Source organism: Nuphar pumila, chromosome 5 (genome assembly GCF_984573655.1).
Source record: "Nuphar pumila chromosome 5, dmNupPumi1.hap1.1, whole genome shotgun sequence".
Taxonomy (NCBI): Eukaryota; Viridiplantae; Streptophyta; class Magnoliopsida; order Nymphaeales; family Nymphaeaceae; genus Nuphar; species Nuphar pumila.
This window is the reverse complement of record NC_143253.1, coordinates 248,872-320,960: the sequence shown is the minus strand read 5'-3', so window position 1 is coordinate 320,960 and position 72,089 is coordinate 248,872. Positions and strand designations below refer to the sequence as shown.

Below are 72,089 nucleotides of genomic sequence, written 5' to 3'. Positions count from 1 at the left end.
ATCCACCTTTTCCTTCAAAACTCCAGGAGATTTTCTATTCTTTCGTTCCTCTGGACTTCAAATTTCCAGCTTTCATTTTATCCTGCCTGCAATTTTCAAAATTCTTGTATTTTTCCAAAGTCTAATTCCAGTCTTCTTGTCTTTTAGTCCAATGGCATCCAGTCAGCTCGATTCTGTTTTTCCTGAGGGTCACATCTCCTACGAGGTGTGACAAAGTCTTTCTGAGCATCGATCTCTTAGCACCGGACCCTTCTTCCCCCGGTGGTACTATGTCTGGTTCAAAAACTTCTCTCGTATGTTTTCGGACCACTTGAGCGATTGCGGGTTGGAATTGGCATCTGCAGTGGGAAAGTTGACCGTCAACGACAATCTGATTCATGCACTGGCAAAGCGGTGGAATCCGCGCACTTGCACGTTCTGGTTCCCGTTGGGCGAGATGACACTAATGATGGATGAATTTTCAGAGATTATGGTACTGCTTGAGCCAGCCGGTCAGCCTGAAGATCCGTTAAAGCAGCAGTTTCTGATCAATGTCAAGGGTCTGGACCCCAAAGATGTCGTAGCTCGCATGACAGGACGTAAGTCTTGGCCACTGATTGAAGAAAATGGGAATGAGTACGTGAGCCTGATCGAGATCTATCGACAGTATAGAGAATTCACAGAAGTTAGCTCGCTGTCCAGAACAACTCGAGAGAGAATTCAGCATGCAATGATTTTGTGCACTGTGGGACTTGCTTTCTTTCCAGAGGGACAGAACTATGTGGATGTCAGAATAGTTCAACTTCTAAGGAGATGGGGAAGTCGACAGACCAACCGTGTTTCGATAGCCATGGCCGCGCTTGCTTTTCTATTCAGAGGACTGACCCGCTTCACACTTGAAGAGTCCATCTTAGTCAAGGGATGTACTTATGCTCTTCAGTCTTGGTTCCTTCAGCATGTACCGACCAGAGCTAGTTTGTTCAGATACAATGGCAAGGAACTTCTTCCAGTTGCGCGGTACCGATTCATGATCGATTATCTGCAGGAAGAAGAAGTGGTGTGAGACTATTTTGATCGAGAATTATCGCCTCCCAGATACACCTATGCATATGGCAAGAGATTCAAGTTGCTTGGTCCATCCTTCTGCGCTTATTATCATCTAGAGCGGTGTGTTCGACAGTTTTCTCAGAGACAGAAGCACATAGAGATGCGGCTGCTATCAGGAGTCGTGTCAGAGTTCGACCTTACATCAGCACAGTGGTCCAGAACATACCATTCTGCCAGATATGGCTGAGACTCTTTTGTTACTCTTCCACTTTTTCCTGGTCCTCGTGTCTCTGCTAGTTATAAAGAGTGGTGACAAATTGTCTGTCCGCCTCCTCTTTCCCAAGTTTATTATTGATGCAATCAAATTTTTCCTTCAATAAAAAAATCCTTCAATATTCTTGGTTTGATGACCTCGCCTAGGTGACAAGGAATATTTGTAGTTGTTTGTTCTCCTTGCAAAGAATGACAACATAATTGTCGTGACTCCAGCGGCGACCCAATCCCTAGTAATGAGATGTTCTTCCAATTATCTACCAAATTCTCATCAAATATTTTCCCTATATTCATTTCTATCCTGAATCTTCATCATCAAAATTTAATTATCCATCTCATTCTGTAGAGAGCATCAGTATTCCCAAGTGGTTCAAATCAAATCAAGCAAAAAGACACCATTGTGTCAGTGCATCAGTGATTTTAGAAGCAGGCAAGAAGAAATGGATTCTCCAAGATCTGCCAGAAGACAGAGTCTGATCGATAGGGATAACATTGATCCTGCTACATATCAGATGTTCAAGAAAATGATGATTAGGATGATGTCTGAGCAAGCTGAAGACAGCCTCAGAAAGGCCCCCATCAAAGAGAAGACATCTGTCTCCTTCTCTTAGAATACCACTAGACAAGAGCAACAAGTGATTCGGCGCGGGTCTGCCCGATATTTTATTCTTGCCGATGTTCTCTATCATCGTGGATTCAGTTCTGAATATTCCAGATGCCTAGACGAAGATGAAGCCAAAGAAGTCATGCAGGAGGTACACGAAGGTATCTGCGGTGGTCATGTTGGCTACCAAACTCTTGTCAAACAAATCATCCGAGCAGAATATTACTGGAGAACTATGCAACAAGATTGCTATCGTTTTGTGAAGAAGTGCGTTCAATGCCAGATGCATGCACCTTTCGTTCATGCGTTAGCAACATATTTGCAATCTGTTATCTCTTCATGGCCGTTTTCTATGTGGATCTTTGATGTTGTGGGCCCCATCACTCCTTCTGCTTCAAACAACTACAAATATTTTCTTGCCGCAACAGAATATTTTACTAAATGGGTCGAAGTTATCACTCTACGCATAGTAGAAGGTCGACATGTGGTCTCGTTCATCCACAAAAATATCCTATGTCGTTTTGGCATACCGCATGATATTGTGTCAGATAATGGCAATCATTTCAAGAATGAGAAAATGAGAACTTTCTGTTCGAAGTTCAAAATCCATCATTATTTCTCCGCTCCTTATTATCCTCAAGGGAATGGTCAGGCAGAGGCCACCAATAAAATTCTTATTAGAATCTTGGAGCGAACTTTGAAAATAGGTCGTGACTGGCATGAGAAGATCCATGATGCATTGTGAGCATACTGAACCATCATCCAAACTCCCACTAATGCTACTCTGTCAGAACTTGTCTACGGAACTGAAGTAGTATTGCCTCTACATGTTCAAAACCTGCCTTGAAATTCACATCACTACTGGAGTTATCGCTTGATCAGTATCAGTAGCAGCGACTGGTACAACTTGATTTGCTCAATGAAAGAAGACTCAGAGCAGCAGAGCACGCTAAATTATATCGTCACAAGATAGCTAGACAATATGCAAAATTTGTCATTCAAAGGAAATTTTGAGTCAATGATCTAGTGCTCAGATCAACGACCGATTCTCTGTGCATTCTAGGAAAAATAGAGCATAATTTAGATATTTGAGTCAAGTTAAAGCACGTAATTGATCCTTGGTTCAATTACCCCTGGTAAAGGTGCCAGAAATGGTTGAACCTCGTACCGACATGCAGATCCCATTCCACGGAATTTTCCCGCAAATTTTCAAAACGGAGGCGAGTTAATTTTCAAAAACCATTTTCAAAACTTTGGTCGAGTTTGACTCGCGAAATTCATTTCTCTCTCGCAAGAGAGGGGAAAAAAATTTGCGATGATAACAGGGGGTTGAGAAGAAAGGTTGTGGTGAAGAAGCGATTAAGAAGATAGGGAAGCAAATGCGTGAACCACAGGGAGTTGAGAACGGGTTTTGTGAAGGAGAAGGGACGAGGGGTGTGGGGGTGAAGAGGCGGTCCTGAACCCTTCCCCTTCGTGCCCCTTTTAGAGAGGGGGAAGAAGGATCAGGAAGGAGATGGGGATCGATGGATGGAAGTTGGAGATGAACGGAACAGAAGGAAAGAGGCGAAGGCCGTTGGGAATGAAGGGTTGAGTGAGGGGGGCGATCGAGATCGATCCTGAGAAGGAGAGGCCATTGGTGATGGAGGGCTAAAGCTGATGGAGATCGAGGGTGGAGACGAAGAAGGATGCACATGGGGGTTGGCCATGGAGGGTTCGGGCGAGAGAGAGAGATGATCAGAGAGAGAGCCTTCTCTCACTGATAGTTTTGTTAAAGGCCCCTTTATCAAAGAACGAGTCTTCATTTTTAAAGGTTTTCAAAAAGACAGTCCTTTTAAAAAGTTTTCTCAAAAAAGTGGTTTTAGCTAAAAGATGTTTTTTTTTTAAAAGGAGGTTTAAGAGCTATTTTTTGTATTTTTATTTTTTTGGTATTTTTTGAAATAACAATTTTGAAAACTAAAGAATTTTAAACTAATTTTGTGAAAATTTAAAAATATTTACAAAAGAAGTGTTTTCTGAGAATTCGGGTTTGATCTTTGGCAATTTCTTCAGAAATGAGTTTGGATCTAGGTTTTGAGGAAATATTCGAGTTTTTAACCTCGAATCAAGAAATATAGGGTTGTGGATCCAAACGGATACCCGATGGACTGTCTGAACCATTCAAAACTATTTTTGGTATTTTTATAATTTTAATTTGAAAATTAGACAACGAGGCTCAGATTTGGATTTTAATAACGGATCTAGATCCGAAATCGAGTCAGATATAGAAAATGGATTCTCATTTGAGTGAATCTGAGAAATAACCAGAATTTTAGCTCAAGATTGACTCAATTACTCAGAAAGTGGGGGCCAGGGGAAAAAAGAGAATATTTACAAAATTTTGAAAAAATTGGGGTGTTCACTGTACCAAATGCCATCAACTGATTTCACCCAATGAACCAATAAAGAAAAGAAAACTGCTTCACTCAATGGAAAAGCTATGAATGCGCTGTTTGAGAGCACCCTATAGAGGTAGTAGCACCTCGAAAAAAAAGTACACAAAAAAGCATGTGCCATAGAATATCGAAGCGAAATCGAACTCCACCGTCAGGACTGACTCGAATACACTGACAACAGTTCGTAAGAACGGTATCGTCAAGACCTCTCGAGAATAGACGAAGGGTCGGTCAAGTTTCCGGGGCTAGGCTCGAAAGGACTCTGACTAAGAGTCAGGCAAGCCAAAAGCGCAATCATAGATTATACACGATAGGCCCGCCCATTCCCAGAAGGAAAAGGTAGAAGAAGAATGAAGGTACAAATCACTCACTGCAGCTATTATTAATAGTCGGTTGCATTAGGGCTTTGCTCGTTGGGGCAAGGCTCCTTTGCTTTCGAGTTATGGGTCAGCATCTAAGGATAGTTATGCGGAGAGTGAGTGGGGGGTTCTCCGGTCTTCACAAACAAGTAGGCACAAAACTTCTACATCTATGCTCTATGGCTTTTCCTAATTACGCGCTACCAGCAAAAACGAAAGCCCCCTTCCCCATAGAATAGAAGAACGTAATCAATAGGCGGCTAGCCCAACAACTTCACTCTGTCTGCGAGCCACCCTAGGATAGCAAAGTCGGCTACTTTACTATCTACTAGCAGCTTCGCTCTGAGAACTATTGGGTTGGTTGAGCTATCGGATAGAAAAACAGCACCCAGCAACTTCGTCGGGCTGCCTTGCCTGCCGGTTGAGCTCTCTCTGCTCTGTCGGCGGGCGTAAGCTCATCAGTGGTTCCAGCCTCTTCCTTCGCTCATGCGACCACCACCCTCCCTCTGCCATGAGCAAAGACCCCACCCTTGGATAGGCCACTCAGAGCTGCCCTCAACTCTTGCTTCGTGAGCCCCTCTATCATTGATAGAGCCGCTCCGCTCCCCACTTCACTATTGGCCTAGCTTGCCAGCGGTAAGGAAGGTCGAGGCGGTCACAGGAAGAAGAGAAAAAACCCTTCTAGGGACGGGAAGCCCTCAACCGCTTCTTCATCCAAGTTGTCAGAACTTTGATGCATGATCCATGGAAGGTTGGTGTGGCATCCTCCACAACGCTCGTTGTCCTCATCCACCTCAACAGTTGGGCGGTGAGTCCAAGAACAAGTTCTTTGTTAAAAAAGGTTCCCTTCTTCCTCTAGGCAGCACTAGATTTACTAGCGCTTGGTGGCTTTGGCAACCATCGAGTCATGCCCAATGCCGAGGCAGGCGTATCAGAACCTCAAATCGAAGAGGGGGTTGGGATCCATCCCGATCGATCGTGACCGGCTCGTCACTTTGAACTGACGCTGAAGGTCCACAAAGATCGGCCTATGAAAGATACCAGGATTTGCCTGCAAGGGGATAAGGAGTTTGGGGTGCTTGAGATTCGGGTCGATGTGGATTAGAGTGAGAAGAGGTCTTTCATCCATCCATGACGAGAATCAGTATATGCCTATCGTAGGCTTAGAGTGATTTATTTTCAGGAAAGGTTAAACTTAAACTTGTATAAGAGTACTACCTTCGATTGACCGGACCAACAACTCTACTAAGAAAGATTCAAGCCTATATTGCCTTCCGTTCCCCAGCCTCCAACCTTTTGAAAAGGCCCGCTTCCTAAGAAGGCCCGCCCAGTCCAGCTTCATACTTAGCCCAACTCAAAACTCCCTCGATGAAACTATGAAATCTGCGAAGCCCCAAGGAAGTGCTCCTTACATGCTTTGGTCGAATGAAATCTGATATACTCTTCTCGTTACTCATGAAAGTGCGTCAAAGGTAAAGGAATCTAAGATTGCTTCTTTGGTTCATAAATTTGAATTATTTAAAATGAAGCAAAATGAGTCTATATCGAACATGGTAACAAGAATGACTGATATTACTAATACTCTCAAATCCCTTGGGAAAGAACATTCGCAAGTGGATTTAGTTAGAAAAGTCCTGAAGTGTTTAACTTCTGAATGTGAGAGAATGACCACAGCTATAGAGGAAGCCAATGATTTAAATAACATTTCTCTTAAAGACATAGTTGGTAATTTGATGGCATATGAAGTTCAACTTCAAGATAGACAAGAAGAAGAACCCAAGAAGAAATCTCTTGCTTTCAAGGCCACTTCTGACTCTGAAGATTCAAAAGAAGATGAAGATATTGCCCTCATCACAAGGCAATTCAAAAGATTCATAAAAAAGGGAAGATTTCAAAGAAAGGTAAAGAAAATAGATTCTTCCAATCCTAATAAAGTCAAGTGCTTTAACTGCAAAAAAGCTGGACACATCAAGAAAGATTGTCCTCTTCTCAAAATCAAGCCCAAGGACCAATTCAAGAAGAAAAAGGCATTTCAAGCATGTTGGGATGATAGTGACTCATCTTTTGATGAAGAATCTAATGAAGAAGTTGCCAACATGTGCTTTGTAGCATAAGAAGACTCGGTAAGTCAATTTGAGTATGATGATTTATTAGAAACATTTAATGATTTATATGCTAAATTTAAGAGTCTAAGTTCTAAAAACAAAGAGTTAAAAACTGAAAAATTAACTTTTGACTCTCAAAACAAAGTGTTACTTCAAGAGATACAAGATCTCAAGAAGGAAAACTCTTGTCAAGCATCTGAGATAAAAGAAATTGGAATTAGAACCAATATCTTACAATAAGAAATATCAAGTTTAAAAGAAAAATCAAATGATCTTTTTTGTATAGTGACCAAGTTCACTAGTAGACAAGAGAATCTAGAAAGACTTCTTGGTTCTCAAAGATGCACGGTTAACAAAACCGGTTTAGGATATAGCTTCTTTGATACTCAAAATAGACCAAACTATGTGGTGAAGAATCAAAGACAAAATTCTCAAAGAACTCAATTTTCTAGTTATAATAGAAATGCATCTAATCATGGTACTTATAAAACTTATAAGCCTAGACATGATTACTCTAGAAATGCTAAATCTTTTTATAGAAAGAATATTTATTCTCAAAGGAAACCAAAATCCAAATGGATATGGGTTCCTAAGACTAACTCTCATGGACCCAAAAATAGAAAGGGGTCAAATGCTTTGTCTTCTAATTTTGTTGTAGATACACAAAATAAGGAGCAAATGAATCTTAGACAGCGGTTGTTCCAAACATATGACTAAAAGGCCAGAGTTATTTTCCACCCTCCAAAGTAAGGATGGAGGAACCATCACCTTTTGTGACAATAATAAGAGAAAAGTAAATGATATTGGTAACATTGGTAATCCAAAATTTTCCTTGATAGAAAATGTTCTTTTAGTAGATGGTTTAATGCATAATTTATTATTCATTAGTCAATTATGTGATAAAGGTTTTCTTGTTTCTTTTGAATATGCTTTATGCTTAATTTCTGATTTTCAATCTAAAAAGATCATTTTTAAAGGTAAAAGAAGGAATAATGTGTATGAACTTTATCGAGATGAGTTACCCACTTTTAGTAAAAAATGTCTTATTGTTTCAAATGAAATTCAATGGTTATGGCACAAGAGACTTGGACATGTTAACTTTAGAATAATTTCTAAATTATCCAAGAATGATCTTGTTAGAGGCCTACCTAGAATGCCATATAAGGACCACTTATGTGATGCTTGCCAAATGGGTAAACAAATCAAGAGTTCTTTCAAAGCAAAAGATATAGTTTCAACAAAATGTCCTCTTGAACTTTTACATTTAGATATATTTGGACCATCTAGAAAGTCAAAGTTTGAATGGTAGCAAGTATGCTTTTGTTATAGTAGATGATTATTCTCGATTTACATGGGTGATTTTTCTAAAAAGCAAAAATGATGCTTTTTCTGATTTTTCTAAACTTTGTAGAAGAATTACAAATGAAAAATCTACATATATTATTACAATTCGTAGTAATCATGGTGGTGAATTTGAAAATGAATCTTTTTTAAAGTTTTGTGATTTACATGGTATATCTCACAACTTTTCTTTTCCTAGAGCGGCTCCACAAAATGAAGTTGTTGAAAGAAAAAATAGAACTTTGCAAGAATGTGCTAGAACCATGCTTCAAGATAAAAAATTACCAAAATACTTTTGGGTTGAAGCAATAAATACAACATGTTATGTTTTAAACCGTGTTCTTATTCGACCAATCTTACATAAAACATGTTTTGAATTATATTATGATCATATACCAAAGATCTCATATTTCAAAATTTTTGGTAGTAAATGCTTCTTGTTAAATACCAAAGATAATTTGATAAGTTTGATTCAAAATTAGATGAAACAATATTTCTTGGATATTCTTCTAGAAGCAAAGCTTATTGTGTTTTTAATAAAAGAACATCATGCATTGAAGAATCTTTACATGTTGTATTTGATGAGAATTGTGAGCAGGTTGTAACTCTAAGCGAAAGAGAAGAAGTCATACTTCAAGAAGAACCTTTGATAGAGAGCACTTCTCAAGAAAATGTTCCGCTTCCACCAGTTTGGAAAGAAGTTCCCAATCATCCACATGAGCAAATTATTGGAAAAATAAAGAGTGGTGTCCAAACTAGAAGGCAATTGCAATATATTGCAAATATTGTTTTCATATCTAAAATAGAACCAAAGAATATCAATGAGGCTTGTGATGATGAATTTTGGCTCTTGGCCATGTCTGAAGAACTTAACCAATTTACTAGGAATGATGTATGAGATCTAGTTGATAGACCAAAGGATCATCCGGTAATTAGAACAAGATGGGTCTTCTAAAATAAACTGGACGAAAATGGCGAAGTCATTCGAAACAAAATAAGACTAGTAGCACAAGGCTATAATCAAGAAGAAGACATAGATTTTGATTAAACCTATGCACCAGTGGCTTGATTGGAGTCAATTCAAATGATGCTTGCTTTTGCTAATTACATAAATTTTAAGTTATATCAAATTGATGTTAAGAGTGCATTCTTAAATGGACACATCAATGAAAAAGTTTATGTAGAGCAACCTCTAGGCTTTGAAAATGAGAAATATCCAGAAAAAAGTCTACAAATTAAAAAGAGCTTTGTACAGACTCAAACAAGCACCAAGAGCATAGTATGAAAGACTACGAAATTTTCTAGAGCAATCTAGTTTTTCCATTGGTCGGGTAGACTCCACTTTATTTATTAAAAATCTTAATTCAGATATTCTTATTATACAAATTTATGTTGATGACATAATATTTGGTTCTACTAATGATTCTCTTTGTAAAGAATTTGCTAAAGCTATGCATGAAGAGTTTGAAATGAGCTTGATGGGCGAATTGAATTACTTCCTTGGACTTTAAATAAAGCAAACTGAAGAAAGAATCTTCATTAACCAGGCTAAGTATACAAAAGAACTTCTTAAGAGATTTGGGATGGACTCATCGAAATCAAGAAGAAATCCTATGAGCACAACTACTTTTTTTGACAAAGATGAAAATGGTAAAAATGTAGATACTAAGCTCTACAGAGGTATGATCGAATTTCTATTATAGTTAACTGCTAGTCGACCTGATATAATGTTTAGTGTTTGTATGTGCGCTAGATTTCAAGCTAATCCGAATGAATCTCACTTAACTGCAGTAAAAAATATTCTTCGATACTTGAAAGATACTTCATATTTTGGTTTGTTTTACCCAAAATTATCTTCCTTCGATTTAGTTTCATATAGTGATGCAGATTTTGCAGGAAGCAAATCTGATCGCAAGAGTACTAGCGGAATTTGTCATTTCTTAGGACATTCCTTAGTCTCTTGGTTTAGTAAAAAACAAAATTCAGTGTCACTCTCAACAACTGAAGCAGAATATATAGCGATTAGTTTAGCGTGTTCACAAGTTCTATGGATGGAACAAACCTTAAAAGATTTTAGTTTGAATTACTCCACAACAACTATTTATTGTGATAACACTAGTGCTATAAATCTTTCAAAAAATCTTGCTCAGCACTCAAGAACTAAGCATATTGAAGTTAAACATCATTTCTTACGAGATCATGTATTAAAAAGAGATATTTTATTAAATTTTATACCCACTAATGAACAACAGGCCGATATCTTCACTAAACCACTTAAAAATGAAGATTTTACAAGAATTAGGAGAGAATTAGGCATTTGCTCATTTTTAGATTTATAAATTTGTTTTAAAAATGGTATTTTTGAAAATTCTCAAAATCACACATTTTTAGTCGACCGATAAAATTCTAGTCGACTGATGTTTTTTTTTTAAATTTTAACTGAAGGGACCCGATACCCCTTGGATTTTTTTTAAAAAGGGGCAATCGTTCTTTTTACGCCCGTGTATTTTAAGTTTTTTTTAAAGGGACCCGATACCCCTTCATTTTTTTTTTAAATCGCACCATTTCGTTTTTACACCCATGTGGTTTCCCCTCTTCTTAAGTAAAACCCTCTCTCTCCTCTGTCTCTTCCAAAAACCCTAGGAGTGCCGGACGAACTCCTCCTCGCTGAAATCCTCTTGCCGTGACAGAGTGCTTCTTCAGCAGTCGACGCTTGCGACACTTACGACAACCTCTTCTCACCTGCCGTCATCCACCGTGTCACCTGTTTTTGTAGCAGACATACTCCTCCTTGTTGAAACCCTCCTGTCGCGACTAAGGAGTTTCTACCGCCCTTTCATTTGGCTGCCGCGATTAAGGCATTTCTACAGCAACGCCTAATGACATCCATTGCAGTGTTGAGAACAACATCTAATATGTCGCAACCTGCTCTTCACTGAGATCTCATCATTTTCCTAAAACCCCTGAAAATTTGATATTCCTCCTCCAACATACTGCCCTCACTGCTTGTTTTGGCCACTAACAGAGACCTTGATCGTAGAAGGCACACTGTCCACATCGCACAAAGTGATTCTGCAACATTAGTTATCCTCTACGACGCTAAACGACATTTTCCTCTCACCAGACGTCATTGGAAAGCCGACATCAACAACGATTCTCTTTGACAGATGAATATGTTTCGTTCTTAACAACCATGCCTTGTCAAATAACAGCATCCGCATAAGGTTTCCCTCCATCTACACCACAAGCACGTCATGAATTTTCTCTTAGACTACTTAGAAATCCTCTTTTATATGATACTTTTGGATTGATTTCTGCACTTCCTATTTTACCAGGTCGAAATGTTCTGTTTCACCTATTTTCCCGCTACAAAATCAGAGAATTATTCACAGGCATTTCACACATTTTTGACGCCAGTGCAGACCCCCTTCATTATTCGTTATTGATCCATTTGTTTTACACTAATTTACAAATTGATCATGAAACTGAATTTCTTTCCTCTCTTGTTCGCGATGTTGAAATTGAGTTTGATTATAAACTTCTTGGACAAATCCTAGATATTCCACCTTCAGAAACTCTTTTCAATACTATTAAACTTAATGATGAAAGAATTTTTGAACAAATTCTTCTTTTCGGTGCACCTCATTGTCCTCCTTTCAAGAATATTAATCTTCAAAATCGCGCTCGCATTGCTGAACGAATTCTTGCCCATAATGTTCTACCTAAAACTGAATCTTTTGATTACTATTTCACAGATCTCTCTACGACTCTTTACGTCTTATTTGGAAATATTTCTGTAAATTGGGCTAATGTGTATTTTACTACGTTGTGAAAACAAAAACCCTTTCTTCCGTATGGATGTCTTCTGACCCATATTTTCAGATATTTCAAAGCACCCCTAACCAATGAAAAATATATTAAACAAAAGGAGTTCTTTGATCAAACTAATTTTAAATGAATGAAAATCAAATATCTACCTTCTTTAAATTTTGATCAAACTGAACCCTCTGAACCATCACCCTCTAAACCATCACCATCTTTTGTGACACCCTCATCTTAAGCAAAACAAAAGAACGTCTCTAATAATACAGACAATGATGAAATTTTGCAACGAATTGAAGCTTTGAAGCTACATCGACACACTTTTCGTGAAGATGTAACTCAACAACTTTCGTCAATTCAGAAGGACCTTGCTGAACTCAAAGAGATGATCTAGCAACATTTCTTTTGAACTTTGTTTATTGTCACTACTGAACTTTGATACTTTCTGGGTTGTAATATTTTGAACTTGACTTTGCATTTTGCTTATGCTATATCTGCACTTACTTTTTTTTATTATGACAAATGGGGAGATTGCATCATGTGAAAGCATTGAAAATTGCCTTCATAAAATTTTTAAAAATGCATGAAGTCATAATGGAAATGCAAAACAATCAATATGTGATATATGTGCTTTGCTTGTGCTAACTTCTTATGTTTTGCAACATATTAATAGGGGGAGTAAAATCTCCATCTATGCATCTAAATGCTCTATCTTTGACTAGTTTGTCATCATAAAAAAAGGGGAGATTGTTACGACAATGAAGCCATACACGGTACTTCAAGTACAAGGTTTTGATGTTGAACAAGTGAATCAACTGCAATTAAGCTAAGGCAATGAAGAAAGATGACAAGAATTGAAGAATTCAATGGAGAATCTTTGAAGACTAGTATGCAAATGTAAAATTCATTAAATGTCTTAGATTCTTGTAAGAGCCTTACTTAGAGTGCATATTTTGATTGCATTTCACCTAAAAAGTCTTTAGAAAAACTTTTCTAAAAGAACCCTTCACGAAAATCATTTTAGAAAACTCTTTACTTAATTTTTCATGTTTATTAGTCGACCAACAGACTCACCCGTTGACCAACCTTTTCGCGCCAATTTTTCTAAGCAAAAACATCATTTTTGTAAAATTAGTCAACTGGAGGTTTTATCAGCCGATCGGACATAATGTCTGTTTTCTGAAAAATTTAGCAGTAGTCGACTGAAGGTTTTATCAGTCGACCGGGCAGAACGTGTGTTTTCAGAAAAATTTAGCAGCAGTCGACTGAAAGATTTTTCAGTCTACTGATGATATTATTAGTTGACTAACTTTTTCTTTAGTCGACTAAGTTTTAAAACTTTAGATTTTCAAATGGCTATGATAAACACATTAGTCGACCGACGATAACTGTCAGTCTGCTAATATTTAATTTCAGTCGACTAACTACTATTTCAGTCGACTAATTTTGCCATTTTTCTGTAACTTTTAAAAGGCATGTCTTTTCATTTTTCAAACGTTTTGATCATTCCAAATAGACTGTTTTGACACCCTTTCATACCCTCAATGTATGAAAATTTTTAACTATAAATATATGTGCATTCCACACTCAAAAACATCGAATCATATCGAATTACAAAGATCGAATTCTTTGCTTTTCACTTCTACTCATTCAAGTATTTGTTTTCTCACTCACTTGATATTTTCATTCCAGTTTTTCACTCAAATTCTTTTGAGAGACAGTGAATTCGTGAGTTGAGTTTTTCAACAACCTCAGAAGCCAATTGCATTCTATTTGCATTCATAAGAAGGGCTCGTAGGTTGATTGTAAGTTGATTATTTTATTTTTTCTGTAAAAGAAAATGACTCCTTGGTTTAAAGGAGTTGTTTGCTTTCAGTAGGTTTGTTACTGAAAGTGAGACCAGATTTGGTCTGTATGATCTTCTAGTTACACAAGATTGATAGTGGAAATCTCAAGCGGGTTTTGCTTGGGGACTGGATGTAGGTCTGGAAGACCGAACCGGGATAAATTCTTGTATTCTTTGTGTGATTGCTTTGCGAATCTCAAAATTCTTCAAAATTCCAAAGATGATATATAATGCACTATTCACCCCCCCTCTAGTGCTCGTTGCCTCGATCCTATAGCACTTTCAATACTTAGACAAAGCACTTTCAGGAAAGAGCAAAAGCCTTTCTACTTATGAAAAAAAAACTTCTTGCCATTGTATTGACTTTACAGAAGTGGAGATCGTACTTACTTGGGAGACATTTTATAATCCAAAAGGATCATCAAAGTCTCAAGTATATTTTGCAACAACGAGTCTCAACTCCTCTCCAAGAAAAATGGTTGACTAAGCTCATGGGTTATGATTTTGAGATTAAGTACAAGAAGGGTGTTGAAAATATGGTAGCCGATGCCTTGTCTCGAAAGATAAAAAATGACTCTATTAGTCATTTCCAAAGTTACTTGCACATTTGGAAAGCAATTGAGCCAAGCTCAAGTTGAGAGTGAGAAAATTCAAAAAATCATTCATGAGTTGTTAGAAAACTCTACTAGTCATCCCTCTTACTCGGTGAAGAGAGACAAATTATATTTTGAAGATAAACTTGTGTTGCCTAATGACTTTCCTCTTCTTAAAGATGTTTTGAAACACATTCATAACTCAAGAAAGAGAGGACATGAAGGTATGCACAAAACTTGGCAAAGAATCAAATCCAAGTTATATTGACCCAAAATAAGGAAAGACATAAGGAATTATGTGCGAGAATGCCAAGTTTGTCAAGCAAACAAGTATGAGGGAATCCGACCCCCCCGATTTACTCCAACTTTTATTCATTCCTTCATAAGCTTGGACCGACATAAGTATGGATTTCATTGAGAAGCTCCCAACTTCTCAAAAGAAAGAGGTCATCTTTGTGGTGGTGGATAGACTCACGAAGTTTGCTCACTTCATCGCATTGCCTAGCACATATTCGGTTCAATTGGTGACACAATCATTTTTACAAAAATGTGTCAAAGCTATATGGTATACCAAAGACAATTATATGTGACAGAGATCTGGTCTTCTTTAGCAAGTTTTGAAAAGAATACTTCATATTAATGGGTACTAAGATGTGTTATAGCATGACAAGTCATCTCCAAACCGATGGGCAAACTAAGGTGGTTAATAAAGCACTTGAGACCTACTTAAGATGCTTTATTAGTGAAAAACAAGATGAATGGGTTGAGTTTCTTCCTTGGGCCGAGTAGTGTTCAATACATTATTTCATTCTTCCACGGGAATGACATCTTATGAGGCCTTGTATGGACGTATGCTTCTTCAACCTATCATTTATGAAGATTGATCGACGAAATCTCCTACAATTGAGAAGCAATTAAGAGAAAGAGATGTCATATTAAGAATTTTGAAGAAGAACATTGAGCGCGCCCAAACTCGAATGAGACAAATTTATAACAAGCAAAGAAAGGAAAGAGTGTTTCAAGTTGGAGAATGGGTTTGGTTAAAACGACTTACATATGGACAATTCTCTTTGAGTAAAGCTCTCATCACAAAGCTTACTCCAAGATACTTTGGTCCTTACCAAATAATTGCACGAATTGGTGAAGTTGCCTATAAGTTGAAATACCACATGGTGTATGTGTGCATCCGATTTTTCATGTCTCCCATCTAAAGGCTTATCATGGATCAATTCCTATGGAAGAAATAGTGGCAACAGTCACAAGGCCACCCACTAGAGTTTTGAGAACCCGAAAAGAGCGTAGATATGGTCGACGAATAAAGAAACACCTAATAGAATGAGATAATGAGGGAGAGATCACGACTACGTGGGAATGGAATATAAACATCCGCACGAAGTTTCTAGAATTTTTTCCTAGAGGACTAGGAAATTTTCAAGAGGGAGGAATTGATGCAGACCTAAGAGAAAACCCAACTATTGAGGTCGGTGAGTCCAGTCGAGGTGCAAGGAAAAGGAACGCGACCGAGTCTGGTTGAGTACAAGTTCACATCCACATGGTTAGATGAGTGAGTTGGGCAGGGTGATCAGCACCGGACAGAGGACGATAGCGGTATGGGTCAGGCAGAGGTTCAATGGACATGACAGATAGTGCACAACTCAAGAGGGACAAGTTACCAGAGTGCTTATGGTTGGTGTGGTGTCAACCACCAAAATAGGAGCATCAACAATGGAGTTTGAAGCTTGGGCCACCCAAGCCATGGCGCCAAAGTCTAAAGTCAATGCTATAAGTAGTTCAACTTTTGTAATGTCAATAATCATGCAATCAAAATTTTCGTGAAATAAGAATTGATTTGTTTGGCTCCTACTTAGGAGATTGACTTCATGATTGAGGATTCGGCTCCTTGAGAGATCTTCGGATTTCTTGAGAAGATTTCACCTTTCATCTTCCTTCCTATCATTCTCTCAATCGAGCTATGGATCTGGTGATCGGAGTATGCAAGACGCTAAGGAGATGTGCGAAGATCATCACACAGTCAATCGATCTTCAATTTGCTTTCGACGCATCTAAGAACATCAACCAAGCTCTTGATCATCGATCTCTCTAATTCAGTTGAGTGCAATAACTTTGTTCATCCATCTCAATTCTAGTTATTTCGTATCTTCAGTATATATAAATACAACCGAAATGCTACAGGCCATGACATAGATCATATTGCACTTTAGTTGATTCAAACAGGTCGGACCTACACAAGCCTCCAGTGACACTGAGCATTAGCTCAATACACTGAAACCGTGGCTCGAGCTAAGTGCATCAACAACTTCTTAAACTTTGCTTAATTAGATAACATAGATAATGTCGTCGGCTGTTATGTGTTTGATCTTAGGTAACACATGCCGAACTATGACAGAAGTAATCCATATCTGCGAGAGAAGTGTGTGAACTACTGCGTACAAGAGAGTTTACAGGATCCTCAAGCCGCACGACTAGTGCATCACTCCATCGCGTCTGCGCCTGCGTGCACTAGCCTTCACAAAGTGCCTGCGTGCACTAGGGTATACGATCACCTACATGCGTGAATCATGAACAATGCCTGTGCGCACGTATACACGACAATGTCTGTGCACGCTTTTGCCTTAGTGCGCTGAATACTAAGAACACTTGATGTAAAGTACAACGATTTAGTGAGTGCAGTGAGAGCATCTTGGGTGCTGCGCAACACTGTTGTCCAGAGTGAAAGCGGTTGCACTTCTGGCATCATTGATTCTATACTTGTCACGGCTTATTTTCCCATTATGTCTTTGCTTCTTTGTCGGTGGGGTAAACTTCTTTTCGCCAAACCTCTTTTTGAAGGTTGGTTTGTGGACATCAGTTTTGTTCTTCTGAGATTTTTGTCCTTCATTCCAGTCATCATTTAGCAGGGTCACAACCTGCTCAAAATCGATAAAAGCCAAGAGAGTTATGATTAAGTTGGTACAATACAACTTAAAATCGACAAAATCTCTTAGAAAAAAACAATCACGCCATTTTTTTTTTTTAAATTATGGTTAGCCTCTTTTGTAATTACCATTAAAGCTAGAATTTCTGAGCATATGCTAATATAAGATATAGTTATGATTAATGCTTTTCTATACTCTTCATAATTAAAAATTTAGAACCACTTGATAAATTGAAAACAGAATGCTCGAACTCACCCATATTTGGATGACGTCATAGCACACAGAAAAATTGACTGAAGAATGTAGCTATCACGATTGAAACCAGATTTTGGATTTTTAGAGAGCAATAAGGTTTCACATAGATACAGAGCGGCAGAACAAACCTGGCAAGGAAAGCCCAAAATGCATTAGAAGGCTGAGATATACATCGTGAATGCCCAGTCTCTATTAATTTTGGTATATAAGTACAACAGATGTACACTTAGGAAAGTTGAGAAATATAAGATTTTTGAAGCTAGAACTTTAGCTAAACTTAGCTAAAGCGGGATGTGTATGATTTTTTGTGATCAATAAACTGGTAGGGGTCTGCCTAACCCCCGCTTGCCTATATATATATATATATATAAAAGTCTGGCAAAATGATGACATAACTTGTATTGGCTCACAGTGCATTGGGTCAATCGGGAAATGAGATTTTGCTAACTGCACACTCCTGTTCGTTCTACGCATCATGGTCCATCCATATCTCATCATCCTCTGTAAATTTCTGACTTCTGTTTTTTCCTCCCAAATCTCCTTATTCTAAAAAAAATAAAAAATAAAAAATAAAAAATTGTGGTACATTGGCTTTCGCTTGGCTTGTTTAGCATTCATGCGTGAAATAGTCAAAGCAAAAAGAATCTTAAACGGTCACCCGAGTTGTGAATAGTGTACTGTTTAGCTAACAGTGCAACAAGCGTACGTTAGCTTGAAAAAAAGGTAATCAAAATTTTTGGTCAATTACGAGTTTGACCCGTTAAGAATGGTAAAGCAGCGTCTTTTATTGTATTTTGTTTTTTTTATAAGCAAACTACCCTAGAGTCGGGGCCAGGTCTTCGTGCCGGGAGCGGTTTATTCGGGTTATAAAAAAACAAAAAAAACTAAACTACCCTAGAGTAGTGTAACATACAAAGCAGTGAGCAGATGAACATCAAGTCCCGTATTTCGTGCTGCCTCACTTGGTTAGGGGCCAGTTTAGTTTGTAACTTAGCATGAGACAACCACAATTAGAAATGCACATACAGCATCCTTAGCAGCAAGGTTGAAGATGGGTGTACTCTCTGATGGGCAGGAGCAAGAAGAACATCAAAGCTTTTACCAATTGAAGGTCCCTCAATGTGTAGTGAATGAGGGGCCATTTCATAGCCTACCTAAAGAAAAAAAAAAAGTGAAAGAAAAGCTTTCAAATACTGCACGTGGCAGCAGTTCTTTGGAGGAGACCTATTTTTATTTTGTGAACGTGCTGAAGGGTCCTGAAGGTTAAAGGTTAAAAGTCAAAAGTGAAGCCCCAAGCAATAATTCCATACGAGCTCTATTCTTTCTTCTTTTACTGCAGAGCTGTCCACAATGGGAGCAATTAGCAACGAAGTTGGTCAGCGTACCGTAGCTTCCTCATGCAGACACTGGAGAGCATCCCACCCGACGCAGGCAGGTGAGCTGGCTGGCCTAGTACGCATTCCCAGTACCCCCACACGGAGAGCAAGTCTCGGCTAATTAAGAAAACCAGTCAAGGGACCCTCTTCGTCCTGGTCTAAGTTTACCGCCAGCAGCACCCGCGTCGCATCGTGGGTCAAAAACGGACACAGCCCACAGGAAGTGAACGCCAAGGCAGCCAAACCAATTCCAGATAATGAGTAGGAAACAAGCCCCCTCAACCAACGAGGTGGTATGCCATGTGGTAAGCGGGGTCCTGTGTCAAGCTGAAGGCCCAGGATCGAATCCCTCTGACACATAGGGGCGGCTGTTGTTCTGGTAGGGGTCAGCCTAACCCCAGCTTGCTTATCAAAAAAAAAAAAAAAAACAAGCTCCCTCGAGCCCAATAGCAACGCCCATGGCCTTGTGATGATGGCACCAGTACTAGTTGTATATGGGATTGCACGAAGCAAAGTTGATGCAGAAATCCCCCAACCCCCACCTTGCAACGACTTTGTCTTCGAGTCTTTGACATCATCATCAGCCTTGGCCGCGAGGGACATAGATGTCTCTCTCTCTTCTCCTTAACCGGTTAAGTTTCTCTCTCGGCGGGTTTCTGCTGCTGCTCATCGATCTGTCCCTTCGTCCCGTCGGTCAGGGTCCCCGATGGAGGGTTCGGGAGGGAACGATGTGGAGCTGCTGTCTAAGACCTTGCAGGTGGAGCACAAGCTCTTCTACTTCGATCTCAAGGAGAACCCTCGAGGCCGCTACCTCAAAATCTCCGAGAAGACGTCCGCTACCAGGTCCACCATCATCGTCCCCGTCAACGGCATTGTCTACTTCCTAGATCTCTTCAATTACTACGTCAATTCCGACGAGCAGGACGCTTTCAGCAAAGAGTTGCAACTGGATACCAAGGTCTCTCCCTTTTCCCCTCATTTTTCCTTTTAATATGATGGTCTGAATCTGAATCTGATTTTGACCAAGAGAAGTGATGCTGAATTTTATTGATTCCCATAATAGGTATTCTACTTTGACATTGGGGAGAATAAAAGAGGTCGTTTTTTAAAGGTAAATTCACTCTTATTCATGTGCTTTTCCACTCCCTCCCTTCATGTGGTTTTATCCGCCTTAGTGGTTGAATTCTCTTGAATCGCTGGGTATTCTCTATGCATATTGTTGCTGCAGTTCTGCAGAGTTTTTTTTTTCTTTCTTAATACTGGACAGTAAATTAGAGATATGTCATGCTCAGATTAGGAATTTTGTTCTCCTTGCTATCTATTTTTAAGTGTCTGCGAAACTGCAGGCAGCATGTGATCTTTTGCAAGGTTAAATTTGGTCATCATATGTCGTTTGTGTGCATTTCTCTTGAAAAACACATAGAGGGTGCATGTGTCTAAAATATTCCCATTTTGAAAAGCTATAAGAATGAAGAAATCTACCTTTTGTTTAAGGAATCATTTGGGTTCTGAGAGGCCTTTGAATCCGGATGTGGAGATGCGATTTTGAATTATTATCCTCAGGACGTTCGAATGCACCCACTTATCACTAGGAAGGCTGTACTCTTCTTCAGGATGAGGCCCAAGCCCGCAGATGACTGTGATGTTAGTAAGCATCTCAAAAAAATAAGCTAACCTGCTAACGTCATGTGTTCTGTGAAGATAAAGGGAAGGGGAACACTTTTTTTTTTTGGTTTTCTGCAAACTTGTCGAACTTCGGCCTAGAAGCATAGTACTTTTCTTTTTGGAATTCTTGTTTCCTCTTTTAGGTTTTGGGTTTAGCAGAAAAATCTCAGGTCCAAACTGCTAATGCCTTGCATGAGAGAGAGAGAGAGAGAGAGAGAGAGAGAGAGAGAGAGAGAGAGAGAGAGAGAGAGATTCCTTTCCGTTTTCACTTTTACCTTTAAGATCCTAAGGTTCAAGTTTAATAGATCAATATCTCTGATGACATCCAAGTCAATGACTTCATAGGCCACCTTCTTCCTGAGGTAATAGTAGAGAAGCTCTTCATCAGTTGGGTGAAACCTGGGGGAACAGACAGCTGCGCTTTTCCACCCATCATCCCTTACACCAACTGTAAATCCTAGAAAAATTAAGAAGTCAGCTCAGAGCTCTCATAAAGATAGCAACCAAAATCAGAAAACAGAAGAAATAATTCTGAAGCAAAAGTTGAGGACGAATTTAAGCACTTGATCTTAAACTTCCAGCCAAGACACTTAAACCAAAAGATATTAGAGGAAGCACGGACCAAGAAAGGTGACACAACAATGGTCATTTACTAACCAAGATTGAACTCTTGAACCAAGGAAGGAATAATGATTCTAACAGACTGAGATTGACTGTAACCTCATGTTTAAAGTTGTTCAGTATATATCTAGATATTCTAATTGGAAAATATTAGAAAACTAGGGTTTTTGGTTTCAATGACCTTTCTTCCTAAGAAGTGAATTTTTCACTAAAAACCATTGTGAAAGAGGTGGATGCAAAGTTCAAGATCAAGACTGAGATTTTGCTTCGAGCGTTTCACTTAGAACCATGAAGAAATGAACATCTAAAAGGCCAGTAAGTGGGATATGTCTATTCTAATCCTGAAGACTCTAACAAACAAAACAGAAGGATCCATCCTACAAATCCCAAAACTCTGAAAAGTGAATCCAGAAAACAAGACAGAAACCTGCTTCTGCTAAACCCCAAAACCTAAAAGACAAACAAGAACTCCAAAAAGAAAATTAATAAAGGGTAGAAAACTCTCCTCTATGAAGCATAGAACTTCTAAATTGTTGAACTTTGGCCTCAAGCTCATCAAAACTCAATGACTCCAGACTTGTGCATCTGCTTCTTTCTGCTTGACAATTTTTACATCCATCACCTTGGACATTTTGGATAGAGTCCAATCAAGAGCATCTCCTGTTTGTTGTGTTTTAGTATAAAAGGATCGTACTGTCTTGTTCATGCCTCTTAATTGCTGCACAGCTGATACTCTCTTGCCCAATCAGCTTCTTGATACACGAGCCAAAAAGCTTCATGTATCCTTTTCTTCTTGGAATTTAGCTAGGTTGATGGCAGTACCTTGCTCCACAGTCTCTAAAACCATCACAACACTAGCATTATTTATCTTCCATTCATTTCCTCGTTAACTTGAGGTTTTTTCTTTGCCCCATTAATATAGTGCTAAGGCCTTTCCCTTTGATCATCCTTTGCATGAACTGAGCCTAAAACGTGTAGCTGGTCCTATCAAGTTTGATGGGAATCAACTGAATGACATCATTTTTATCCATATCCTCCCAGCTGAAATGAGCCACATCACAAAAGCAATACATATATGCTACTATGGGCAAGAAATGCTCCAAAACAATATGCAGCCCCTCAGTATCTATTCAAAACTCACCAGATCTTCTAAGGTGCAACTCCTCACAACAAAATTATCACTAGTATATCACCAGATGATGCAAATCCATGAGGAAAACTCAAACACACCCTGTCACTCCTTAGTTCCTATTCAAAAGGTCAATGCAGTCCCAAACTACCAATCCCATGACTGCAACAACACCACTGCTATTATTCTGCAAAAATTGGACAGGACTGAAGACTTTTCAAAACAGGCCCATTTCCAAAAATAGAGCAGAAAATATTGAAGAATCAATAACTTGCTGTAGAAAACGTGTAACTTTCTTTCCCTTTGATCATCCTTTGCATGAACTGAGCCTAAAACGTGTAGCTGGTCCTATCAAGTTTGATGGGAATCAACTGAATGCCATCATTTTTATCCATATGCTCCCAGCTGAAATGAGCCACATCACAAAAGCAACACATATATGCTACTATGGGCAAGAAATGCTCCAACACAATATGCAGCCCCTTAGTATCTATTCAAAACTCACCAGATCTTCTAAGGTGCAATTCCTCACAACAAAATTATCACTAGTATATCACCAGATGATGCAAATCCATGGGGGAAAACTGAAATACACTCTGTCACTCCTTAGTTCCTATTCAAAAGGTCAATGCAGTCCCAAACTACAAATCCCATGACTGCAACAACAACACTGCTATTATTCTGCAAAAAATGGACAGGACTGAAGACTTTTCAAAACAGGCTCATTTCCAAAAATAGAGCAGAAAATATTGAAGAATCAATAACTTGCTGTAGAAAGCTTCAAATTAAATGAAACTTGGTTGTACATCCCTTATTCTTAATGCTATTTCAACGGCAAATAATAAGGATTTGAAGAAGGCTACCTCCTGTCGAGTTGTTCAACTTGTAGCTGATGCCACCTCTTTCTAACTCCCAACAATGAAAAGTGGTCTTTCAGTCCAGCCTCCTCTATTCGAGCCCCCTCCTGCTGCTCTAGATGGCTTTTGTACCATCTTCAAGTGTTGGAAAACAAAAGAGGTGTAGTTGTGAGGGAGAACTCCAAGAGAGGTATCCTCATTAGGGTTTAACGACTGATACCTAAGGGATAGGGTTCAACCCCTCTGTTTGACTTAGAATTACATTCTTCACGGATATGCCCTTATAATGTTGACCAACCACAAGTGCACCAAAAATGAATAACAAAAAGCTAAGAATCTCCATAGAACACAACCAACATTAATACTTTCAAAAAGAGACTTGTGGCTTAAAGCGTGCCACCTCAAGAGAGCAATTTACGGGCTCAAACAAGCCTTTTTTTCGATAATCATGCTCAAGCAAGCTTCACACTCCTAGTTGGAGAGTTTTTGTATTATTGTACTTGAACACAGTTCCTACAGAAGTTAAGTAGATTTGTGTGCAAAAAAGATGAGTGCATAAGTATTAATTTGTTGAATGTAGATGACATTGTGATCATACGGAGTTCTCAAGCACTCATGTTTAGGGCTGTCAACAGGTTGGGTATCCGACCCATCAGGGTGTACTTGTCGGATTCAGGTTCATGTTCGGGTTTTGCCGGGTCAAGAAAATGAAATCCCTAACTCGGATCTGTATAATTTGAGGAGCTTACTTTCACTAAGAATGTATAAAACACTCTGTTCAAGCCGAGTCGGGTCGGATATTCGGCAAATATCATAATCCAAACTTGGCTCGCATATTACTCGGATCGGGTGTGAGTTGACGCAAATGATATTCGGGTTGGCATTTTATTGCCCATACCCCAGAAATTCAGGTTTGAGTTGGGTCGGGTACCAACACAAACCTGATCCATTGACAGCCCTGATCATTTCAAATTTTGCATGAAAAGTTCCACATGAAGGAGCTCGGGCCATTAAGATATTTTCTTGGAGTGGAAGTTTATAGAAGGAAAGTCTCTTTATTTTGTCACAACACAAATATGCTCGAGTTTTCATGGACATCTGCAACTATGAATAAAAGCATTTTTGAAGAAGATCTTATTAATTGACCAAAGAGTCGTAGGTCTTGTAGGAGCATTGCATTACCTATCATCACTAGACTAGCCATGATTTTTGTTGTGAATCAAGCATCTTCATATATGCATGCTCTTATAACTTAGTACATGGAGGCTGTGAAAAGAATTCTTCATTATATGAGAGGGATTTTAATGGATGGAATAATTTATGAGGCTACTCAGCAGAGAGCTCTATGTTCCATGCCCTTAATTGTAATTGCCTACTCAGATGCTGATTAGGCCAGTGACCCTAATACTAGAAGATCTACCTCCAGGTATTATGTCGCTTTGGGAGATCACTTGATATCATAGAGCATAAAAAAGCAGAGAACAGTGGTACAGTCTAGCATAGAAGCCGAGTACAAGCCTATGGTTTATTCACTTTATCTTGGATAAGAAATTTATTGATTGCCCTAGTCATTTCAATATCCAAGTCAATTTTATATTCAAATATAAAAGTGCAGTTGCAATATCCTTAAGCCCTGTACAGCCCAGTAAAAAGAAATACATCGAGTTTGATAATCATTTTGTGAGAGGGAAGAATGAGTCATAAGAGTTGGAAACTTGATTTATCCATGGTGGCAAGGATTTCTTGATTTGTTTACAATGACATTAATGAAGGTGAGACATTGGAAATTGTAAAACAAACTCTTTATGGTTGTTAGTTGTTACCTATGCATAACTTGATATGCAAGATTTTCTTTATTTATTGCTTTCTGTAAATTGGTATCTCATATTGGCCTTAGTGTGCTTACTGATATAAATATTGTGTGGTGGACACTTCTATTTGTGTGTAAGATGCCTCCATAATGTTATTGTTATGAATCTGTTCCCACATTCATTGTTTCGATCATGCCAAAACTATTAAAACAGAATGTTGGAAGTTTCTCAAATCTTTCTATGTGTGATCACAGTGAGTGTCATGAAAGTAATGCGGAATCCAAGGCACTCAAAACCCAAATCCAAATACCAACATGCAATACATATGAATGAAAAATAAATACAACAAACACAAGACTTTATGAATAGGTTTCTTCGTTAATATTGAACCTTGAAATACATAAGCCAAAAGAAAAATATTACACAAAATACCTCACTACACAAATACACTCACACGCATGAACTTAAACTACCCATCACTCTCTCACCTACAACAGGCACACACACCCCATATATAGAGAGAAAAGAGAGGAAGAGATAGAGTAAAGAGAGGAGAGAGAAAGTCCTCTTTAGCCACTGGACTAAAAATCTAGTTGTTGGGCTTAGTTCTCAACACAAATCTAGCTGTTGGGCTGAGTTCCGAACAACTAGACTGTTGGGCTTAGTTCCTAACACAAATCTAGTTGTTGGGCTGAGTTCCCAACAACTAGTATAAAGTCAACTTTAGCTGACTTTATAATGAATATATTATATAAATATATATACATACGAAAATGATAGAGTAATCTTAACACCCCCCTCAAACTTACAGTGACTCACCGTGAGTTTGCAATTACGAAAAAAGAACCCATTACATAAAATGTCTTCATTGACTTCATCAAGTTCTTCCATTCGTTGCTTCCTTAAAGGATGCTCTTGATGTTCAATCATATGCTCTATTATAAAAAGGGTCTTTAGGATCTTCAATATCATCAATATTTGATAACATATAAATAGAGCTAACAAAACATTCCTACTATACACATATATCATAAAACATAAAAGATTTCAAAAATAAACTGTCAGTTATATATTATGGAGAGAGGATGGCCAAACACACCAAAAATATAATATATAGAAAATATTTAATAAGTCAATTGAACATTTTCAAAATCATTTTAAAAAATTAATTTTGAAAAATCATTAATTTTTCAAACACAATAGTCATTGAGAGACTCACTTCAATAGATAATTTTAAGAAAACGTAGTTCTTAATTCACAAGAGAACATAATTGTATTATTAACAAAAAAAATGAATCTCAAAGAATATTAATGCATAAAAGGCATGAGATATGGATTTTTCAAACAACATCAATAAGTAACTCACAAAGGAGTTTAACTCATAAGATCCCACACATGAGAGTAAATTTCTTATAGACAATTTTTCTTTTAAGAACGAAACATTTTTACACAGCGAAAGATATAATGATTCAAATCATTCAATAAAGATCAAGACAAGGCAAATATTATAAACATTAATCAACTATTTCATTTTTAGAAGCAATATTAATCATACAACTAATGTATATATGAATGAACCATGAAATAGTTTAGAATCAATTAAAAAGTCACTTATGGACCAATTTCAAGAAATCCTTTCAAGAGATAACAACTTACAAAAAATATGAAGAGATTTAAAATCCCACAAATATCAAGAAACATTTAGACCAAGAAATCTCATAATAGATATAACTCACAAAGAGTCACAAATAAAATATAAGAGATCTTTCATTAATACATGCTTAGAAAAACATTAATTTAATTTATGCAAAACACACAAGACAGTCAATCATGAAACAAATTTAAAATATCTTTGGTCATGCAATTAAAGCATATTCAATGTGAAATGCATGAACATATTTCAATAACCATTTCCCATAAATGAATTTAGAGATTTAAAAATCCCACAAAATACAATAAATGATATTTGTAAATCTTAACACTAGTTCGACCACCACAAGCAATCACCTCACAAGACATCCAAACCTCAAGAATCAAGTGTATCAGCGACTAGAATAAGACTATAATAACAATGCCTAAAGGGCTAAAAAACACAAAAAAAGTATGAATAACCAACATCTCTTGTCTACATAAAATGACACTTAAAACAAGTGTATCAGCGACTAAAAGCAATATTGCCAGTATTGGACTCAAACCCAAATCGATTTTTTCGATAAAAAAAATTGCTGAATCAGCCTATTTAAAAACCAACCTTTTTAACTAAAAATTCTTAAAATCAGAAAAATTTCTAAAAAAATATAGAAAAACTTAAAAATCAGAAAAGTTCAAAGAAAACACAAAAATGAAGCCCAGTAATATGATCCTCCTTGTTGCCATATTTGGTGGCCTATTGTGTATTCTCAATCACTACAGAAAAAGGGGAACTGCTAAAATTTGTAATAAACATGTAAGCAGGGAATCAAAATGACTTCATTAGCAAAAGAATTTAAATCCAAAGCATACGCTCTACCTTCCTGGCCCAATAACCAGTCATATTTCCCAAGAATTTTGCACACCTCCAATGTTGTAGCATGTATAAGCATAGCGCTCATCCCTGAAGAAGTCCCTCACTAACTCTAGTGTAGCATCCTCATAAACCATCCAGTTTAAATTTGGCAGAAACAAGAAGGAAAGAAACCAACCCCAGTTAAGCAAATTGCAACCACACCTGTTTGCAATTCAAAGCGAAGTAAAGAGCATACCTCTGGGTCTCACTGTCATGCCTGATTGCTCATTGTCGGCATTTTTTGATACATCATTTGGCACTAGACTGGAGCTCTATCCTTCATTTCAACCAGCTGCCACAAATGCTCGAAGTCATTGGCATTTATAACCAATATGTCTCTCTGGATCAGCGAAGGACTACACTCTACACTAAATTGAAGTCAGAATTGAAACTTTGAAAAATTTAGCCATATCAAATAAATTTGCCTCAATTAAAAAAAGCAGACAACCCGAATCCCCTAAACAACATTCCATATCAAAGAAAAAGAAAATAAGAAACCGATCACAAGAAATCCCCAAGTCAGGCAATTCAAAACCAAAAAATGTCATAACTAACCGTAATGGCAGCAAGAAAATTACCTGCAATCGATCACTACTGATTGATTCCTGACTGGAGAGAGAGAGAGAGAGAGAGAGAGAGAGAGAGAGAGAGAGAGAGAGAGAGAGACTAGGGTTTACAAGCCTACTAACAAGCAAAAAAAAGGAGGGGGGTGGGTGGGTTCAGACCTACTAGATTAACAGAATCGGGTGCCTTGAATCAAGTCGGCCTGATTGTATACTATGTCACATAGGTGCAAGTGCAGATGCGGCAACACGACACTTTCAAAAAACTTGGGTGCGGGGGTGCGAGTATATATATATATATATATATATATGTCAAACTGGGTCTACTTTGACCCAGGTTGACTTAGACCTGGGTCAAAACTGTTAAGTCAGATCCATAGTGACAAAAGTTAAAAACGGCAAAATCTCAGCAGGCAAAAAACTCGGGAGATTTTGAAATTTTTCATAAATCTCGCATTTTTTTGGCAAAATCTCGGGAATAATACCCAGGTCAAAACTGTTAAGTCATATCCATAGTGACAAAAGTTAAAAATGGCAAAATCTCGGCAGGCAAAAAACTCTGGAGATTTTAAAAATTTTCATAAATCTCGCATTTTTGGCAAAATCTTGGCAATAAAAAATAAATATAAAATATAAAAATATTTTTTATAAGAATATAAATAAAACACATTTAAAAATAAAAATCTTGGGGGTTTTCACAATAAATATCTTTTAAAAATATAAATATCATGATATTTGTGACGGTTTGAAAATCTTGCGAGAAATTGCCGTTTTAAACTTTCAAGCAATTTCTTGCGATATATCAATGATATTTTTATAAATATCGCAATATTTGTCAGAGAGGTCGTATCATATATATATATATATGTATATGATTATTGTTAAAATGTAAACTGTAATATATATTATTTAATATTATTATATTTTCTTTTATTATTTTCTTTTTCTATTTTTCTTTATTTTCTTTTTTAGCATCTAGTTCAATAGAAACTAGATATTTGATCCAGTCAAGTTCCTGTTGGAACAGGAACTTGACTGTGCAAATAGCTGTTGGACTGTAGTCCAACAGCTATAATAAATGCTGTTGGACTATAGTCCAACAACTATAATAATAAATGCTGTTGGACTGTAGTCCAACAGCTATATTAAGAGACGTTGGAATCCAACATCTCTTTTGGAGAGCTCAAAATGAGCTCTCCTCTCTCTTCCACTTTTTTGTATATATAGGGGTGAACCCCTTCAATGTAAAGTACCATGCTTCTTAACCATTTTGTTCATGAATAAAATATTATTTATTTTTCAAGTGTTCTTCCTTTTATACCCTTTCAAGGGTCATGCTTGTAGTGTCTTCAATAGACACTTGTTTGTGAGTTATTTGTGCATTTGTTGAAGACCACCATTTCATCACATGGTATCAAAGCTATGAAATCCTTAGATCTTGAAGTGCTTCTGCCTCGATTTCCGTGCCACATTTACAAAAGGTGTTTCATCACCTTGTTCTTGGCTCAAAAAGATTTGTTTGAAGAAAGGCGAACTTGTGCTACAAAAAATTTGGGTTTTGTATCCTCTCTTATTCCTTTGTCTACTCTTTTTCTTTTCTTTTTATTTTTCTCTCTCTCTCCTCCTATTTATTCCTCTCTTACCCTTGTAAAAGATGGATGACAATGATAAGATCACCATCATTCCTATCAAGCTAAATGATACTAACTATGTAATATGGGCTTCGATTATGAAGCACCACATTTGGGGAAAATGTTTATGGGGTATAGTGGATGGTTCCGATTTGGAACCTAAACTATCTCTTACCAAAAAGAGGGTGGTAAAGAGGTTCCTCTAACGGAAGAAGAGAAGAGTAAGGCGTTAGCCACTTATGAAAAGAAATGTAAAGAATGAAGGATAGGGCATGCAAAAATTATGTCATGGCTCATCAATAGCATAAACATTAAAAAATGCTCTAGTCTAGCTAAGTTTGAGCATGCCGATAAGGCTTGGGAATACCTCAAAAACATGTATTCCCTTAAAGATATTGCACATGTATGCAATTTACAAGATAAAGTTCGGACAATGACTCAAAAAGATAAAACTATTCGAGAATATTATAATGAGTTGTCCGAACTTTGGGAAGAGTTGGCTCTTCTTGAGCCCAAATGGCATTGTGCCGAAGACATCGAGCTTCGCCAAAAGCAACTCGATATGGAACATTTCTATCAATTTGTGAATGGTCTAAGGCCGGAGTTTGAATCCACCAAATCGGCCCTTTTACATCGTGGAAAAATTCCTTCTATTGTTGATACTATAGAAGAGCTCACTATGGAGGAAAATAGACTTAGAAAAAGTACTCCAAAAGTTGATGATGACTCCGTTTTAGCTGTATCTAGACCGGGGAATCATACTCGTACTTACAAGCCGCCTCATTTTGGAAGGCAAAACAACGACTTTGATAAAAGAAAAGTTATTTGTCATCATTGTCATGAACCGGGGCACTATAGGCCTCAATGTCCAAAGTTAAAAAGAAGAGAAGAAAAAAGAGTTGCATCTGTTGAATCTGAGTCAAAAGATCAAGATGCACCTGTGTCTATGGCTCAACTGATGGAAATCCTTCAACCTCTTCTCAAAGGGGTATCCTCCTCAACCGAAGCCTCAACTGGAACGACAATTGCATCTTTCTCCGGTCCAGGTAACTTTCCTTGGCTTTTAGATTCTGGTGCTTCTTTTCATATGACCCCAAATGTTAATAGTCTATCCGAATGTCTTAAAAATAACTCAAGTGTGTCAAAGGTTTTTACAGCCGATGGCACATCTCTTGAAGTAAAAGGAATAGGATGTTTTGAAAATCTTCAAAAATCCAAAAGATTTTTTATCCCAGAAGTTAGATATATCCCTAAACTTAATTTGAATCTCTTATCTGTCTTGCAAATATCTGATTATGGATGTAATATCTCCTTCTCTTCTCATGGTTGTTGGGTACAGGATCGCCAGTCAGGGAAGCTGATTGAGGAAGGCCATAGAGAAGGAGGACTTTATTACATGGACTTTTTGGAATTACCCAAGAATGCATTTTGTTATAATATTCAGAAATTAGAATTGGATTTATGACACAAAAGGCTTGGCCATCCTCATATGTCTAAAATTCAATATTTTCCAAGTTTGGAAAAATTTTGTAATTCTGAAAATTTTTCTTGTAAAGACTGCATTCTTGGCAAAATGAAAAGGTTACCATTTCTTAGTAGAACTTTTGTTTCCTCACGACCACTTGAGTTAATACATTCGGATGTTTGGGGCCCCGCACCAGTTATTTCCAAAGGTGGTTATACATATTATGTCATTTTTGTTGATGACTTTTCTAGACATACTTGGATTTATTTTCTTAAACATAAATCTGATGTCTTTGCTAACTTCCAAATATTTCATAAAATGGTTAAAAATAAGTTTCAAAATGATATTTCCGTTTTTCGCACTGATTCAGGGGGAGAATTTATGTCCAACGAATTCAAAGACTATCTCAATTTACATGGTATTACACATCAAAGATCATGTCCACACACTCCACAACAGAATGACCTAGCCGAACACAAACATTGCACATTATGGAAACTACTAGGACATTGCTAATTGCAAATCAAGTTCCAAAAAGTTTTTGGGCTGAAGCGGTCCTAACTGCCACCTACCTCATTAATAGGATGCCATCTTCCTCGTTAAAGAATACAACTCCAATAGAAAAACTTGTTAATTTAACTCCAGATTATTCTAGATTAAGAGTCTTTGGATGCAAATGTTTTGTTTTCACCAACAGAAATGACAAACTCTCTTCTCGTGCAATCCCATGTGCCTTTTTAGGATATGCTGATAATAAAAAAGGCTACAGGTGTTTCGATTTTCAAAATTACAAATTATATGTGTCAAGAAATGTATCTTTTTTGAAAAAAGAAAGCTTCTTTGAATTTGAAAAATCCAAGGATGTCACTGAATACTCGTTTTTAATTGATCCAACTTCAAAATCCAATGAATGTGATGTTGGATGTGGCCTTGACAATGATCAAAGTCCTATTGTTGTTGAAAATGATGATAATGAAGAGCAAATCCATAGGGATGTTAGTCTACAATATTCAAGACGTAGAGAGCAAAATCTTCCATGTGCATTACAAAAATACTCTGAAGTCTCACCTAGAAGAACGTCTAGAATCTCTAAACCTCCAAAAAAATTTGTGTCTTATGAATCTTTTTCACCCACGTATAGGGCCGCCATTGCATTAATACAATCATATGTTGAACCATCATCCTATTCTCAAGCAAAAAATCATATAGAATGGATAGAAGCCATGAAAATAGAATTGGATGCACTAGAAAAGGCCAATACTTGGACGATACAAGATATTCCTCCAGGTAAGAAACCTATAGGTTGTAGGTGGGTATACAAAGTCAAAACCAAAAGTGATGGGACCCTGGAAAGATATAAGGCCCGTTTAGTAGCAAAAGGATATGCCCAAGAGTATGGCATCGATTATGAAGAAACATTTGCTCCTGTGGCCCGTATGACCACTGTTAGAACTTTAATAGCCTTGGCCTCCATTAGAACATGGCCTATCTTTCAATTAGATGTCAAAAATGCTTTCCTGAATGAGAATCTCGTTGAAGAAGTATACATGGAAGCCCCACCTGGTATTAGTATCCCTAAGGGTAAAGCTCTTCGTCTAGAAAAAGCTCTTTATGGTCTTAAACAGGCTCCAAAAGCCTGGTATGACCGATTTAGTCATGTTATGCTTGATATTGGTTTTCAACCTTGTTTAACTGACACTGCTTTGTTTGTTAAGAAATCTGATGCATGCATCATTATTCTTCTTCTCTATGTGGACGATATGATCATCACTGGAGGCGACAAACAGGGAGTTGCAAATATCAAATCTCTTCTTAAAACTCACTTTGAAATGACTGACTTAGGTTTATTAAGATATTTTTTAGGCATTGAAGTTGCTTATTCCCCTCGGGGGTATTTGATATCTCAATCTAAATTTGCTCTTGATATCGTTTTCAGGTCTGACATTACAGATGATAAGAAATTAGACACTTCAGAAGTTGTCAATGTTAAAATGAAAATTGATGATGAAGAACTTCTTGATGATCCTACTCCTTATAGACAGCTTGTTGGAGCTCTTTCTTATCTTTCCATTACTAGGTCAGATATAACTCATGCGGTTCATACAGTCAGTCAGTTTCAGCATGCTCCCACCTCCGTGCACATGGGAGCGATTTTGCGTATTATTAGATACTTAAAACCCTCTCTTTCACGAGGACTCTTCTTGTCTGCTTCATCTTCATTAAATTTAATTGCATATACTGATGCTGACTGGGGAGGTGATCCCAATAATAGACACTCAGCTACTGGTTTTTGTGTGTTCCTAGGTGAAACCTTAATTTCGTGGAGGTGCAAGAAGCAGCAAAAAGTCTCTCTTTCCTCCACCGAAGCTGAATACAGAGCTATGACAACCACCACTATGGAGGTTGTTTGGCTCAGACGATTGCTAGCGGATATGGGAGCTAAAGCAACGCAAGCTTCAAAGATGTGTTGTGACAACAAAAGTGCGATCTACATTGCAAGCAACCGGACATTCTATGAGCGTACTAAACACATTGAGATGGACTGTTACTATGTTAAAGAGGAATACTTACATGGAACCATTGATCTGCCATATGTTACATCAGAATATCAATTAGCAGACTTCTTCACCAAGCCTCTCGCTGCTCCCAGATTTCACTTCCTCTTAGACAAACATTCGCTCATTGTACCGTAAGTTTGAGGGGGAGTGTTAAAATGTAAACTGTAATATATATTATTTAATATTATTATATTTTCTTTTATTATTTTATTTTTCTATTTTTCTTTATTTTCTTTTTTAGCATCTAGTTCAATAGAAACTAGATATTTGATCCAGGAACTTGACTGTGCAAATAGCTGTTGGACTGTAGTCCAACAACTATAATAAATGCTGTTGGACTATAGTCCAACAGCTATAATAATAAATGCTGTTGGACTGTAGTCCAACAACTATATTAAGAGACGTTGGAATCCAACGTCTCTTTTGGAGAGCTCAAAATGAGCTCTCCTCTCTCTTCCACTTTTTTGTATATATAGGGGTGAACCCCTTCAATGTAAAGTACCATGCTTCTTAAGCATTTTGTTCATGAATAAAGTATTATTTATTTTTCAAGTGTTCTTCCTTTTATACCCTTTCAAGGGTCATGCTTATAGTGTCTCCAATAGACACTTGTTTGTGAGTTATTTGTGCATTGTTGAAGACCACCATTTCATTACAATTATATATGTATACACATACATAGCATATACTAAGGTTGTAAGTAGTGCAATGTTATAAAAAACGCGCCTTGAGGTGCAAAAGGAGCGCCTCACCTTGAGGTGCGGCCCTCTGTGCCTCAAGGCGCAAGCTTGAGGCATGAGGCGCAATATATATATATATATATATATATTTTAAAGATTTCTAAGACATAATCAACAAGATTTTTGTAGGCTAATCTCATATATTTTCCAATTATTTCAGTTATGTAATCAGTTTCTTAGTATATTTTAACTTTTATTGGTTAATGTCGTATATTTTCCGGTTATGTAATCAGTTTTTATATGTTACTTAAAGTAACATATAAATATAACTTACTTTTATATGTTAATCTCATATTTTTTAGAATAATCTCATATGTTTTAACTTTTATAGGTTAATCTCATATATTTTTCAGCTATTTCAGTTATGTAATTAGTTTCTTAGTATATTTTAACTTTTGTTGGTTAATCTCATATATTTTTTAGTTATGTAAACAATTTTTAGTTACTTTTATATGTTAATCTCATATTTTTTAGTACTTATTTGAGATTTTCTTTTTCTTATTGGTTGTTATTTCATCAATAAAGCATTTCTTTATTTATTTGTATTTTTAAATATTTTTTTTTTTATAAATTTTTTAAAGTTTTCAATTTTTTTTTCAGGCTTACGCTTTACGCCTCGCCTCAGTTTTTGGTAGAGCGCATTGCTATGCCTCAACGCTTTTCACTACACTGAAGTAGTGTATCGTTACCCGTATCGGTCGGACCAATAGTAACATTGTATCGTATCGTAAACGTATCATAAATTTTTAATAAAAAAATTCAAAAAATACCAAGAAATCAAGAAAAATCAGAAAAAATTAATAAAAACTCTAAAAAAATTATATCACATGAAATAATGATGAATTGTATAAAATAAAACCATAAAATCATAAAGGAAGCATTTATGTCTCTATGAGCTGCATAAGACATCATCAAACATCAACTATCTCACAAGAACAATGCAAAATATAAAATATCTTGCAATTAAGAATGTGTCACAAGCTATGTCACATGGGTGCGGGTGCGGGTGCGGGTGTGGGGATTTGGCACTTCTAAAAAACCCGGGTGCGGGAGTGCGACAGGGAAAAAAATGTATAATATATATATATATATATATATATATATATATATATATATAGAGAGAGAGAGAGAGAGAGAGAGAGAGAGAGAGAGAGAGAGAGAGAGAGAGAGAGAGAAGGGGGTCCGGGGGTTCTCCCGGCACGGGTCGGGGGTCCAATTTTTTTTTGCTGGTGTGTTTGTTTGAAGACTTGTTACCCACGTTCTGCTTGTTGTGTACTTTGGCACAACAGGACAAAATTGATGAACCGAAAGGATTGACAATCTGATCGACCCAGCCTGCTGCGTTCTGCTAACTGTCATGATTCAATCATGTCTGAAACTCCCTGGTCTTCACAAAAAAAAATATAAGCGAAAGTTTTGATGTGGTTTTTTGGAGAGAGAGTCTTCACGAGGCCTACGACTCCACTGCCACGCCACTGCCTAGGGTTCTTAAAATTTCATTTTATATACAGTTGCACACAGATCACAGCTAAAAGAAATTTATTGGATTTGACATGTAGAAAAGAGAGGTCTACACAAGGCTACGGCTAGAGCACCCATCTCGTCAGGAGAAAAGTGAATACTAATAGCCACCAAGGCTACCACCACCATTATCATTTATTATGGAGAGAGAAAATCTTTGACGAAGAAGGATCATCATTTCTAAGTTAACAGTATGTTTTCCAACGCTGCGAATTAATTGTTTGGAGGCAGGAATAGCATGGGATGCCAACAACAAGCAACTGTCATCAATTTTTTTTTTTAAAATTCCGCAGCCCATTTCATAGGGCAATTTTTTTTTTTAAAATATATCCAAAAAATGGACCGAAATGACCGCACTCTGCTAGCTGAATCCCTGCTAGCCGAATCCCTGTGACATAGGTCACAAGACTCATACTTTAATACTACATAAACAAAAATATTATGGTAATAGTTGCACTCGATTTTCACTCATTATTTGAGTAACCCATGCCATGTTGTATCATTTGATGTCATCTTTGTTGGAGGAGTGTGGAGCCTAATTTCTACCTTAATATAAATCTTTAATTTTTGTGAATCCAATTTCGTGGTAAGTTGGCGAGGGGTTGTAGGGGGGCAGTGCCCCCCGAGGCAAATTTTTTTTGGAGAGTAGCTTTGTAATTTTACTCATAATAAAGATTTTTGACCTTAATGTATTTTCTTGATAGAAAAATAGTGAAAATGCATTTTTTTTTTTACCTTAACCCACTTCTTTGGGTGAAAAAACGGTGGAAATGCACTTCTAATGGCCTCTAGACAAATGGACAAGTTGACTCTCAAAAAGTATTTAAAACACAAAATGAAAAAAAAAAAATTTAAAGTGCACCGAAGCTGTAGCATACGATACGGCACGATACAGGGATATATCGTATGATACACCCAATATGGATATGATACACACTCGTATCACGACATGAGTATGTATCGTATCGTAAACTTCAAAAGTAACGATACGTATCGTACGATATGGACAACCCTGGTATATACATATAAATATATATGATACATATGTTTATATCATTGTAATAGGTAATACCCAATAGGGGTATTTCAGTCTTTTCACTGTATAGGTTGTGCTAACTAAGGGAATTATAGTATTTGTATATTTTTTGTTTTGTAAATTCTTGTTTTTGTAATGGACAATATTGTCATTGCCCAAATATAGTTGTTGGGAGATCCCAACAGGGGTGCTTCTAAAGCAGACCAAATCTTGGTTGAGCCCGACCTAGCTTCAAGAGTCCAAAATATGCAAATGGGTTCAAGTGTGACTGATTCGGACCCGAAATTCAAGCTCTAATTGGTCCAAGTTGTGGGATCTGCCTAGGAGACCCCACCTTAACATTATAGCCACCTCAGCCGTGTGTGACCCATCCTTGGGCGACCCTCTCTTATATAATGATGTTATTAAGTGCAAGTGGGACCCACATGGGACGTTCCCTCTAGAAGACTCCATGGAAGGACATGTGGGCCCAATTCTTTTGGCACCCCCCCCCCCCAAGGTTGTTAACCTCCCCATGAAACTTGTGGACCCACCTTAATGGACTTTAGAAGCCCCAAGTGATTCTTGTGAAATGGGCTCTATATTGAATAAGCCAAGGTTCCATCTAAGGAGTAGGTTTATCTATGTTTAGGTGTTTTCTAAATTAATTTGCTTTGTATTATGTGTGGCTTTAATGAGGCTCATTCCAGCTTATATATAGAGGCTAATTTTGTATCGAGAGTATGAATGAAATCTGAAATTGTTCCTTCTCTCAAACTCGTCTCCCTCTTCTCTTTCTTATCCCCCTCTCTCTCTATGTCATGTCCCTATCTTAGACATTTCTTCCTTCTCTCTCTATTGCGAGTACCCCCGACTCATCTTACTCTCTCTCTCTAAGGGTTCTACCCTTCGGCACCAAGGTGATTTAGATCCTACTTGAGTCTGAATTTGCCTAAAGACCAAGTCAAGTCATCAACTCCAATCGGTTCGTGTGGACTACACTAACAACTTGGAGGATTCAACCCTTTTCAGCCTAAACCGTGGAACCCTGGCCAACCTCGGATGACTCAGACCTGCAACAAACCTTAGTATACCTGAATATAAGTCGTTAAAACCCCTTCCTTAAGCCTTTCCCAAGCCTGGAACCCCCTAAACCAAAGTCTGTCCAGAACTTGTTTTCTGACAAAACCCAAACTTTGTCAGACTTGCCGAAGTCTCTCAACCCAAACCATAAATCATTCGGGTTTGAAATTTTGACACAAGCTTTTTTAGGATTCCTAGTTTAGACTCACCAAAAATCATGATTTTATCATGTTAAAATGTAAAACTGTACATATATGTATATATAATAATATTATATTATTATATATATATAAATACATTTTTAATTTCTTTCTTTTCTGTATTTTTTTTTCCTTTATTTTTTGTCTTTATGTCATCTAGTTCAGTTTGAACTAGAATGACTGTTGCTAGTCAAGTCCTGTCCAGAATTGACTAGCAATAGAGCTGTTGGACTGACACAGTCCAACAGCTCTTAATAGAGCTGTTGGACTGACACATTCCAACAACTCTAAATAGAGCTGTTGGACTGTGCCCAACAGCTCTATTGAGTCCTCTTTCAGCTGTGTATATAAAGGGGTGCAACCCCTCTTGTATTTCACTCCAATGCTTCTTAAGCAATTGGTTTTTCATATCAATAAAGAATACATTTTTATTTTTATTTTGTTTCCAGTTATACCCTTTTTAAGGGTTATGCTTTAGTGTTATTCTTGACACTTGCTCTTGTTAATCAAAGCTCGTGTTTCGAAGATCCCCATTTCATTTCATGGTATCAGAGCCGCGGAAGTACTAAATCTTGAGGAAAAGCTGCCTCGGTTTCCGTGCCCGTTTGCAAAAGTGTTCGCCACTTGAAGAGAAGTGTTTTATCACTTCATTGGAAAAGATTTCACATCTTGTTGTATTGTTTTTTTTTTCTTTCTTTCTCATTTTCCTTCTTGTTTCTCTTCTATCCCTATTCTTTCTCTCCTTGTAATCGATGGATGACAATGATAAAGTCACCATCATGCCTATGAAACTAAGCGATACGAACTATGTAACATGGGCTTCAATCATGAAGCACCATATATGGGGAAAAGGCTTATGGGGGATTGTGGATGGTTCCGATTCGGAACCTAAGCTATCTCTTACTAAAAAGGAGGGAGATAAAGACGTCCCTCTATCGGAAGAAGAGAAAATCAAGGCTATTGCCTCATACGAGAAGAAATGGAAAGAATGGAGAATATCTCATGCGAAGATAATGTCATGGCTTATCAATAGCGTTGACATTAAAAAATGCTCAAGTCTTGCCAAATTTGATCATGCCGATAAGGCATGGGAATACCTTAAGAATATGTATTCCCTTAAAGATATTGCACACGTGTGCAATCTCCAAGAAAAAGTTCGAATGATGACACAAGGAGACAAAACTATTCGTGAATATTACAATGGGTTGTCCGAACTTTGGGAAGAACTTTCCCTTTTAGAACCAAAGTGGCATTGTGCCGAAGACATCGAGCTTCGTCAGAAACAACTCGATGTTGAACATTTTTACCAGTTTATCACTGGATTAAGGCCGGAATTTGAAACCACTAAATCGGCCCTACTTCACCGGGGAAAAATTCCTTCTATTGTTGAAACTATTGAAGAGTTAACAATGGAAGAAAATCGTCTCCGGAAAGGTTCTTTAAAAATTGAAGATGATTCCGTTTTAGCCGTGTCTAGACCAGGGAATCATGTTCGATCATATAGGCCTCCTCACTTTAACCGACAAAATGGTGACTATGATAAGAAGAAAGTTATTTGTCATCACTGTCATGAATCGGGACACTACAGGCCACAATGTCCCAAACTTAAGGAGCTGAGAGAAAAAAGAGCTGCAATTGCTGGATCGGAGCCTAAAGATCAGGATGCACCAGTTTCCCTGGCCCAACTAATGGAGATCCTTCAGCCTCTCATCAAAGGTGCCTCTTCCTCATCTGAAGCTTCAACCGGCGCAGCAGCCTCATCTTTTTCTGATTTAGGTAAAATTTCTTGGCTTCTTGACTCTGGTGCATCTTTTCATATGACCCCAAATAATCAAAGTCTATCCAAATGTGTTAAAAATAAAACAAGTGTGTCAAAGGTCTTTACTGCTGATGGGACTTCTCTTGAAATAGAAGGAATAGGAGATTTTGAAAAAATTTATAAAACAAAAAATTTTTTTATTCCAGAAATTAGACATGTTCCCAAATTAAATTTAAATCTTTTATCTGTATCTCAAATTTCTGATTATGGGTGTAATATTTCTTTTTCTTCTCATGGTTGTTGGGTACAGGATCGCCAGTCAGGCAAGCTGATTGGGGAAGGCCATAGAGAAGGAGGACTCTATTACATGGATTTTTTGGAAATGCCGAAAAAAGCTTTTTGTTATAATATTCAAAAAATAGAGTTGGAACTGTGGCATAAGAGACTTGGTCACCCACATATAGCCAAAATCCAACATTTTCCAAATCTAGGGAAATTTTGTAACTCTGAATCATTTGATTGTAAAGATTGTATTCTCGGCAAAATGAAAAGATTACCATTTCAGAACAGAACCTTTTTCTCTTCAAGACCACTTGAATTAATACACTCGGATGTTTGGGGTCCTGCACCAGTAATTTCTAAAGGAGGATTTGTTTACTATGTTATTTTTGTCGATGATTTCTCCCGACATACGTGGATGTACTTTCTCAAACATAAGTCTGAAGTATTTTCATACTTTCAAACTTTTCATAATATGGTTAAAAACAAGTTTCAAAATGATATTACTATTTTTCGCACAGATTCAGGGGGAGAGTTTTTATCCACAGATTTTCAAAATTATCTTAAATTGCATGGCATCACACATCAAAGATCTTGTCCTTATACACCTCAACAAAATGGACTGGCAGAACGAAAACATCGCCATATTATAGAAACCACTAGAACTTTATTAATAGCAAATCAAGTCCCTAAAGACTTTTGGGCAGAAGCTGCCTTAACTGCCACCTATCTCATTAATAGGATGCCATCTTCTTCGTTACAAAATATCACTCCCATTGAAAAACTTATGAACATTTCTCCAGACTACTCTAGATTAAGAATATTTGGGTGCAAATGTTTCATATTTACTGACAAAAATGATAAACTTTCCCCTCGTGCGATTCCCTGTGCCTTTTTAGGATATGCTGAAAACCAGAAAGGTTATAGATGTTTTGACTTCAAAAATAATAAACTATATGTGTCTAGAAATGTTTCCTTTCTTGAAAAGGAGAGCTTCTTTGATTTTAGAAAATTAAAAGACGTCACTGAGTACTCCTTTTTGCTAGATCTAACATCAACATCTCATGAATATGACCTTGATTGTAACTTTGATGATGATCCAAGAATTATTGATCTTAATGTTGAAAATGAAGAAGTTCATAGAGATACTAGTATTCAATATTCCAGGCGACAAGAGTCTAATACTCCATGTGCACTTGAGAAATATTCTAACATTCCAACTAGACAATCATCCCGAATCTCGAGGCCTCCAGAAAAGTTTGTATCATACGAGTCTTTCGCACCCACATATAGGGCAGTTATTGCATTAATTCACTCATATGAAGAACCATCCACATATTTTCAAGCAAAAAATGATATCAAATGGATAGAAGCCATGAAAGTTGAATTAGATGCACTTGAAAAGGCTTCTACATGGAATATTCAAGATCTTCCTCCAGGGAAGAAAACTATAGGATGTCGATGGGTTTATAAAATTAAAACCAAGAGTGATGGTACTCTTGAAAGATATAAAGCCCGTTTAGTAGCCAAAGGTTATGCCCAAGAATATGGGATTGATTATGAAGAAACCTTTGCTCCGGTGGCTCGTATGACTACTGTCTGAACCTTAATTGCCTTAGCTTCTATCAAAAAATGGTCTATTTTTCAAATGGATGTCAAAAATGTTTTTTTAAATGGAAAGCTAGTTGAAGAAGTATATATGGAACCCCCTCCTGGTCTAAGTATTCCTAAGGGTAAAGTCCTTCGCTTAGAAAAAGCTCTTTATGGACTTAAACAAGCACCAAAAGCTTGGTATGATAGGTTTAGTCGTGTTATGATTGATATTGGTTTTCAATTCTGTTTAACTGACACTGCTTTGTTTATTAAGAATTCTGATGCAGGGATCATTGTGCTTCTTCTCTATGTGGATGATATGATCATCACCGGAAGCGATAAACAGGGAGTTGAAACAATCAAAACACTTCTTAAATCTCATTTTGAAATGACTGATTTGGGCTTGTTGAGATATTTTTTAGGCATTGAAGTTGCTTATTCTCCTAGAGGATATTTATTATCTCAGACTAAATTTGCTTTTGATATTGTTTTCAGGTCTGGTATTACTGATGATAAGAAAGTTGACACTCCAGAAGTTGTTAATGTTAAAATGAAGATTGATGATGAAGAACTTCTTGCAGACCCTACTCCTTACTACTCCTTACAGACAGCTTGTCGGGGCACTTTCCTATCTATCCATTACCAGACCAGATATAGCACATGCTGTTCATACAACAAGTCAATTTCAACATGCTCCTACTTCTGTTCATATGGGAGCAGTCATGCGTATTATCAGATACATCAAGTCCTCTCTTTCACGAGGACTTTTCTTATCTTTCTCCTCTTCTCTTGATTTAATTGCATATACTGATGCTGATTGGGGAGGTGATCCCAATAACAGACACTCAACCACTGGCTTTTGTGTCTTTTTAGGGGAATCATTAATCTCGTGGAGGTGTAAAAAGCAGCAAAAGGTATCTCTCTCATCCACCGAAGCTGAATACAGAGCCATGGCAACCACGACCATGGAAGTAGTTTGGCTCCGACGACTGCTTGCTGACATGGGAGTTGAAGCAACAAAGGCTTCACAAATGTGTTGTGACAACAAAAGTGCGATCTACATTGCCAGTAACAGAACATTCCACGAACGCACCAAACACATCGAAATGGATTGTCACTACGTCAGAGAGGAATATCTACACGGGATAATTGATCTGCCATATGTCACTTCAGAATATCAGTTAGCAGACCTCTTTACAAAGCCTCTCGCTGCTCCCCGATTTCACTTTCTCTTAGACAAACTTTCGCTCATTGTACCGTAAGTTTGAGGGGGAGTGTTAAAATGTAAAACTGTACATATATGTATATATAATAATATTATATTATTATATATATATAAATACATTTTTAATTTCTTTCTTTTCTGTATTTTTTTTTCCTTTATTTTTTGTCTTTATGTCATCTAGTTCAGTTTGAACTAGAATGACTGTTGCTAGTCAAGTCCTGTCCAGACTTGACTAGCAATAGAGCTGTTGGACTGTGCCCAACAGCTCTATTGAGTCCTCTTTCAACTGTGTATATAAAGGGGTGCAGCCTCTCTTGTATTTCACTCCAATGCTTCTTAAGCAATTGGTTTTTCATATCAATAAAGAATACATTTTTATTTTTATTTTGTTTCCAGTTATACCCTTTTTAAGGGTTATGCTTTAGTGTCATTCTTGACACTTGCTCTTGTTAATCAAAGCTCGTGTTTCGAAGATCCCCATTTCATTTCATATCATATCTCTGTGTTGAGATATAAATTTTACAAACCGGGTCTGTTTTCCTTAAACCCAATCCAACCTGAAGAAAACCTATCCCGACCTGCAACTTGTCCTATTTGTTTCTCCTAGATTACAAACCCTCTAACCCTGAAAATTTAACCCGAGTTAGTCCAGAACCTTCTCCTAAATTTTGGAAATTTTCTGTGGTGCTGTTTGAGCGCACTATTTTTTTTACTAAAACCTGTCAAAACCAGCCTACCCTGTTACCCGATTTTGACTTTGACCCAAATTCTAACCTAACCCGGCCCACCTAAGCCCCAAACCTCGAACCTAGGCCCATTAGAACTCACCAGCTCCCCCTTAGGTGGGTATTGCTTTCTCAAGCACCCAATTTCTCAATAATATTCATTATTTTTACTTCTGATTCAAGCCCATAAGTGGCTTATGTGTATGAGTTTTGTATCAACCCGTAAGTGGTCATTGTGTTCTTGTATGCCCTTAAGAGGCATATATTTGTATTTTTTGTTTATATCAACCCGTAAGTGGTCATTGTGTTCTTGTAAGCCCTTAAGAGTCATATATTTATATTTTTTGTTCTTTCATTACATGGTATAGCCTTGGTGCTCCTTAATTGCTCTTTGCATTTAAAGAGAGAGAGAGAGAAAGGGGAAGAAAGGAGAGAGAGAGAGAGAGAGAGAGAGAGAGAGAGAGAGAGAGAGAGAGAGAGAGAGGAAGGGGAGGCATACTTGCATCTCTTTCTTCTTTGTAGCGTGTGTGTGTGCGAGAGAGAGAGAGAGAGAGAGAGAGAGAGAGAGAGAGAGAGAGAGAGAGAGAGACGTCACAAACCCTCTCTTAAAACTGCTTTTGGGTCTGCTGTTTTATCGTGAATACCGAGAAGGAGGAGGGGAGAAGAGAGGAGAGAGGAGGAGGAATTTTCCTTGGGAATCGACAGCCACTAGTTTTCTGTGTTGCTGCACTAAACATCGTTAGAATAAAATAGGTTTACAATCACTTTTTACAATGGCAAGATTGCCCCTGGTTAGTAATGTATAATACATTATAATGATAGCATACACGTGCATATGCTCTATATGGATATGGATCCAGTACTGGATCCATATCCGATCTATATTCTAATACCCTCCCTCAAGTTGTGCATGGGATTGAACCATGTGCAACTTGTTCTTCAGATACCAAAAGCGGTTACTTGTGAGACCTTTTGTGAACATATCAGCAGCTTGGTCTTTTGAAGGCACATAGACCGGTTCAATCTCTTCGTCTGCTATCTTTTGTCTGATGAAATGTTGGTCATTCTCAATATGTTTGGTCCGACCGTGATGAACAGGATTGAACGCAATTTGTACAACACTTCTATTATCACACATGAGGATTGAACTTGAGATACTTGAAAAAGTGTATATTGTTTCGGGTTCGGATATTATATTAGACCCGAGTTCATTGTAATGTCTTAAATGTATTTCTTTTCTTTTGGGTTGGGTTCGGATATTATATTAGACCCGACCCGACCCGACCCATGTACACTTAAGTGTTTTATACCATGCATTAGGTCACGATTTCTGCGTGACAGAAATCGTGACAGCCGGTAGAGGTCCCTTTGAGTTTTCTCTTCTCGTCTCTCTCTCTCTCCCTCTCTTTCTCTGTTTTCTCTCTTAATGCAGGTGCAGATCAAATTCTATCATGGTATCAAAGCGGGCGAAAATCTGATCATGGTTTCTGCTCAACGAATCGATTCCAAAAGGTGTGTCTTGTGAGATCTTCTCTTGTTGGGTCATCACCCTCTCCTCCTCATCCCTCTTCTTCTTTCTTCTATCTTGAAGTCTCTTTACCTTAGGGCAGATCTGATCAGACTCTGCTGTGCCCTAAATTTGGGCAACGGATCTGCCCCTCTCCATTCACTCCACTCCTTTGGTCTTTATTAGATCGTCAGGATAAGGGTCTGCTACTGACGACTGTTCTGTCGACCGATCTCTAATCAGATCTGAGATCAGTCTCCAATCGATTTCAACATCTACTTCTATCGTTCCCTATGCTCCTTTCGTTACCAAACCCATTTTCAGCCAAAAATCATATTCAAAATTTATTGTATTGTTTCTGATCAGATCTGCAACTGAGATCAGATCTGACGCTATTTTTCTGACATTACCTTCTGAAATTTCTTCTTCTGAATCGCCCTTTTTGTTTCAGACTTCCTTTCTTGAACATTTGGCAAAAAAAAAAAAGGGATCTGATCTGGTTAAAAAAAAAGGGGGGGGGGGAGACATTACAACTAGACTTGACGCCACCAGATTTGACGTGATCTCCAAAAAAAAAAAAAAAGGTTGGGAGAAGGTTGATTTTTTGTCTGTTGATTCCTATTCTCTATGGATCCCTACCATCCTCAATCAAATCTTTCTTCAAGTTTTCTTAACCAACTTGTTTCTGAGAAGTTGAATACCTCAAATTTCTTGATCTGGAAGAGGCAGATTATTCCTTTCATAAGGAGTCAAGGCCTCTTAGGTCACCTGGATGGAACCACTTTAGTTCCACCAGAATTTAGCCCAAGAGAAGAAAAAGATGACAAAGGGGTGAGTTCAATCGTGTATGTCAAAAATGCTGAATTCCTCAATTGGGAAAGAAAAGACCAGTCAGTTGTTGCATACATCACATCCACCCTGTCTCAAGAGATCCTACTTGCCATTCCTGACAATTGTACAGCTCTTCAACTCTGGGAACGACTGGTTCAGACGTATTCACAGGTTTCTCAAGCAAGAGTAGTTTTTTTAAAAAGAGAATTTCAGTTGTTAAGGAAAGATTCCATGACCATCATGGAATATTTGAACAAGATGAAGACCATTACAGTTCAACTTGCAGTTATAGGGTGTGCCGTTAGTGACAGTGACATGGTGCAACAAACCCTGAGTGGATTGGGATCTGACTACAACATGATAGTTACTTCACTATTGTGTCTCCCTGTTCTTCCTACCTTTGATGAGCTACGAGCCAAATTGATCCAATATGAAATCACTCTGAAGGGATTCTCTGAAGAAACTCATAATCATTCAAATTCTCAAGAAGTTTTTGCTACAGGAGTGACCTATGGTAGAGGACGAGGACGAGGAGGACAAGGGCGAAGTGGACACGGAGGGCGTGGTTTGCTTCCCACTCCAAACACGTTTACTCATGCGCAGGGAACAAGATCCATCCCTACTTGCTTCCTGTGTAACAAAAAGGGACATATCAAGGCGAACTGTTGGCATAATCCAGAGAATAAAGGAAAGAGTCCACAGATAGAAATCAAGAGAAGGTTCACAAATACCAGAGACAGTGGAGAGATTAAAGATTTGTTGATATCTGCCTTGTCAGAGTTAAAATTGAAGCAGAATGATGAAGGCACTTGGTTTGTCGATTCCGGGGCAGCGACTCATGTGACAGGCGATGCAGGTAAAATTTCTAATCCTATTCCTTATTTTGGAAAAAGTAAGATTGTCACTGGAGATGGATCCCACCATCCTGTTTCCCATGTTGGAAAGACTGTTATTCCCATGTCACATTCCACTCTTACTCTTTCTGACGTTCTTCATGCTCCTGACATTAAGAAAAATATTGTCTCCGTCTCTAAACTTATTGATGATAATAATGCTTCAGTTGAATTCACTCCCTTCTCAGTGCAGGTCAAGGACCTACGCACGAGGGAAACATTCGCTGAAGGAAAGAGACGAGGCAACATGTATGTCTTTGAAGAAGCTCCATGTCGTGATGTTCGCCCTTCCCACCTGGTTTCGAAGTCTTCATCAGAGTCATGTTCCTCCTCTTCTGCTAGTGTTTTTAGTATCTCTGAATGCAATAAGCCATCCTTATGGCATAGTAGGTTAGGACATTGTGGGAGTCATTTTATTGAGAAACTTGTTTCTAATAATCTCATTCCAAAAGAAAGTCTTAAAGGGGATGAGAGTAGTCATAAATGTTTCAGTTGCCTTTTGTGCAAGAGTCATGTATTGCCTTTCAATTCAATTAATAAGAGAGCTTCAAAACCTTTTGAGATCATTTGTTCTGATGTGTGGGGACCCGCTCCAATTGTCTCTGGATCTGGAAGCAGATATTATCTAATCTTTGTTGATAGCTATTCTCGATACACTTGGATATATTTCATAAAAAATAAGTCAGAAGTCTTCTCTTTGTTTCAAAACTTCTTTTCCTTGGTCAAAAACCAATTTTCTGAGTCTATTCAGTTTTTCCAATGTGATGGAGGTGGAGAATTTTCATCCCATGATTTTATTTCTTTTCTTCGAGATAACAGAATAGGAAGAAGGGTGTCCTGCCCTCACACTTCTCAACAAAATGGGATTGCTGAACGAAAACATAGACATATCGTTGAAAGTGCCATGAGTATGCTTCATGACAGCAATCTTCCCACCAACCTATGGACAGAAGCTTTTCATTCTGCCGTGCATGTGATAAATAGATTGCCAATGGTCATTCTGGAAAACAAGTCTCCTTATCACTGTCTCTTTGGAACTCATCCTAGTTATCATGATCTGCGTGTTTTTGGATGTGTTTGCTATGTGCATGTTGATCGGTCCCTGAGAAATAAGTTTCAAGACAAGGCCCAAAAGTGTAGGTTTGTGGGATACGCAGATGACTACAAAGGATATAGGTGCTATGATCCCACCAACAAACGCATCAGAATCTCAAGAAATGTTGTCTTCGATGAGCAAAATTTCGATGACAAAGCTGATGCAACCAATATACCAACTGAAGTTTACTATCCTTGGTTGAGTTCAGAACTTTTTGCTAGCGCCAACGAAGCATGTTCACCAGATTACGTGCAACAAGAAGAAGAGATGTCTGAAAACACTGAGACATCGGGGTCACAGAATTTAGAAAAAATACCTGGTAGATATAAAGGCATTGTTTATTCCAGACACCGACCGATGACATCAAGCCATTCAGATCATGCTTCAGTCAACAATCTGACTCCTCACACTCCTGAGATCAGAAAATCAAGCCGCATACGACACCCCATTGACAGGTGGGTCAGCTATAACAACTTCTCCTTGGATCTTCAGCTGTTTTTAACTGCTCTCAATAAAGAAGATGAACCCACTATGTACTACCAGGCAACCACCTCTATCAAGTGGGTAGAAGCTATGAATGATGAAATGCAAGCTTTGCATGAATGTGGAACTTGGGAAGTTGTTCCCAGACCACCTGACAAAAATGTTGTTGGATGCAAATGGGTCTACAAGATAAAGTACAAGCCAGATGGAACTATTGAGCGATACAAGGCAAGGCTCGTAGCAAAAGGATTCACTCAAGAAGCAGGGCAAGACTATGATGAGACTTTTAGTCCCGTTGTAAGAATGGGAACAATTCGGATTATTATCTCTCTGGCTGTTGAACATGGGTGGAAGTTGAGCCAGCTTGATGTAAAGAATGTCTTCTTGCATGGGGACTTGAAGGAGGAAGTGTATATGGAGCAACCCCCTGGATATCAAGAACAAAATTGTAAAACCCATGTGTGCAGGTTAAAGAGAGCTATCTATGGTTTGAAACAAGCATCTCGCTCTTGGTTTGATAGCTTCTCACTAGAGATTCAGAAACATGGTTTTTCGCGTTCCATGCTGGACCACTCATTGTTCTTTTTTAGAAGCCAGACTGTGACCACTCTGTTATTAATTTATGTTGATGATATTGTTATCACAGGAAACTCTGTGGTTCACATCCAAGAAGTGAAAAACTTACTAGGTCAGAGGTTCAAAATGAAAGATCTTGGAACTCTACTCTATTTTCTTGGTGTAGAAGTTGATAATCAAACTCATGGCTTGACACTCACACAGCACAAGTACACCGTAGATGTTCTTCGCAAAGCAGGTATGAAAGACTGCAAACCTCTGGGAACTTCGAGTGTGCTGCATCAAAAACTTAGTGCTCATGATGGAGATTTGTGTGATGATCCCACCAGGTATCGAAGCATAATAGGAATGTTACAGTATATGACCTTCACTAGACCAGATATTGTTTATTCAGTTAATCAAGTATCTCAATTTATGCATGCGCCACGTACTGGACATATGGAAGCTGTCAAGAGGATCCTTAGATATCTGAAAGGGACTATTGGGGATGGATTGACATACTCACCACAGTCATATGGAAAAGATGAGCATGAACTCACTGTATATTGTGATGCAGACTGGGCTGGGGATCCTGATGAACGAAGATCCACATCAGGATATTGTGTCTTCATTGGAAGAAATTTAGTCTCTTGGAGCAGTAGAAAACAAAAAGCTATCGCTAGATCAAGTACTGAGGCTGAATACAGATCTATGGCTGCTGCCACTACCGAAGTCACATGGATCAGACATCTACTGACTGAAGTAGGAGAAAAGATCTCCCACACTACCTTGCTATGTGACAACCAAAGTGCTATTAACATGTCATTCAATCCAGTACATCACAGTCGTGCTAAACACATTGAGATTGACCAACACTTTGTGAGACAGAAAGTTGAAGAAAAAGAGATTGAGCCTGAGTTCGTCCATACTGAACAACAAGTTGCGGACCTATTTACGAAAGGATTAACAAAGGATCGTTTTTGGACGCTCAAAGGCAAGTTGTCCCTTTGAGTTTTCTCTTCTCGTCTCTCTCTCTCTCTCTCTCCCTCTCTTTCTCTGTTTTCTCTCTTAATGCAGGTGCAGATCAAATTCTATCAATACTCTCTCCCATTTCTGTAAGGAGATGCCTAACCCAGGTTACCTCTGCTGTGGTAGCTGCCATAGATCTATATTCTGCCTCCGTGCTAGACCTTGCCACAACTTTTTGTTTTCTGCTACTCCATGAGATAAGATTGCTTCCAATGAAAACACAGTCTCCTGAAACCGACCTCCTTTCATCTGGGTCTCCTGCCCAGTTTGCATCTGTATAGGCCAATATGTCGTGTTTCGGTGTTGCTCATGAAGATTGAGCATATTTGAGTCCATCACCCACCGTGCCTTTTAGATATCAGAGAATACGTTTGACGACATCCATATGACCAGTCTTTGGTTCATGCATAAACTGAGATACTTGATTTATATAATATACAATATCTGGTCTAGTAAAAGTAAGGTACTGTAACATGCCCACTAAACTGCGATACTTGCTTGCATCAGGATACAACTCGCCATCACAAATGCTGAGTTTTTGATTGACAACACTGGGTGTAGGCATAAGTTTGCAATCTGTCATTCCTGCTTTGGCCAAAAGATCAAGAGTGTATTTGTATTGAGTTAATGACATTTCTCCATCCTGTCTGTCCACCTCTACACCAAGAAAATATCTTAGCTTTCCAAGATCTTTCATCTTGAATCACATACTCAACAAAACTTTAATTTGTTGAATATGCTCTGGAGCATTACCAGTGACCACTATATCATCAACATATATAAGCAAGAAAACTACAGTGGTTCCATCCCTGTATATGAATAAAGAATGGTCTAGTTGGGAACGAATAAAACCGTGGTTCTGAATCTCTGAGGAGAAGCTTTCAAACCATGACCTGGAGGCTTGCTTTAAACCATACAATGCTCTGGTTAATTTACATACATATGCTTTTGGGTCTCCCTCTGCATAACCTTGAGGTTGCTCCATATAGACCTCTTCTTTTAAGTCCCCATGAAGAAATGCATTTTTGACATCAAGCTGAATAAGGCTCCACCCATGTTCAATAGCCAGGCCGAGGATAATACGAATGGTTCCCATTTTCACTGCTGGGTTGAAGGTCTTATCATAATCTTCACCATATTCTTGGGTGAAACCTTTGGCAACAAGACGTGCCTTGTATCGTTTAATGCTCTCATCCGGTTTATATTTAATCTTATACACTCATTTTGAGCCAACAACATTTTTATCTGGGGGACGACCAACTATCTCCCATGTTTGACACTCATGAAGTGCCTCTATTTCCTCATTCATCGCCTCAATCCATTTGTTAGATTGAGCAGCTTGACAAAACCCAAGTGGTTCTTCATGTTTTTCATCCTTGGATAGGAAAATTTGAAAATCCATAGAGAAGTTATCGTAACTTACCCATTTTTCAATTGGATGCCTTATCCTGCTTGATCTTCTTGGTGCTTCTACGTTATTGGAGAATGTCATGTGTTCTCTAACAGGTGCATCTGTTTGCACTTTGAGTCTTCTGGTGTAGACATTCCGTTTGTATCTCTGACATTCTGTTTCCGACACCTTATCTGAAACCGTCTCATCATGTATGTTTTCAGGAGCCAAAGTGGTACATTCAGCAACATGTGAAATAAGTTCAGCACTGAGCCATGGATTATACCAATTATCAGCCATAACACCATATTCACGATCATAGTTGGCTTTATTTTCTGGAAAGCTACTTTCATCAAAGACAACATTTCTGGAAATTCTGATCTTCTTATTGATGTGGTCATAACACCTGTACCCCTTGTGTTCATCTGCATAACCTACAAACTGGCATATAGAGGCTTTGTCTTGAAATTTGTTTCTCATGGATTTGTCAACATGTACATAACATGTGCATCAAAAGACTCGTAGCTCATCATAATTAGGCTGAATACCAAAGAGAACATAATAGGGAGACTGATTTTCAAGGATAGGCATAGGAAGACGATTTATCACATGAGTGGCAGTGTGAAAAGCTTCTGTCCAAAGGTTGATGGGCAAATTACAACCATGCATCATACTCATTGCACTTTCCACAATATGTCTGTGTTTACGTTCAACAATTCCATTTTGTTGTGGAGTATACGGGCAAGAAACTCTACGATGTATCCCATTATCTTGGAGGAAATCTAAAAATTCTTTAGAGGAATATTCACAACCTCCATTACATTGGAGAATTTGAATATTTTGGGAGAATTGTTTTTTAACATAGGCATGAAAGTGGCAAAAAATAAGAAAAACCTCTGATTTGTGTTTCATGAAGAATATCCAGGTAAAACGAGAGAAACTGTCAATAAAAGATACATAGTATTTACTTCCTGAAGAAGAAGGATTGGGAGCTGGACCCCAAACATCAGAACATATTATCTCAAAAGGAATAGAAGATCTTTTATTTATTTGATGAAAGGGAAGTACATGACTCTTGCAAACTTGACAACTGTAACACATTTTATTCTTTAATGAAAGTGAAACAGACTGAAAGAAAACCATTGGACACTAACTTTTCAATAAAGACTTCACTACAATGACCAAGACGAGAATGCCAGAGATCTGGCTTATTACATTTGGATAAACTTAGGACGTTTTCAGAGACGTGATCAGACTTGGGCTTCAAGACACTGGAGGCTGGATCTTCATTGAAGATATACATGTTTCCACGTCACTCTCCTTTAGCGAACATCTCCTTCGTTTGAAGATCCTTGACAAAGACAGAAGTAGGAGTAAATTCCACAGATGAATTTGTAGAGTCAACAAGTTTAGATACAGAGACAATGTTTTTCTTTATATTTGGTGCATGAACAACATCAAATAAAGAAATAGATGACTCAGACAAAGGAATAAGAACATTGCCTATGTTTGAAATAGGGTGGTGAGTCCCATCTCCAGTTACAATATTAGATTTTTCAGAATAGGGAACCAAAGTAGAGAATTTACCTGCATTGCCAGTGACATGAGTCGCTGCCCCAGAGTCAACATACGATATTCCATCATCATTTTGTTTCAAGTTCAAGTTGGCCATCGCAGATAAGAGAAGATCCTTAGCATCATCACTGACCCGAAAAGTACTTCTAGTTCTTGGAGTAACAATATTTCTATTATTTTGCGCTCTGTTTCGATTCTGCGGGTTGAACCAACAGTTGGCTTTGATGTGGCCTCGTTTATTACACTGATAGCATGTGGGAACATTCCTGGAAAAACTGGCCGTGGAATTTGGTGTAGGTAGTAGTCCACGTCCACCCTGGATGGCAGTTCCTCTGCCACGTCCTCCTCGTGCTCGATCAACTATCATTCCTATGACAAGAACCTCATGTGTAGATGATTGTCCACCTGAAGCATCGGACATGCTCTTCAGAGTCATTTCGTATTGAAGGAGTTTGACACGTAATTCCTCAAAACTGAGTAATATAGGTAAGCATAATAAGGAGGTCACAAGGACATGATATTCTGATCCCAAGGCATTCAATGTTTGTTGCACCTTTTCTTTATCTGATACTGGATACCCAACCATGGCTAATTGGTCCGTAATGCTTTTAACTTGATTTAAGAATTCAATAATGCTCATTGCCCCCTTTCTTAACATCTGAAATTCGCGTTTGAGAAACAACACTTTAGCCTCTGATATCTGAGAATATGTCTGAGCTAAAACTTCCCACAAAACTTTGGATGTGCAATCATCAGGAATGAAAATCAATATCTCTTGAGATAATGTGGAAGTGATGTATGCAACAAGTGCCTGATCGCGCTTCATCCAAGAAACGAATGCAGGATTGCGGATAGTACTCGACAATCCTCCATCTTCTTTGGTTTCAGTTATGATAAATTCTGGAGGTATTGGAGTAGATCCATCCAAGTGGCCTGAAAGGTCTTGACTACAAATAAAAGGTGCAATTTGCCTTTTCCAAGTCAAGTAGTTGTTGGTAGTTAATTTCTTCGAAACTAGTTGTCCAAGGAAGTTGGAAGAAAGACCCGAACTGCCTGAAGTATCCATTGGTAGCTGGTTGACAACGGGAAGACACGGCTTGCCTGAAGTATTAGTGACTGAAACTGAAATGAAAACACTTGTGGCTGAAGTAACAAGAAGAAAAGAAAAAAAAATGACAGAGTAATGCAAGGTTAAGTAGAAGAGAATAAAGCAGTCTGACAAAACAATTTTCAGACCAACAGTAACGTGATATTCAAAACTGTCAGAGAAGGAAAACAGAAAATAATGACAACGTGGGAAGAAAAAAAAAATGGGCGTGATATGAGAATGAAACTAGAAAGAAATCTCAGCGAAAGAAAATAGAAGAAACAAAAGATGACGTTGAACCAACAATAACGTGATGTTCAGAACTGTCAGAGAAGGAAAACATAAAATAACGACAGTGTGGGAAAGAAAAAAAATTGGCGTAATATGGGAATGAAACTGAAAGGAAATCTCAGCGAAAGAAAAATAGAAGAAACAGAAGATAACGTTGATAGAAATGAAGTATTTCAGCAGTAGAAAGAACAAGAGGACTCGGCTGCTGTTGGAGAACAAAGGGCTCGACTAAAGGGGAGAAAGAGATAAAACAGATGTGACCTGTTTGTAAACTCGACTGAAGGTCGGCTCGTCTGTAGAGGGGAAAGAGCAGATACGGTAGGTCGTGGAGCAGGCCCTTTCACGATCCCTAATGAAGAAATAGGCTCGGCTGAAATAGGCCCCTTTCACGTTCCCAATGAGGAGAAAGACTCGGCAGAAGGCTTGGCAGATCGTCACCAATGGGGCAGACTCTTTCACGTTCCCTGACGAAGGTACTTTTATGCCCAGATCAATCGCCGCTCTGATACCATGTTAAAACTGCTTTTGGGTCTGCTGTTTTATCGTGAATACCGAGGAGGAGGGGAGAAGAGAGGAGAGAGGAGGAATTTTCCTTTGGAATCGGCAGCCACTAGTTTTCTGTGTTGCTGCACTAAACATTGTTAGAATAAAATAGGTTTACAATCACTTTTTACAATGGCAAGATTGCCCCTGGTTAGTAATGTATAATACATTATAATGGTAGCATACACATGCATATGTTCTATATGGATATGGATCCAGTACTGGATCCATATCCGATCTATATTCTAATACCCTCCCCTTTTGGTTTATAAAAAGTATTAAGTAAAAATATCAAACCTGCCCCTCTTTTTAAAAAAAAAATTCCTCAACCCCCACATCTCCCTAAAATATCTTCTTATATCTATCTCTACATATATACACAATGGAATGGATCTTAACCCGATCCAAAGTTCAACCACAGCGAGTTTATATATATATATATAGCCGTGTCCCCGTACCCGCAATTTTTAAAATGGCCTTGTGGGTACCCTCCGTACCCACACCCATACCCATGCCCATGTGACTTAGGTTTACGTAGATGTCGTGGTTCATTTCTCATGTTGTTTCCTGTGTTTGTTGCACAACCAGGGGACTTTTGCAGTTGATGAAATGATTTCATGTATTTTTATGGATTTTATGTTAGATGCTGAGTAGCTCCACTTTGGTGCTTAGAATTGCTTTGTTGGTGAAGTTTTTTGCTTGTCTTGTACGCAGTCTCTGTGTTTCAATGGTAGATTGAGATAGGAAATGAGAATGCGATCAACCCTGCAGTTGGTGGCATCCAGTTAAGAAAATCTAGTTAGGGCTGATTCTTCTAAGCTTTCCAATAATATGTTTCTTTATTTGTGGTAAAATGAAAAAAAATGGAAAGAAAGAGACTTTGTAGAGTAGTGTGAATAAGTGGTGCAGTCCCAAGTAGGCTCTAACGCATCCTGGTATTGAGATCAATATATAAAGATGTTGCATAGCCCCAAATGAAAAGTTCATGATTCAAGTTGAAATACAAGTCGTATTCCTTGGATATTCTAGGCAGGGCAAGTTACAAAGAGATTTTGTAAGTATACTATGGATCAAAAAGCTTGGGAGACTAACCATTCTAGACATGTACGTTGAGGTGCTTTTGAGCTTGAGGCCAAGCTTCTGATCCAAAATATTTTAAGACAATAGCTTTCTTTGCAAAATCTTATGAAGCCGGACAAAGACTTAAAAGGAAATTTGATTTAAAAGTCTATGAAAAAGAAATTTAATTCTTCCTACTTTTTTTATTTTGGAAAAATATTTTAGAAATGTTGCAATTCCAAAAAGATAGTTTTTAAGATTTTATGAATCAAAATCTTGGGAAATATGTTGCAAATCTTTGCAAATATTAATTAGAATTTCTTGAATATATTTTGCTGCTGAGTTTTGATTTTTGACATTTCGCTCATGGCAAACAGTCTTCCTGTTATTCGGTGCCAACAAGACTCCTTCGACACACATACTGGAATACCGTGTTCAGACCATGAATTGTATTTCTGGTTTTATAGAACTAGGATGCCTGACTGCAAATCCCAAATTTCAAAGATGACATGTAAACCTTGATGGTTATACTGTCGTTTAGTCTGTGTTTTGGTTAAGGGGTATTTAGGTGGCTTTTAGAATGTAACATGAGAGAGAGAGAGAGAGAGAGAGAGAGAGAGAGAGAGAGAGAGAGAGAGAGAGAGAGAGAGAGAGAGAGAGTCTTCTTTTGGTACAGATTTTGGCATGTGCATGCTATTGGCTTTAGTAAAATGTTGGGGAAAATTTTAGGGCAGTTAAACAAGATGCCTGTTATGGTCATCTTTTGAACTAACTCTGATAGGCAACTAATGTATAAATTAATTTTATTATCTAGAAAATATTACTGTAATTTTTTTAGTTAAAGAACAAATCTGTAATTTGTAATAAGCAGTTTATTGGAGTATGCATTGTGGTTTTTAGTGTAGGTTGAACGACAATCTAAGAGACTGCACCTAATATGTCCATATCTTCTCTCTGGAATTTGCACTTTCCTCCTGTTTCATCTTCTCATTGTTGTCTTATCTTGTGAAAAAGGTTGCTTAAATGTTAAATTGCAGTGCTAAATTTTTTGCTCATACTTCTTTTACATGAAGTTTGAATTGTTTGAAACATTAGCTACGCAGGCCTTCTTCCAGTTGACCATCCTGAACTGCACAGTCCACAGAGTTGGGACTAAGAAAAGTTCTATATAGACTTTAGAGATCATCCGCATGACCTTCTTCATGAACTATATGCCGTGTCAGATATCTTGTCCCCTTCTCTTTTTTGTTTTTAATGGGTATGCAGGGGGAATGTTATAAAAAAAGGTGAGCAAGGGGAATATGTCACTTGTGGCTGTCTCATTCCACGTTGATAATTGGCATAGTAGCGTTTACTAAAAACTTGCATGCCAAACATGTGCTGACAATTAATTAATTGGTTTTTGTTGATATTAGCAATACCAAGTTGTTAGATATTATGTAACTGCATGAAAATGTGATTATAATATTCTCTTGCGCTTATAAACTCAATTACTGCCTTCATTAGTATTGTTACTACTACTACTGCTATTATATCTATTGTTTTTAATTATAATCATATTAATATAATTAAGAACTGAATATTTTCAGGTTTCTGAAGCATCTGTAAGCAGAAATCGTAGCACGATCATTGTTCCTGCTGGAAGTGCTCGTGATGAAGGCTGGGCAGCATTCAGGAACGTCTTGGCAGAAATATATGATGCTTCTAGACTGTTCATTCTACCAAACCAGGTGCTTTACTCATGCTTGTATTTTGTGTGCCCTCATTTTCCTTTTTTTCTGGTCTTTTTTTTTCTGTTGTATTTTATCTGTTCCTAATGTTTAAGCTTTCGAAACAGCAAACATCTGAGTCATCAGAACGACTCACCGGGCTCTCAGATGATGTGGGTGCGGGTTTCATAGCAGGCCATAGTACTCAGGCAAGTCCTGCATCTGAGCTGAATGTTGACACGTCAGTTGAATTGCCGCCGTCCAATGAAATGGGAAGCATGGGACTGTCTAAGGTGATCAGAGCTGACCAAAAGCGTTTCTTCTTTGACCTTGGTAGCAACAACCGTGGCCATTTCCTGAGGATATCTGAGGTACATCCCTTAGGCTTGCGTCGTCCCAAGAAGAATAAAGTCAAAGGTCTCCCCCCCCCCCCTTGCACCACTACAGCTACCCTCTGTAACCGTGGTGGGCTTCCCAGACAAACGTGGTTAAATGAGTTACCTGAAGCCACCACGTCCCTTCAACCGTGTTCCCTGATTTTGTGTGAAATTTCTGGGACTATCATTGCTGCTATATTGCTACGCATCTCAGGCAGAAGTTTTTCTTTGTAGGTGGCAGGAGCAGATCGGTCTTCAATCATTCTTCCTTTGTCGGGACTGAAACAATTCCATGACATGCTTGGTCACTTTGTTGAGATCACCAAGGATAGGATCGAGTCAATGATGGGAGCTAACATTCGGACTGTGGAGCCTGCTCAGAGATGAATCCAGTGACCAGGAGGTCATCACTCGGGTCACATTTGCTCGTTTGCTTGAAAAATTTGTTTATGTTGGTGAGGGTTTGATTGTTCAGGGTAAGTTTTTTGTTTTCTTTTATTGAATAGAAAATAATGTTGTTTCTCCATTAGGACCAGAGAGATCAGAGTTGTTTGCCATGAATGACCAACTGCGTTGAGAAATAAATGCGAAACGGACTTTTAGAGTCTTGTATTGGTTGTATGAAGAATTTGGACCCTTTGTTTCATGATGTTCTTTTAGTTGATTTTGGTTTCGCATTTCTCGGTTTGTGCGCTCTATGCAATTAGCAATTTATTTGGAATTGGATCGCAGTTTTAAAACTTGGAGGGTGCAGCCACAAGCGCTTCTGGTTCTCGTCTTGTGGACATAAAGGACCGATTCTTCCAAGTCCGTGGTTTGCTGCCTTCCAGTTTAGGTTTTGGTTTTGAGATGGGATACTCCTACTCTAGGTGGAGGATTTGGGAAGCAGATCAGGTCATGCTGAAAATGAGCGTTTTTGCTCATGCGGACATCGTGGTCCTCTGTTTGCATTTTGGATGAATGCCACGTGGTTTTGTTGACTTTTGAGCTTTTTAAAATGCAAATCGGATGGCCACGATGTCAGCATGAGCAAAAACGCTCATTTTCAGCATATGAAGAGTACGGTATTTTGGTGACCATACACTTATGAATTCGACAAACTAGCATTTAGTAAGGGTAAACAGGTACTCTGCTAAATAACAGATAGAAAGTGGCTTGCACTGTTTGCTAACTATGAGAAAAGGGGTTGCCAAGAATCTTCGTACCATAGTTTATGTATGTACAATCTGCGGCACCCATGTCATCTTAAGATGGAGGCAATTAAGGATGAGAGCACAATTCCCTCGTACAAAGATGAAGAGAGCTTACCCCTTAATTTAGATCAATGATCCGTCTAGAGAAGAACGAAACTAAGACAAAGGAACACCAAAAGAGAGAGAGAGAGAGAGAGAGAGAGAGAGAGAGAGAGATTACTAAGGCAGGGGATCAACAAAAAGTTGAGCCCGCGAAAATAAAAAAACAACAAACCCAAAATAAAGGGCCGAAAGCACGAAGGCACAACATAAAAATAGAAGAACACAGAAATCAGCCTCTTGAAGAAGAGAAGGCAGCTGAAGGGGTGGATAACATGGAAAGAGGGGCGATGCCAAGATGCAATGGACAAGCTTATTGAAAGCGATCTAAATTTGATGGAAGATCGCATTGTTGCGAGTCATCCACACAGCCCACCAAGAAGTAAGAAGTCAAGTTCTCCAGATCAGCCGCCACCGCTTGCAACTGCGAACCCACGACGAACCCCACAGAAGGTCGAGCGCGAAAGATTCCTGTCTCACGATTACTTCAGGCTGATTCCACATACTTTTAAAGAAATCCACAAAGATTGGGCAGGCCCAAAACAGATGGTAGGTGAATTCTTTCGTCGCTTGGCAAAGGATGCACCTACTCAGATATTGAAAACCCACCTTCTTAAGGAAGCTGTCCGTCTGTACCCTCTCGTGTAAAATTAACCAGGTTAAGAATCGAGAACGGAAAGTTGGCCCATTCGCCCATAAAAGATGCTCAGGCAGCCAGTCAGCCTCAAGAGGAAAAAGAGACCGATACAGAGTTTTTGTGCACAAAACGCCGCTAGGCGCAATTGCCCATTGCAAAAACTGCGCGTCAGGACCGGGATCATCATCTTGCATAAGGATGAAAGACATGGCCTTAAGCAACATGCGATGCAAGTGCGAGATATGAAGTCTGCGGTGATGACGGATATAATAGATCGACTCAATGAAACCGTACTTAGCATAAAACAGAGGAGCACACAGATTGCCTGGACGGTGTGCCATCCAACATTGCTTCACGATGAGAGCAATACTCCTTAGTCTGAGAGCGAAGATCCCCAGACCAGCCATATGCCTTGGTAACACTGACGAGTTTCATCCAACCAGGTGGCACTTAGTTCGAAGGTGGCAACTAGACCAAAGAAAATCTGCTATCAAACTGGAAAACTTCTTCTCCATACCCTTGGACATCAGAAACATAGATATAAAAAATTTCGGGATAGAGGACAAGACATGCCTAATAAGGGTAAGCCGATCGACAATGAAAAGGTAGGAAGCCTGCCAAAAAGAAATTTTAGTCTGGACTTTTTGGATAATGGCAATCCAAGCGGCTAAGGGGATGCACTTTATTTGTAAAGGGAGACTCATATAGGAAATAGGTAAATCCGAAGTTGCGCAACTAAAAATCTACTGTCCGGCGGCCAGCAAGGAAGATGGGGCATTGAATATGAACATGCAACATTTACTATTATTAATGGATAAACCCGAAAGAGAGAGGAAAAACTGAAGGATGAGCTTGAATCTCAGCATCTGTTGCACAGAAGCGTGACCGAAAAGGATCATGTCGTCAACATAGGTGAGAATATGATGAGGGAATTCCTGGATACCGATGTGATCGATTATGCCTTTATCCGCTGCCCTCTTGAACAACACCACAAGACCCTCGACGATGTTATTAAATAACAAAGGGGAGAGAGGGCAGCCTTGCCGAATACCACACTCAAGCTTGAACTGCCTACTTTTTGCTCTGTCAAGCTTAATCAAAGAGTGAGTATTTGATACCAGCTCGCACACCCATCGAGAGAAACGACGATCGATACCGAAGTTGGTAAGCATGTAGAATAAGAAAGGCCAATGGACCGAGTCAAAGGCTTTATGGAAGTTGAGCTTGAGAGAAAAGAAAGGTTGACCGCTGATATGCAAAGAGTGAAGAACTTCCGATGCCAAGATGAATGAGTGATGAATTTGCCTATGGGGGATAAAAGTGAACTGAGAGTCCGAGAAGATTTGAGCAGCGATGGCTCTAAGCCTATTGGCCAAAACCTTAGCAATAATGCAGTAGAGCACACTCATAACCGAAATCGGACGAAAACTCGAAATATCAGAGCCCACCATGTCCTTCGGGATGAGAGAAACAATGACTAAGTGCGTGTGAACCGGCAACCGACAGTTGCGATGGAACTCAACGAAGACATTAATAACGTCATGCTAAATGCAAGACCAAAAGATATGAGAGAAATTCATGGGAAAGCCATCGTAGCCAGGAGCTTTCCATTATGAAAGACCGTTGATAGCCGAAATGATTTTAGCGTCAACAAACTTAGATTGCATAGCTCTGGCTTGAGATTGATCAATAGCCCATATGAGAAGAGGGCCATTAGTGCCGTCAACAGAGGTCTGGGCAGCATAAAGGGTCTTGAAATAGTGAGAAACCGCAGGAAAGACATTGTCAGTGGAGTAGCTGACTCCCCCAATGGAGATAGAGGGAATAATGTTCCTCCTATGGCAGTGCGAAACGTAGGAGTGGAAGAAGCTAATAATGCCGTCACCAGTCGTAAGCCAATGCACCCTCACTCGTTGTTTCCATCGAATTTCATCCTTGATCCGCCATGTTTGCAGAAGCAAATAAAGCTTTGAATAGTCGAATCGAAAAGGGAGTTCGGGAAAGACATAGAATGATGAATGGTTGACAACTCTTGCTCCCAGGCGTCCATTTGCTGGAATTTACTGATATTATGATTCAGAAGCCAAGCTTTGATGTCGCGATTGAGGCAAAAACGACCCTGGCCGCAATAGAAGGTTTGCTCTACGAACGGTAGACCACATATTCGAAGTCCGGCTCCTTCAGCCACAACTTTTCAAGGACGAAAGTCCTTGCAAAGGTAAAACCTTCCCCCCAACGAGTGACAACCTGGCTATGGTCTGAGACAGAAGGAGGGGAGCAGGAAACAAGTGATGTCGGGGAGGATCTCCAGCAGATCGGGGGAGACGAGCACTCGGTTGAGCAGCCTATAGCACAAGCGAAACCTTCTATTCGACCACAAGAAAGGTTCGCCGGTAGGAAGAACATGGTAAAGCTATTGTTGTTGGACAAAATCCTGGAAACCCCGCATAGAGCCAGTCGAAGAAATGGGAGGATTTGAGTCATGAATAAATAACAAGCAATTAAAGCCCCCATAAGAAGGTACAACTCCCCAAAAGAACCAATAATCCTACTCAAATCAGACCATAACGCTGGTCAAAGGGGAGGACGGTTGGGGCCATAGACAATAGTGACCACTGCTGTAGGGGTTCTCGCTTTCAAGGAAAGGGAAATTGAAAGAGAGAACAAGCCATCGTCGACTTGAGAGATACCCAGAGAAGGCTTTCTGAGAATAAGAATACTACCAACGTAGTAAACCGCAGGCTTAAAGAAGTCTGCCCCTCTCCAAATTTCAGAAATGACAGAGCGAGAGATGTCTTCCATTTTTGTTTTGCATAGGGAAATGAGATCTGGATTTTCCTGGCGAATCCAGTTTGTCAGGGATAGGCGCTTGTCGGGAGAATTCAACCCTCTGATATTTCAGCATAAAGCCTTCATAGTTGAAAGTCACAAAACTTCGAGGGGTGCGAGCTCTGGTTGAACACCAAGGAGAACCACCAGCATGGGAGGTTGAGGGGTGCAGGTTGCAACGATGCCCTCGGCGGGCATAACAGACCCCAGCACCTGATTGAGGGAACGAGTTGGGAGTCGGCATATGAAGAACGACCCCAGATTGGGTTGCCACTTAGAAAGGGAGAAGGTCGGAGACCGCAACAACATATGCGAGCATGACGCCTGAGATATGAAGCAACTGTTGTGAGGAAAGAGAAACATTGAGAAACTTCACCAACTTCGATACCCAGTGTAGAAAAAAGATGGCTTTGCCCTACTATAGGATCAACGTCCGTAGGAGATGAGTCTCCAGAGGTAAAAGTAACTGGCTCCCCAGACGAACCTTGGTCGATTGCCAGATGCGAAGGGTGACAAAACATGAAGTCCACGGGAGATAGGAGGAAAGGAGCTTGCAAGCGGATCACTATGCATTTGATAGCTCGATAGGATAGGGCATTGAAACCCATAACATGAACCGCCAAGCCATCAAAATGCCTGCATGGGAAAAGGATATAGTGCGAGTTCCCAAAAAACTGATGCTTATAAGAGCCACACATGTCTTCGGAAGCCCCTACAAAATCGTGCAAAACAGAAGAACGGGCAGAGGCACCGATTGATAATGGCACAACGACCTTGACAATAGAGGTATTGGAAACGTGAGCATGTGGAAACGAGATGGTGGCAGACTGTTGGGCATGAGTGCCATCATCATAGGTCAGACTCCCAAAAGCCTTGATAGCGCCAAACAAAGAGGCTTTTGGCGGTTAAAAGGATCGAGAACCAAGAAGCCACCTGCGTGGGAATAGGAAGCAGGGCTGATTCCAACATAATGGGTTCCCAAGAGGAGCACCAACATCATCATGCACCGTCAAAGCACCTCTGGAAGGAGCGCCTGGAGATAAAGACTCAATAAACCCTTGTAAACCAAGAGTATGGGGAAACGAAAGGATGGAGGATAGCTTGCCAGAAAAGCAGTCATCAGAGGTAGGATTTCCACTGTCTTCGGGAGCACCTACCAAAGACAATGATGGCAGCAGAGAGGAGCGGGAAATGATTGGAGCACCAGGCAAGCTTGAGCAGCCATCGAAAATAGGAGATGATGAAGATGGTGCCACCGCTGACTACACGAAAGTTTTTTCGGTGAACAACATGGGCAATGTAGGCGACAGGCTGATCGAAACCCAGATAGATCTGATTTTAAAAGCCTGAAAAGATGATTTGGGCTCATGCAATTTGCCAACCTGCACCCAAGGAGAGAATGAGGCGTGGCGTCGGGGCATCTGTGATCTCCCACTATCCTGGCAAAAAATCAACTTCTGCCGCAAATAGCGATTTGGGGGGGCTGTGACATGCTTACTCTTCCAGATTGGATGCTGTCAAGAGAGAAAAGAGGTGGCACAACGATGACATGCAACGCGCGGTGCAGCTGAGTGCTTCTGAAAGTTAAGGGAGAAGCACTCAACACACCACCAATCCCCAGGCTTCGCGCGGTGCAGCTGAGCATGAGAACAAAATTTGGAGAAAGAAAGTTGCCAGGAGGGCTTAACATCTTGCCAATCCCGGTCATCGCCCCAGTTAGGAGAAACCTGAAAAAAAATGGTGTGCGAAGCAACGCCCCCGTCAAGCAACTCTGTAGAGGCTCCCTCCTAACAACGCAAATGAAATGCCGGATATCCTGAGGAAGGAGCAAACCTGAAGCCACACAGGAAGAAAAAATGACCTAAAGAGGGGAGAACAACTTGAACGATAGCCAAAACGGAAGGGCAACATGAAAACCCCATCGTCGGAGGGCAAAAGCAGCGCCCCAGTCATTTAAAGCGTCCTGAATGGAGAGAAGGGCCTGCTGGTTGACATGCAAAGGGTGGTTGAAACCGATACCCCAGAAGAAACATGTCAAGGAAGACATGTAGATAAGTTGACTGACGTTGCGACTCCTCTCAGCATCAACGACGAAGCCAAAAGCAAAGATGAAGGCTGAGAGATACGGGACGACAACTCCAAGAGAGAACCCCAATAGGCATCTCCTGCGAGAACGGAGACAGAAAGAAACCCCAAAGGGTGACTCCAGGAGCAATGCTGGTCCACGGTTCCATGCGGTAGCCCTTTTTCTGCTGCAATCTCCCCCAAAATTCCCACCACAGGTGCTGCATTCCATGACCACACACCACACACACACACACACACACACACACACAGAGAGAGAGAGAGAGAGAGAGAGAGAGAGAGAGAGAGAGAGAGAGAGAGAGAGAGAGAGAGAGAGAGAGAGAGAGAGCACTGTCGGCCTTTGTTGTCGCCGGGATGCTAGAAGGCCATCGTCGACTCACTCAATCTGCTCCTTTTACACACACAGATGCATCCAGTGCTACTGCCTGAGTGCTTTCGTCGGTCAAAGAGGTGAAGCAAAGGTGCCGCTGTCGCACAAGAGATATCACCTGTAGGAGAGGTGGAGCTGAGGTGCCGGACTGCCAAAATGGCGAGACAGAGAGAGATGGGGGGGGGGGGGGGGGGATTAGGGAACAAGGGGAGGGGTTTCAAAGAGAAGTGGAGCAGAGGTGCCAGACTGCCAAAAAATCGAGAGAGAGAGAGAGAGAGAGAGAGAGAGAGAGAGAGAGTAACCCCCCAAAAAGAAGAAGATCCCATCGCTTTCTGGTTCAGAACTAAAGCAACAGAGACAGTGTGATCATTATTTTTACCGGAGGGAAAAGAGGACCACTCAGATCCTACGCCGTGGCTATGGCCACGTAAATGAAGAGTTTAGCAGGATCTAGCATTTTGAAAGAAGCCACGCAAGGAAACAAGATGCAACAACAATTGGGTGGGAAGGTGAAGGCTTTGCTGATTTTGAGGGGCCCTGCTCTGATACGGGTGGCGTGGCAATAATCTTCCTCAATATCAAAGGCTCCCCTATCTGCTTGGCACCAAAAAGATTTTGGTCGGTGTAAACACCCCAAAATTTCCACATCCATTCTCAAACAATCCTCCTTAGGCAGTGCCAACCCTATTAGGTCAGTGTAGGAGTCAAACCCTGAGTCAGTTTCAGAAAATCACCATTTTACCAACTTTCATTAGGAAAATTACCATCTAAACCCTAGTCAGTCGAAGTCAACCAAGCTTGTTGGTCAGTTCAAAACAGTTAGAATATCAGTCATTTCAAGCTCATTTGAGCTCACAATGAACATACCATTTTCATTTCTGACAATTCCTGCCAAAATGGGATCATTTCTTCATAAATGAGCTCATTTCTTGCTCAAATCCAAGCCAATTGTCTCTGAGTCAGTCAGTCATATTCCCCAGAGTCTAACTTGAGCTCACCAGAAGTTCAAAACCATTTTCAAGTGTCCATGAGACCATTTTAGTCCATTTCAGCTCTTTCAGTTGAAATTGAGCTGAGTTCAGCCAATTGAGCTAGTGTTCAAGCTTCGATTTTAGTTCATGTTAGTATTACTAACCTTTGTTTTAGCTCAAACCCAGCTCAAATTCATAATTCACTTCACTCCAGTGACCATTCCGTACCATTTCTCTAAAAATGGCAGCTTTTCTTGAAAATTCAGTCAGAAAGGTCAGTTGAGTCAGTGCATGGTCAGTTCATTTGAGTTCTGAAACCCTAAAACCCAGCTCAATCTAGCTCATCTCAGTTCAATCCAGCTCGAACCCCAATTTTTAGTGTCACTCTAACCCAGTAGAGTCCCAAAAACCATTTCTTGAGCTATTTTGCAAATTTTATCAATTTTAATGCCTTTTAAACTGATACAAGTGTCAATCGAGGTCTAATATCCAAAATTCTTTATTCAAGGTTAGCATTTCATGTCATTTCTCATCATTTCATATCATTTCTCAGCATTTCATAACATTTCATCACATTTCATTTCATTTTCGAAGTCCAGAACTCCAATTTTATAAATTTCAATCCAGATCGAGTTTTAAAAGCTTTCAGAAATCAATTTAAAACCTCGGGTTTCCAAAATTGACATTTTTACCCCTGGGAGTCTAAATTTGGAAATATTTTCTCAAGAAAAATAATCTCTATTTATTTCAAACTCAAAATTTTGAATTCTATACTGGATTTGCTTCGCAACGAAGTATTGAACTTCAAAATCCGAGCTCGTTTCAAAAACTGCCAAAAATAGCTCGTTTCGTCTGTAAATAAATTTGGAAGTATTTTCTCGAGAAAAACAATCTAGATTTCTTTTAAAATTAAATTTTCAAATTCTACAACTGGATTTGCTTCACAACGAGGTATTGAACTTCAAAATCCAAGCTCGTTTCAAAAACTGCCAAAAAAAGCTCGTTTCGTCTAGAAATTTTCTGAAAAGACTATTTTACCCCTCTAATCGTCAAAATGAATTTCAAAACTGGAATTTGGACCCGCTCTGAGATGGCCAATTCATTTACAATTCTCTTTTATTAAAAAAAAATTGTGTTTCTTTTCAATTTTCTTTTTATTTGTTTGTGTTTATTTTTTTATTATTATATTGTTTTATTTTGTGAGGTGGGACCCGTGAGGGGGTCGCCCAAACCTCCAGCCCACTTCCTTTCTTCTTTTTTCTCCATTTTATTTTTTTTTATTTTTTTTTATTTCTTTTCTTTCTTTCTTCTTCCTTTTTCTTTTCTTTCTTTCTTTCTTTCTTTCTTTCCTCTTTCTTTCCTCTCCCAGCCACTCACGTATACCCCTTTTCTGCCCCCTTTCTTCTTCCTCTTTCCCTCTCCTTTCTTCCCCTTTCTTTCCTTTTCCTTCTTCCTTTCTTCTTTCCTTTTCCTTCCCTTCTTTCTTTCCTCTTTCTTCCTTACCTCCTTTCCATCTCTTTCAAAGGCACAAGGCTGCAACTACAGCCATTCACGTAAGCCCATCTCACTTCTTCCCTCATTAAACCCATCATTTCCTAAAAAACTTAGGTCTTTTGATGATTTTGACCTAGGCCATTACAAAAAAAGAAAGAAAGGAAGCCATACGGCTCCTCTTCCCCTTAACGCCTCTCTCTCTCTCTCTCCTTTTCTGTTACAGCCCCTCAGCAACATTCCTTCATCTATTGGCTGTTGATCCACCCTCAACTTCTCCAGCCATCACTTCCGGCAACCACAATCAGCTTCACCTCCTCCAACTTTGCAGCCACCTCCTTGGCAGTTTCAGCCGGTGCACCACCATCCATCCAACACGCTTCCATCCTCCTTCAGCTCCTCCATCCCATTGCAGCCACTGCTACCTCAACCTAGCAGCCACCATAAGAGGGGTTCCATCCAGCGCCACCATCTTGAAGCTTCCATCCTTCAACGCCCAGCTCAGCCGTACCAGCCCCTCCAAATTCAGCACCAACCTTAAATCGGTTCCAACAGCCCCAACAGCCACCATCTTGGAGCTTCCATCCTTCAACGCTCATTACAGCCACCTCCTCAACCTCCAATCTCGGTGGCAACCATTTCCATAGCTGCAGCCTATTCCAGCTAGGTGTCAAGGCAAGATCAATTTTCTTATTAAGTTTTGTCTTTTTTATTTATCAAAATCCATTAATGCCGTGTGATTAAGGGTATGAAAGCCCTATTTTCATGAGAATAATGGGAAGTTAGCCCAAAATCAGATCTAAGGTGACGAAAGGATCTCTTTCACAATCTTTAAAAATAAATAAATAGAAAAACACATATCTCATGTGTAGGGGCTAATTAAACGATAAGATCCATCCGTTCAATGGATTGGATCTTCCGTTTCGCAAGCCAACAACAAAAAATATGTTGTATCCCCATTGATTTGCATATTAGTTTTATATTTCATGATATTTTATGATAGAAAATGCATTTAGGTTAGGATGTTAATTTATTTCATTCATTTGAATATAAATTTCATTATTAGAATCCGTAGAGTTCATTTCGATACAAATTACATAGGCTATTTCATGTGAATTTTTGCATCTTTAAATTCTGTAAATTTTACTACTGTTAGACCTGTAGGATCTTTAGTTCCTATAAAAATTTTGGTCTAATTTTAAATCGTTATTATCTTAAAAAAATAAAAGGGTGACAATGGGTTTTGGACCTGCCTGGAATTTCCAATATTTGTTTTAGCAGACAAGATCAGTCGGCATCACCCTTGTGGGGGATCCGGATTTTCTTCCAAAAATCACAGTGGATTCATAATCGAATCTACTAATGATATGAAAATTTTAAGATTTTTACAATTAGTTTTGACCTCTGTCAAAAATCGAAGTTCCCAGGCCTCTGGGAAAATCTCGATCTTCCTTTGTCAGGGTATAGACATACCCTAATGCATCGAGCCCGTTCAATCCGTAGCCCGTTTGCAAAAACTTTCAACACGAAAGTTGTTCCTAACATGTTTTTATGTCATTTCCCACAAGTTGGGGATTTTTGGAACTGTTTCAGTATTTTCCCAAAATTTTAATTGCGGTCTGAAAGATTTTAATATCCCAAAATTTCAGAGATTTGGGTCTCTGATAACAGCGTGCGCTTTTCCAAACCGTAACCTAAATCCCAGTTATGTAAAAAAACAAAATTTTCTCCTGTTTGTCGGGGACGTTTTCCCACAATGTCAGCCTTTTCCCCATCTGTTTACAATTTTTACCACATTTTCTACTGAAACCTGTCTGTTTCCCCTAAATCCTAGAGTCGCCGGATTCCGATCCGACTTGCCGGAGTGGCACTGCTCCGACCATAGGTCAAAACTAGAAAGTATAAAAATAAAAAATCTTTGCCTTACTGTCTCCTGTCACCCCATAAAATTTGGGAAATTTTTATTGAAGTTTGATATCTTAAATCCCCTTTAGAATCAACATTTTAGGCAAAAATCACAACATTTAGGGTTTTTACTTGAATTTTCATGTTTAAAAATACAGAAAATTAGATTTTCGAGCTCCATTATGTTTTTAGGGATAGTTTAGGTGTCCATGCCAAATTTGGCTTAATTCCAAGTTCATTTGCTCCATGAGTTAGTTTATCTTTAAGTTCAGAAGCGAAAATCACGCGAAAATCAAGTTAAATATGATATTTTATGATATTTTCGTCATTTTAAGGTTTTTATCATGTACATGAGCATATAGAATTATATTAGGGTAAATTTCAATGTCATTTTCATTTCACATTTTTCATTTTTGCAAAATTTATTTCAAAAAACCCTAGTTTCAAGGCCATAGTCGTGTTATCGGTGGTATTTTGGTCATTTTGACCTAAATTTCAAAATTTCAATTTTTTATTCTCCAAAATTTCATGCATATCATCATATTTTATCATATTATATTTGATTTATTTCATTTGATTTTCAAAATTCCAAAATTTATAAAAATTCTTTCAAAAAACCCTGATTTCAAGGTCATTAGGGGTATTTTGGTCATTTTGACCCCAATTTCGAATTTTCAAGTTTATTTTCGAAATTTATTCATTATTTATTATGTTTATATCAAATGGGGTATGATTTTGGGTTTATATCTGAATAATATCCGATAATTTCCCATATTTTCGGATAAATTCAGAAAACCTACATTTTTGTGCTAACCTTGTTTTCTAGTTTTGCAGGAACATTCAAGGAGAAGATTTAGCTTTTATTTCTTTTATTTCAATTCAATGTAAAAATCAATGTAATATTTGGAATAAGAGTTACTTTTCTGCTTAGAATAGGGCTGCATTGCATATAGTTTAATTTCTGCAAAATTCCAATATCTGATGTATGATCCATGTGCATTTATTTCAAATCCACTATGGTTTACACGAATGGCACGTGCACAAGCTTTTATGGGGTTTATAAAATCAGTGGGATTCATATTTATGGCCATAGTCAAAATACGAAGAAAACCAAGATTTATGATCTTTATATCAGCCACATTCAGCCTACACTCTTAGGCTAACTTCAAAATGCACTGCATTTCTCAAAGTTTTAAAAGGATTTCCCAATTCCTCAATGAAATTCCCTTTTCAAATTCATATTCATTCATTCATATCATTCAAATTGCATCATTTTCCAAATCATTTCCCAATTCCATTGCAGAAAAATCAGTTTTCCCAAGAATTTCCAAGTCTTTCTTAGGATTTGATTTTCTCAGAATCCTAAGTTTTCAAATGACATTTCAAAGCATTTCCCAAGTTCAAATGAAGATTTTCCAATGTTTTAACATTCTCAAATTTCAAAATCCCAAGTTTTCAGAAATCGATCTTCTCAGATTCCTGTTTTCCTGAGAATTCATTTTCCTTTTCAGAAATCATTTTCCAATGAATTTCTTGAGTTTCTCAGAATTCTCAAATCCATTTCCTCAGAAAAGCAATCTAAATCTCAAAATCGATTTTCCAAAGTACATGTTTTCCTGAGTATTCATTTTCTAATGCAAATTTTTGATTTCCAATGAACTTCAATGATTTTCCCAGGAATTCAATTTTCAATTACTTTTCCACTCATTTTTCAAGCATATTTCAATTTTCCAAAGCAAACATCATATTTTCTCAAACTTGCATTATTTTCAAAATTTCATAGCACAAGCCTGATTCTTTGTGCATTCTAGGAAAAATAAAGCATAATTTAGCTATTTGAGTCGAGTTAAAGCACATAATTGGTCCTTGGTTCAATTACCCCTAGTAAATGTGCCAGGAACGGTTGAACCTCGTACCGACAGGCAGATCCCATTCCACAGAATTTTCCCGCAAATTTTCAAAACGGAGGCGAGTTAATTTTCAAAAACCATTTTTAAAACTTTGGTCGAGTTTGACTCGCAAAATTCGTTTTTCTCTCTTCCAAGGGAGGGGAAAAATTTTGCGATGATAACAGGTTTGGCGACCGTGATGGGACCTGTCTTCGCCTGATCAATTATGTGCTTTAACTTAG

At 38.6% G+C, this 72,089-nt stretch overlaps 1 protein-coding gene across 2 annotated transcripts; it reads left to right on the top strand.

Moving 5' to 3' along the window:
• The first annotated feature begins 19,547 nt into the window (after positions 1-19,547).
• LOC149836376 (transcription factor Pur-alpha 1-like) lies at positions 19,548-59,021 on the top strand. Of its 2 annotated transcripts, none has more exons than XM_090006970.1 (5): positions 19,548-19,926; positions 20,032-20,079; positions 57,882-58,022; positions 58,130-58,372; positions 58,613-59,021. In XM_090006970.1, exons 1-5 carry the CDS (start codon positions 19,675-19,677, stop codon positions 58,763-58,765), a joined length of 837 nt encoding a protein of 278 aa, XP_089863096.1. In that variant the 5' UTR covers positions 19,548-19,674; the 3' UTR covers positions 58,766-59,021. The 2 variants fall into 2 exon arrangements, with proteins under 2 accessions (XP_089863096.1, XP_089863097.1); XM_090006971.1 differs by having other exon boundaries at positions 58,130-58,418.
• The last annotated feature ends 13,068 nt before the right edge of the window (positions 59,022-72,089 follow it).

Coding starts and splice junctions, on each gene's coding strand:
- LOC149836376 (XM_090006970.1), top strand. CDS start 19,675: ATGGAGGGTTCGGGAGGGAACGATGTGGAGCTGCTGTCTAAGACCTTG. Junction 19,927..20,031: donor AGTTGCAACTGGATACCAAG/GTCTCTCCCTTT, acceptor TTCCCATAATAG/GTATTCTACTTTGACATTGG. Junction 20,080..57,881: donor AAAGAGGTCGTTTTTTAAAG/GTAAATTCACTC, acceptor GAATATTTTCAG/GTTTCTGAAGCATCTGTAAG.